The sequence below is a fragment of the Aethina tumida genome, chromosome 1 (genome assembly GCF_024364675.1).
Source record: "Aethina tumida isolate Nest 87 chromosome 1, icAetTumi1.1, whole genome shotgun sequence".
NCBI classification, from domain to species: Eukaryota; Metazoa; Arthropoda; class Insecta; order Coleoptera; family Nitidulidae; genus Aethina; species Aethina tumida.
The window spans coordinates 16,910,946-16,983,034 of NC_065435.1; the positions used below are offsets into that span (position 1 = coordinate 16,910,946).

At 27.0% G+C, this 72,089-nt stretch overlaps 2 protein-coding genes across 2 annotated transcripts in view; one reads left to right on the forward strand and one right to left on the reverse strand.

The window, feature by feature from the left end:
- Nucleotides 1-4,165: 4,165 nt before the first annotated feature.
- On the forward strand, nt 4,166-41,284 carry LOC109598038 (homeobox protein ceh-31). The gene is made up of 3 exons (XM_020013882.2): nt 4,166-4,904; nt 9,631-9,878; nt 40,706-41,284. Exons 1-3 carry the CDS (start codon nt 4,520-4,522, stop codon nt 41,069-41,071), a joined length of 999 nt encoding a protein of 332 aa, XP_019869441.2. The 5' UTR covers nt 4,166-4,519; the 3' UTR covers nt 41,072-41,284.
- A 15,075-nt stretch (nt 41,285-56,359) lies between these two features.
- The window catches only part of LOC109598309 (homeobox protein Nkx-6.2), a 24,848-nt gene continuing 9,118 nt past the window's right edge, over nt 56,360-72,089 (reverse strand). Inside the window, exons 2-3 of the mRNA XM_049970661.1 lie at nt 67,488-67,672; nt 56,360-56,796 (exon numbers count right to left, since the gene is read on the reverse strand). Coding sequence (XP_049826618.1) covers nt 56,632-56,796; nt 67,488-67,672 — 350 coding nt within the window. The 3' untranslated portion in view covers nt 56,360-56,631. The remainder of the gene's footprint in view (nt 56,797-67,487; nt 67,673-72,089) is intronic.

The following is a 72,089-nucleotide window of genomic DNA, read 5'->3' on the forward strand; positions in this document are numbered from 1 at the left end:
AAATACATGGGCGTTGAGTATTTTATTAACTTTAAAAATTTACTATGAATTTGTTTTAATTACTGTGGAAAAAAATTCAACGGTAATATTGAAATAAAGTTAATTAATTAATTAAGCAAATAAAAAATATTATTTATGATATGTTCTGTATCAGATTGATAAAAAATTAATTGATTATTGGTTTTATTTCTAAACGACAGATGTCAAAAAAAATAATTGAGTGACACTCTCATTAACATAACACTTTCACAAAAATATTGTTTATATTTTGTGAAAATTATTAATACTGATAACTATCAAAGAAGTTCGTTCACTGATCAAAACATGGAGTGGTAAAGTGTGCCCATTATGCTACATAATTTATCTGACGGACAAAGGTAAAGAAGTTTTTCTATGAAGTTTTTTAATTGGTGTAAATGAAATTGAGATTAACTAAAATTACCAACTGTTCTAAATTTAATGGGACAAACGTATTTTTATATGTTAAAATTAAAATAAAATCATTAACGTCAATCCAACAAAAACCAACGATAATGTTATAAATGAAATATCGATAGGCTGTTGTGAAAAGTATTCAATAATGTGTGGTATTTTTGATTATTGTTTTGTGTTATTATTTCCGTTAATTGTGTTAATTGAAATAAAATTAATTGCCTTAATTTGAGTGTTTTGGAAAGGCAAACGAAAACAAAATTTAAAATATGTTTGAACATATTTTCATTATCTGTGTATTTTAAAACTCGATTTATGTTGTTTTCTCTTATATGAAATAGTATATACATATAATTTTTATTATTATGTCAAATTCGCAATTCATATGTCGAATTTCAGGAAATTATTGATTCTCCCCAATTATTTTTTTAAGCACATATAAAATAAATAATTAACACGAACGAAAACAGTTTTATAGACAGAAACACACTAAAATGATCAAATGTTGTTGATTTTTTGCTAATGGTTTTAAGGAAAATTCAATTAAGGTTTTCATAAAAACCATTTAAAAAATGAAAATTACTATTCCTGAAACATTTTTAAATTAATTGGTACGTATATTAAATTGTCATTAGTAAATAAATTATAATATGTTTGATTTTGATGATATTTAAAATCGTATTGATATCTAAAGACTGTAACTGATGACAAGTTGATATCTTCTCCAATATTTTGAAGTACAACTCCAATTATGATTTTCATATATTTATTCCTTGAAGAAGAAGAAGAAAAAAATAACAAAAATATTTGTTAAACCATTTTCCTAATAATAATAACTATTTTAAAAAATATTTTAATTAATTTACAGTACGTATATTAAATTATCATTACCAAATAAAGTTTAACAAGCCAGATTTGGTTTTCACACAATTAAAAAAATATTTGTTAAACTACCATTCAACCACCACCATAAAATTATTAAATTATCATAAACTTGATATTGGTGATATTGTAAATCATCAGATTGAAACATAGAGGTCCTAACTGGTGGTAAATTGATTTATTTTTCAGTAACAGTTTCAGTATATTTATTTTGCGAAGCAAAACATAATTAATAAGCCATTTTTGTGATAAGAATTATTAAATTATTTTATTATGTATATTAAATTGTGATAATCAAATAAATTATAATATTCCTAAGTTTGGCGGCATTGTACCAAAACAATCCTTAAAGCTTTTATTCCGAATGTAAACAAAAACATAAATAAAGCATACATAATTATATGTGGATTTTATTAAAAGTCCAACGAGTTTTTGACAATTTTCAACCGTGCCCTAACTTATGAAAAGTTAAATTGTTGTTGAGCATTAAGACAAATTGAATAATTAGTGAAGAGTTTGTGTAGCAAAGTCAATCAGGACGCAATGTAAAATTACTAAAACATTTTTAAGCTAATTGGTACGTATATTAAATTGTCATTAGTAAATAAATTACAATATGTCTGATTTTGATGATATTTAAAATCGTCTTGATATATAGAGGCTGTAACTGATGTTGATGACATGTTGATATCTTTTCCAATATTATGAAGTACAACTCCAATTATGATTTCCATATATTTATTCCTTGAAGAAGAAAAAAAAAAAAAAAAAAATAACAAAAATATTTGTTAAACCAATTTCCTAATCATAATGACTATTTTAAAAAATATTTTAATTAATTTACAGTATGTATATTAAATTATAATTACCAAATAAAGTTCAACAAGCCTGATTTGGTTTTCACACAATTAAAAAAATATTTGCTAAACCATTTTTGTAATTAAAATTATTAAATTATCATAAACTTGATATTGGTGATATTGTAAATAATCAGATTGAAACATAGAGGTCTTAACTAGTAAATTGATTTATTTTTCAGTAACAGTTTCACGAAGAAAATATATTTTAATAAGCCATTTTCATGATAAAAATTATTTAATTAATTTGCTATGTATATTAAATAATGATAATCAAATAAATTATAATATTCCTAACTTTGGTGGCATTGTATCAAAAAAATCCTTAGAGCTTTTATTTCGAATGTAAATAAAAACATAAATAAAGTATACATACATAATCATATATGGACTTGGAGTTTATTAAAATTCCAATGAGTTTTTGACAATTTTTAGCAGTGCCCTAACTTATAAAAAGTTGAATTGTTGTTGAGCATTAAAACAAATTAAATAATTAATATAATGAATGAGAAATAATTATGAAACAAAGTCAGTCATGACGTAACGTAAAATAACTATTCTTAAAATATTTTTAAATTAATTGGTACGTATATTAAACTGTCATTAGTAAATAAAGTACAATATGTCTGATTGTGTTTATATTTAAAATCGTCTTGATATATAGATTCTGTAACTGACGACGTTTATTTCTTCTCCCATATTTTGAAGTCAACTCCAATTATGTATTCTATATATTTATTGCTTGAAGAAGAAAATAATAAAAATATTTGTTAAACCAAATTTCCTAATGATAATGATTATTTTAAAAAATATTTTAATTAATTTACAGTACGTATGTTAAATTATCATTACCAAATAAAGTTCAACAAGCTTGATTTGGTTTTCACACAATTAAAAAATATTTGCAAAATCAATTTTGTTATTAAACTTATTAAATTATCATAAACCTGACATTGGTGATATTGTAAATCATCAGATTGAAACATAAAGGTTCTAACTAGTGGTAAATTGGTTTATATTTCATTAACAGTTTCAGTATATTTATTTCACGAAGAAAAATATATTTAATATGCCATTTTCGTGATAATAACTATTATTTAATTAATCTGTTATGTATATTAAATTATGACTTCCATATATTTATTTTTTGAAGAAGAAGACAAATATTTGTTAAAGCATTTTCTTAATGATACTGACTATTTTAAAAAATATTTTAATTAATTTACAGTACGTATGTTAAATTATCATTACCAAATACAGTTCAACAACTCTGATTTAGTTTTCACACAATTAAAAGAATATTTGCTAAATCATTTTTATAATTAAAATTATTAAATTATCATAAACCTGATATTGGTGATATTGTAAATCATCAGATTGAAACACAGAGGTCCTAACTAGTGGTAAATTGATTTATTTTTCAGTAACAGTTTCAGTATATTTATTTGACGAAGAAAAATGTATTTAATAAGACATTTTCGTGATAAAATTTATTATTTAATTAATTTGTTATGTATATTAAATTATGATTATCAAATAAATTATAAAATTCCTGATTTTGGTGATATTTTACCAAAAAAATCCATGATTTTATTAAAAGTCCAATGAGTTTTTGACAATTTTCAGGAGTGCCCTAACTTATGAAAAGTTGAATTGTTGTTGAGTATTATGACAAATTGAATAATTAATATAACGAAAGAAAAATAATTGGTGAAGAGTTTATGTAGCAAAGTCAGTCAGGACGCAAAGTAGACGTATTGCGCGAGCGAAAGCATTTATTAGTGAATAGGAGTTAATTTGGCGGTAAGCGGGTAAGTGATAATCAGCAAAACGCAGGTCGATTAGATTGAAGTTAATGATAATTATGATTGGTAGGTATGTAACATAGCACGAGCCGGTAGTATATGCAATGCGCGTACTCGCCCAGCGCACCCCCAATATCGCCGTTTAGTTTATACGAGCGAGCTTTCAAACGGTTATGCGGACAGCTTTCATGACGTCTTGGTGAACGAGCGCGCGGCCAGTTCAGTTGCAGTATTCCCGATTACGCGATGAGATTCGCTCCGCATCCTACCGACTAACCTAACTCCACGTCTCCTCGCTACTACAATCACAATCGGCGCGTCGCTAACCGAAAAAAAATAATAAATAATACACGACACACCGACACACGTTTCACCAAATCACCCATTTCACGCCGCACTTGTTTATTTCATTCGTTTTTCCATTTAGTTCCCGTTTTCGTTTTCGTTTTCGTTGTCCTATTCGTATTCGTATCCGTAATCGTATTCGAATTCGTAGTGGTTCTGTGTTCAAGTTTACTTTTATTACATGGTTGTGTATTAGAGATGTCATCTGATTTAAAAGAAGAGGATTCGCTCGCTTCCAGTTTGGAAGAGTATGTGCCGAAAATCGGATCGACGGACCTGGACACGAAGAGTAACATAATTAGTCAACAAAACACAAGTGATACGCTCATCAATAGAACTTTATCTTGGCACGAACATGTGTATCGAAAGTTAACTAATAAGCCTACACCTCATTACATAGAGAACATTCTCGGCATTCAGGTTAAAGAAACTCAAGATAGTGTTAAGTTAAGAATGAACGATAGTACAACCTCACCTCCACATGACGATGAATTTACCAAAATTCAATCAACGGTTGCTGACGTTTCTGAACCTTTAAACTTGTCAGTTCGTGGTGATAAAGTGATCTTAAAGACTGCAAAAGGTTAGTAAAAATGCAACGAATCAACACATATCGCATTCAACAAGTTTCAAAAACAAAAAGGCATCGTAACACAACACCGTAGGTATTTCATTTTTGGTACTGGTGTTTGCAACAATCTGTTGTTTATAAATAAACTTCCACGTGTATATAAAGAAGAGTCTCTATACCTATTCTAGTCTATTCTATTCTATAATTGCCATTCTTGTACCAAACCTACTTTTTCAAATACAAAGCATAAACACAATAAAATAAATCAAAATGTAATGTTGTATCTGCAATAAAAAATATGGGAGCTTTTTGTTTTTAATCCGTTTTATTATTGTGAACTCTTTGTGTAAAAAAAAAATAGAATTTTTAAAACAGGAACAAATTTAATCCTGAATTAATACGTAAATAATTAATTTCAATAACTGATCGTGTCGTATTTATTGTTTTTATGTTACTAGCAAAAATATTTATTGCGCCTAGAACATTTCTAAAGACATGTCATTTTATTTGATCGTTACATTTTATTAAGACCTAAGAGCATCATTAATAACTAACCAGTAAATTGTGCGAAGATCGTAAATTTGCCTAAACTATCATACGTCTTTTATTCATCATTTATCATTTTATGTTTTACTAGTCTTTTTTTATAACATTTAATATTATTTTAAAAATAAACAATATTTTAATTTTTATTAAAAAACATATTTAATTCTAAAATATATCATGAATTACTCTTATCTAAATAAATATCTAGTGTATGATAATGTCTTGTTGAAACCACATATTATGTGGTTTTTATCCACAAATAACTATTGTTGTTAGTCGACAGTATTGTTACATATACATATGTAATATTTATTTATATTATTTAATTTTTGAAATGGTTTGTGGCCTCAATAAAATCAAATTGTTTGATAAAACATAAATTATAATTATCTTCTAGGGAATTGTTTCTAGATACTCTTTATTCAGACATAATAGAGATGTAATATTGCAATTATTAATATATAATAAAACTATACGAAAAAATATTCATAATCAGAACTTAATTCCTCCCTTTCTTGTAAGTTTATAATTACATTTATAAATACAATAATATTTGTTGGGTTCAACTTGAAAGTGATATCTTTCTTTAGTTCCCCATAAATTACTAATTAATAATTACTCTGTATATTCATAAATTAAGTTCTAAAAGACTAACATTACTTTGACATAAAATTCTACTCGTAGTCGTTTTTTATGAATTAGACTTGCGAATATTTTATACAGAAACCACCATTTCAATTATTCAAACCCAATTTTTTTAAATATATATTTTTTAATAATGAATACTTAACATAATTCTGTAACTATTCACCGTAATTTGGACCCAATTGCTTTGAATATTATGTGGTTTTTGTCCACAAATAACTATTGTTGTTAATCGACAATATTGTTACATATACAAATGTAATATTTATTTATGTTATTTATTTTTTGAAATAATTTGTGGAATCAATAAAATCAAATTTTTTGATAAAAAAAATTATATTTATCTTCTAGGGAATCATTTCTAGATACTCTTTATTCAGACAAAATAGAAATGTAATATTGCAATTATTAATATATAATAAAACTATACGAAAAAATATTCATAATCAGAACTTGATTCCCCCCTTTCTTGTAAGTTTATAATTACATTTATAAATACAATAATATTTGTTGGGTTCAACTTGAAAGTGACATCTTTCTTTAGTTCCCCATAAACTTCTAATTAATAATTACTCTGTATATAAATTGAATTCTAAAAGTCAAATTCTACTCGTAGTAGTTTTTTATGAATCAGACTTGCGAATATTTTATACAGAAACCACCATTTCAATATTTCAAACCTATTTTTTTAAATAATTTAACCTTTCACTCCAATTTAGCCCCAATAGCTTTGAATAGATAATAAAAATACCTTTTCAATCAAGACCACCTTTCCATTAAAAAGAACAATCGTTAATAATGTTTAAATTTAAGAAGAGATTAACTTTGATGCTCTGTATATTAATGTCACATCCGGTTGATCCTAATTTTTAGATTGGTTTCGTTTAATTCTCCATAAACATATAACGAATTAATTACACAAATTCCCTCGTACTTTAAAATAAATTTTGTGACGAAGAAATTTAATAATTTATTAGCTACAAACATCAGAAACAAATATGGGAAATAAAGAGTGCATAAAGTAATGGTTTCTACTTTTATTAAAACGAGCGTTAATGTAGTCGCTTTAAGATTAAAATTGTATGTATTACCGCAGTCATAAACTTGTCATCAAACGTTTCATGTTCCGACATATTTAAAATTATTTTGTAAACTACTTTAGTACTTGAATACTTTTCGAAAGGTTTTATTTACTGTAATAATAAACATAATTAACTACTTAGAACTTTAATTAACCACATTCATTGAAAATCTCTGAATTAAGTCAGTGATAAACATTTTAGAATGTGCTTATACTACACAACATCCAACGAATTATAAATAATGTGGTCAGGTAACCAATTTTTATTTTTTTAATTATTACATTTAAATATTAAGAAAAAAATTGGATTGTAATAAATTATTATTACACTTCACCCCTGGTGATAACAACATCCAACGAATTATAAATAATGTGGTCAGGTAACCAATTTTTATTTTTTAATTATTACATTTAAATATTAAGAAAAAAATTGGATTGTAATAAATTATTATTACACTTCACCCCTGTTATCACCAGGGGTGAAGTGTAAAATGGAATAAATCTATTATTTTAATTATTATTCATTATATTTATAAAATTCTGGATACCCTTCAATTTTAGATTATAAAATAATGTGCAACTGAAAAATTTCATTTCACCAATTTTTATTTTCTGATTACATATAAACATTAAGAAAGAGAACTTTTGGAAAGTAATAAATTATTATTATCACCAGGAGCTTAAAGCGTACAGTGTGGAACACCCTATTGAAATAAATTTATTATTTTAATTATTATTTATAATATTTATAAAATTCTGGATAACCGTCAATTTTAGGTTATAGAATAATCTGCAACTGAAAAATTTTATCGCCACATTGAATCTCCCTTGAGAAATAGTAGAAACCTGCAAATTTTTAAATGAGAAATAGGGCATGTTATACATTATTTAGAGGGTTTCTTCATTCTCTATTTAGAAATGCTGCCGGTTTCAAATTCAATTCAAAAGTTAACATTAAAATTAGCTTTTACTTTAGAAAATGATTGTTTTACATTCATAGTTGAATCATACAAGATGTATAATGCAACGAATTATAAATAATATGGTCAGGTAACCAAAACTTTACCAACTTTTATTTTTTGATAAATGTATTACATATAAATATTAAGAAAGAGAACTTTTGGATCGTAATAAATTGTGATTATCACCAGGGTCTTAAAGTGTACAGTGTGGAACACCCTATTGGAATAAATTTATTATTTTAATTATTATTTATGATATTTATAAAATTGTGGATACCCGTCAATTCTAGGTTATAAAATAATCTGCATCTGAAAAATTTTATCGCCACATCTCCCTGGAGAAATAGTAGCAACCTCCAAATTTTTAAATGAGAAATAGGGCATGTTATACATTATTTAGAAGGTTTCTTCATTCTCTATGCTGTTGATTTCAAATTCAATTCAAAAATTAATGTTAAAAATAAAATAAAATTTGTAGTTATGTTTTGATTTAAATTCACAATTATGTTGTTTAATTAGCTTTTGCTTTAGAAGATGATTGTTTCACATTCATAGTTGGATCATACAAGGTGTATGATGCCTCGTTATGTTAAATAATTCATAAAAAATCAATTGTAGACCTTGTATGCAACGAGATAGTCTTAAAAATAAATATAGTGTTGTTTCGATTCAAAGGACAGTTTCATATCTAATACTTATAAAACATATTGAATATGAAGAAAAGTCCTTTAAACATATTTTTTATATTTGGTCTTTATGTTAATATATATAATTGATATTAATAAAAATTATTATTACATTATTGCCTTGCCTCACCCTGATTTAAACTGTACTTCTTTGTCAGCTAGACATCTTTGTTTTATATTGTTTATATTTTAATGTGTAAACGAATGTTCTACACAATATTCACAAATTGATCATTTCATCATTATAATGAAATTATTCTCAATAAATCAGTGACTGATGAGTGTCACTGAATCCGATTTGATGTTTCATGACAAGTTATTTTTTGAAAATGTGAGATTTTACGTTATCTGACCACACATATCTTTTTTGATAATTAATAGAATGTATTAGATGTTATTGTTTCCAGATGACATCGAAAAACAGGACGTGGCAAAATTGTGGTTAAAAACACGTGGATAAGATATTCTTTCTATAAAATATTATAGTATTTAGTAGGTACTTGTAAATGTATATTTGTTTGCCTTAAATTATGCAGAAAATCACATTGTTCATTTTTATTTAATATGCAATTCTTTTTATTATGTAAATATGTACATATACAAGGGTCACTAAATAAATATATCAAATTGTAACCATACGTGGTATGTAAGGAAAAAAGTTTTATACAAACTTGATCCTGGAAAGATTCAAACATACAGGCTGTAAAAAACAATAAATGTTTCCATGATTTTTTTTGATTTCTAATCAGTGAATATATCATTTTGTGTATTTTATTTCAGATAAAATGAAAATTAATTTGCTTAATAATTGCTTTCAGAAACTACAAGGAAGAGAAAAAAGACTAAAGGAGAACCTGTGAATTTAAAAGTAGACTCAACGCCTTTACAACCAACCTTAGAATCAATTGTAGAAGATGGAGATATGAAAAGCAAAAAGAAAAAAGCTAGGACAACATTCACCGGTCGGCAGATCTTCGAGTTAGAAAAACAATTTGAAATTAAAAAGTATCTTAGTAGCAGTGAACGATCAGAGATGGCCAAGCTGTTGAATGTCACTGAAACGCAGGTAACTAATATTTTACTAGGCGGCATAACTTACGGATGTTAATGTCAGTAAATTATAAAAAACATATTATGTAGTATTTGATAATTATTTACAATTAAAAATGCAGAAACCATTCTTTTAACATAAATAACCAACATTCTCAACACATAAATTTCTTTCCATATAATGTAATTCTAGTTCCCTATTGCTAAAAGAATTCTGGAAGTTGCATAAGATGTTTGTGTAGCATGTCCGGGGAAGAGTTAGTTTAAACAAGTTTTAAGAGTCGACAGGAGACCAAATGAAAGTTTTGTAGTCGTCCGTGTCTGATTCTTCTTCTCTGACTAGCCAACCTCAATCTGAAAGAGTCTATTTTGCTACAACTCTACTAATGTCACTTTGAGTCAGTTCCCAACAAAATATATTTTACCACATACACAACATGTCGCTTGCACCTTGGTTTATTGAGATCTAATTAAAATGTCAAGCAAACGAACGAGTGGTTTGCACTTAATTGATATTTTATAGTAGGTTCATAATAATCTGTAACCAAACCTTTTTTAACATAAGTGACAGGCAAGAATTACCATTTTATTGTTCAATATTTATTCTATTTTCAGGCATATCCTTAAATTATAAAGCACAGTTTATTTTAACTTCTTTTTCTACATTATAAATTATAGAATCTAAATAAATTAAATTGGCTTAACTTATATAACAAAAACAGAAGGGGGCCCAACATCACTGGTTTATCAGAACAGTCATGTTTTCTTTCTAACATATTAAAGTGTATTTAAGACATTCGTCATATTTTTTATTAAAAGTTTTCACTGTGCCTCTTAAAATAAGATGGTTGTAACATGATAAACTTAAATTAAAAAAGGGAGTTCTTTGGTCTCTGTAATACATTTTACAAAATTTTGTAGCTGTTTTTCAATAGGGATTAGATTTGATAAATTTTTGTGTAGGTAAATGAAACGTAAAAACCCAAAAAAGTCTTAATCTTAATATCTTTTTTACAGGAGATTTAAAAATATAAAATATAAAAAAAAAATAAATTAAATACCAAACAAAGGGAATCCATGATACACTACTATTAGCTATGAATACAGAAGAGGGCTCAACACCACTGGTTTATTAGAACAGTCATGTTTTCTTTCTAACGTATTAATTAAAATGTAATTTTAATGACAATCGTCATATTTTGTATTAAAATATTTTCACTGTGTCTCTTAAAATAAAATGGTCGTAACGTGATAAACTTAAGTTAAAAAAAGGAGTTTTTAGTCTCTCTAATACATTTTATAAAAATTTTGTAGCTGTTTTTCAATAGGCATTAGATTTGACCACCACTGAAAATTTCAAATGATGTGGTATATATTTTTGTGTAGGTAAATGAAACATAAAAACCCAAAAAAGTCTTAATCTTAATATCTTTTTTACAGGACATTTAAAAATATAAATATTAAATATAAAAAAATTAAATTAAATACCAAACAAATGGGATCCATGATACACTACTATTAGCTGTGAATACATAAAATACTATTTAATTCTATCTCCAGAATAAAAATCTGTTGTAGAAATCATATCTAGTATCCGTAATAAAATTATACGTACTTGATTACTAGTTTCTAAGATATGGCCGCCGACCTATTTGGTCACCTGTGCTCAATGCTACGTACATTTAACATTTGATGATATAAACATATAAATTTACGACTTCCGAATATCTTAAAATATATTACCAAAAATACACATTTAAATTTATAATTTACAAAGTAGTTTAACGTAACTTTGAGTAAGTACTGTTCTTGTAAATGGTTATAATAAATTATTTTTCTTTCTTCAAATACAAAATAGAATTCGTTTATTATTTTTGTCTTGTGTGGCAGTTCTATTCCTCTAAAGCTTCGAGTTAGATTTGACAAACAATATAAGAAATTATGAATGTTTTAAATACTTAAATAGCACTAATCAACATAAGCTAAACAATCATGGACTTCGGTAACCCATACTTTATATAGATAAAATGCAATTAGTGCAATAAAATTAATTTATTATTAATTAAGCATATAAACAATAATATTTACTTTGGTATTTTCTTTGTTAAGTTTTTTTGTAAGTGTAATCCGGCAAACCTTAAATTTTATCACTATCTTTGAAGTCTTGTATAAAAAAAGAACGCCTCAATTATTTGTAAGTTTGACGCCATTACAAACTCCTAAAGCTCTTTTAATTACAAAATTTGTCTCGTTTTACATCATTGGGGTTCCTGCATTCGCTATCCTTTTCTAAGCTGACTTTCTCACCTCTTACCCCGATTACTTTGATTATCGGTTTTACTTGGTGTTCTCAATTTTTTGGAGATTGAGCTTCTTGTTTACTGCTATTTCATTTTCGTAAAATTCTATACAAGAATTTTTGTAACAAGTTTCTTCCTCAAGCGACTTATCATTCATAAGTCAAACACTTTTGCTTTAAAGGATCTATATTTAAATACAGAGTTAAAACGATAATTTTGTCGACAAAATTAAATGGCTTATTTCTGAAAGAATCTTTAATTTAATGACTTTCAATATTATACATAAGCACGTTTGAAACGATGCAGATGTCCTATTAGGAATAGTTTGAATATTATAGTAATTCAAAAGATCATACTAAATTTCTATTTTTAGTACATAAATTAAAAAAAAAATCATTACTGAAAACGAAATGAAAATTCATTGTTTACATGTGCGTGCCTTGTAGATTTCCTTTATTTTGTTGCTCTAACCTGATCACAAAAATACATTCGCATCTTGGAGTTGAGCTTAAACACGTAGAATATGAATTATTTCACTTAGATACACTTAATCCAACGTTTTTCTATTTTTATGTTTAAAAATAGGAAATAATTAGGCCGAATATGGTGGATGAGGTAGTGATTTAAACATTATTATGAAGATGCCTTTAGTTTCAGCGATTTCTGGCCCTTTTGCTCTACGATTATTTATCACAATATATATAATTGTCTTCAGTTTTTTTTAATAAAAGCATCGCCATCTTAGGAATTTATAATGTTGCTGGCGTGAAATTATATTTGTACTTGAATTTTCTTATTCATATTACATATGATTAAGGCACCTTTAAAAGTCTACTCTTTATTAAATATATTGCTTAAAATTCCATTTAAATATTAATTTAATTTGCCAGAAATTTTATCCAATATATTTGTTGTTATTTAGTTGTTCCTATTGGCAATAACCACAACATTAACTGCTACACTAAAATTATAATTTTATAATTAATTTTGTGGTCTGTAATGAATGTAATAATTTGTTTACAATTTTGTTAAAAATATAAAAGTGTGTAATGTGTAGTATTAAACCTTTAGATTACATAATTGGTAATGGATAATTTAGTTGATTAAAGTGCTTCGGCTATTCAAAAAGCTAGCAGTTGAGTTAATATTTGCAAGTTGATAGGCAATTAGCAGTAACATAAGTCTTTACTGGAGCAGAAAGTAAATGAAAAGCTGCCGCACCAACTCATCATAACTGCCCCTTCTCCCCTAAAAACCTAAGCCTCCCTTCCAACGATTCACAAACGCCTATTTTCGTATTTACATTGATTGTGAGATCCAAGCTATTAAGTAAAAGGCTCCATCATTAATAAACGTGAAATCTCTTTTGTGGATGTTTTATTTGATTCTTAAAATAAACGTTACTAATTGCCTTCACTGTAGGGTGACTTGCATTTTTATACTTTCCTTATATTTACTATTCAATAAATACAATGCACTTTTTACAATATTCATGTTCAGCTACACTTACATTTATTAATTAGTATTTAACATTACGTTATTTGCTTTTTTGTGATACAATCATGTAATATTATTGTACGTAATTGGCTATAATGTAGCTATTTATTCAAATTAACTTTTTATATCTTTATTTAGCATAATAAAATTTAATACTGCATTGATTTAATTAAAGTGTTAGATTACTGACACCGACAGCAACAAATTCAAAATAAACTTCAACGAAATTGAGTATAAATTTTTAATGCATTTATAAATAAAATCAATTTATTTAGTCCTTTAATATTGGGTAAAAAAGTCAACTAATAATTTATAATAATTTATTTTTTGATTGTACACGATCAATAATCGAAGAAAATTAATAAGGAACACAAAAAAACAACATATTCAAATAATACAAAATTTGTCTTTTTTGTACAATTTCTTAAAGGAGAAATATCAGTGTATATAGAGAGTGTCCCCGAAAGGTCTACCAGCAATTTTCAAGCTGAAAATAGATTTTTCGGAGACAGAGCGCTACAGTTAATCATTTAACAAATTTCACATATTTATTGAACACAATATAAACGTGAGTAAAACAATTTTAATACCAAAACAAACGTGTGTTCTTGTAAATTTCATTGAAGATAATAAAAATTGAAGGACACTTTACATATAAATGTTTTTCAGTAGTTTTCTAGGAATCTCTACTGAAATGACTAAAAATAAAATTAAATGTTGTGATGAATTTTAATGAGAATATGTATTTTATTTATTTTAATATTCAAAGATTCTCTTCTTTAAAATCTTTTTTAAAGGAGATTTTATGTAAAATTGAAACACTAAACTAAAAATATTTGATGTGTGTTTTAAAAATGTGTTCTTGCAGCAAAGCAATGGTTAAACAAAAACAAAATACCTCTAAATGTTTTTTTATTTGTTTTTAAGTTAAATATTATAAATAAGTTGAAATCACATAAAGTTTTACCTTTTATGAAATGTCTACAAAAAAAGACATAGAAAAAGTGTAATAATAACTTTTTTAGTTATTTATTTATTGACAAACGTTAAAATGTTTCCGAATCTTTCTATAGTCTTTTAGTATCTCGAATTTTGTTACAAATTGTATATAATTGTATATGTAAATTCTGCAACATATCATTTTAAGTAGACATTAAAGATATCTAAATATGGTTTGTGGCAATCAACGTTTATAAAAAATTTAAGCAATCGACAATTAAGTCGATAGTCCATTTTTCTTCATCTGATCTAGAAGTCAATTATAACCAAAATCAACCAATCTGGAACATCCTGAACAAGGTACATAGTATTGAATGATAAATTTTTCCAACAATTGTGATAAATCATTTAACAATAAACACATAACAAGACAATAAACATTGAAGGACATTTTACATATAAATGTTTTTCAGTACTTTTATAACTGAAATAACTAAAAATAAAATTAAATGTTTTGTTGAATTTTAATGAGAAGATATATTTTATTTATTTTAATATCCAGAGATTTAAACATCTCTAATATGTTTTTTAAATCAATGGTTAAACAAAAAGATGAAGTTTTTAAATTAAAGTTTTTAAGTAAGTCTAAATCACATAAAGTTTTACCGTTTATAAAATGTCTACAAAAGTTGACATTTCAAAGAAGTGTAATAATAACTTTTTTAGATATTTATTTATTGACAAACATTAAAATCTTTCTATATACTCTTTTAGTATCTCAAATTTTATTATATATAAATTATATATTTTTGGAAAGCTTACACAAATTGTATCGAAATTTTAAGGAGATGTTTCAGTATTAACCATTTATCAAAAAATTAATTTAAACAGTTTTTCAGATTCTGTCATGTCATTTTAAGTAGACATTTGATATATCTAAATGTAGTTTGTGGTAATCAACGTTTTTAAAAAATTGAGATATCGACAGTTAAGTCGAATTTTCTTTATCTGGTCTAGAAATCAATTACAACCAAAATCAACCAATCAATAAGAATATATATTTTATTTATTTTAATATGCAGAGATTTAAACATCTTTATTATGTTTTTTAAATAAAAATGTTTACCATTTGTCAAAAAATTAATTTAAACAGTTTTTCAAACAGATATCTAAATGTGGTGTGTGGCAATGTTTATAAAAAATGTGAGCCATCGACAATTAAGTCGAATTCTTTTTATCTGGTCTAGAAATTAATTACAACCAATCTGGGACACCTTGAACAAGGTACATTGCGTTGAATGATAAATCTTTTCAAAACCTAAAAACAATTGTGTTAAATCATTTAACAATAAAAATCAGAGATGTATGATGAATGTGTATCTAATATTTATCAATATACTAATATAATAATAAAACCATGGAACATTTAAAAATTTGATAATGAGAAGAAAAAAGAAAGAAAGAATGAAATAACATGAGTGTCAATTAGCGTATATTTTTTACTGATGTAAGTCAAATGTAAACTCTGAAAAGGCTAATTTTAAGAGTAATAACCAATTTGTCTAATTTTTTTTAATAGCATCTTATGATGGTGGAGTGTGGTGTAGCAGCCGATCCTGTCGGCATGCTTTGCTCTTATTTATAGTTCCAACTGTCAGATCGGACCGTACCGAACTTAATAGCTTATGCATATAGCACTTAATTATACCACATTTCTCGTTTAAAGTATTTTAAAATACCCACTAAAATTTGTTGGCAGTAACTGAACTATCTACATTATCTTTTCAAGCCAATTGACTGCTGAATTGCCAGTCTTGTTTTAATTATTTAAAACTAGACTGGCACAACTTTGCTGGTCAACTGTAAATAAGTAATTAATCAATTAATTTTTATCGATATTGTTTATCATAACATAATTGTGTTAAGTTTAGATTTAATCAATTTAATTAGTTAACTTTATTATTTTGCATTTTAAATTACATTTACGTTCACTTTATGACACCCTGCATTAAAATATGTTGAACATTTTACGCAACTTTACGTTTATACGTGTTTATAAACATAATATTTATGTGATGCATTAAGTAAAAAAGTGCAATTGATGCGGTAAATTGTGCTGTATAGAAACGTAAATTCTTGGAATGCATTCATTATAATAATTAACACGGACAATGCATAAATTATTTATGACATTTGTGAAGTTTTATATTTAATAATATATTTTTTATTTAATTTATTAAAATATTACTCGGTTGATTATTTTAGTTGAATGCAAAATACAGAACATTACGGGCCTGGTTTTCACATATGTTACAGTTAATTTCTCAAAATACGTATGCTTTCAGTTTTTAGCTCACTTCAATGGTTTGTAAGTTATATCTTTCTGCAAACATAAATTAAGATAAACGCCTCCTTGCTAACATAAATTTATAAATACATTAGAACCAATAAGATGCGTATAAAATTGTACTTGTATACATTTTCATGCCACTTCAAAATGTTCCCAATATGTCTTTTGATCTATTTGCCGGTAAAAGAGTATATTGGCTTCGACTGATTAATTTCTTCTTTCAAACTTCTTTTACGTACAATATAAGTATATTTTATTCCAATTTTGTACAGGAAAAAATTACATTATCTATTTTGTTGACAATAACACGACACATGTTTTCACTGACGGAAGTTTGGAGTGAATAAGTGAAACATATTATTTGTCCTGTTTACGCGGAACATTTCAGCAAACAACTTGGTTATTAACACGGTTTTAAAAATAAGGTAACAATCACATAGGAAATAATATTTTTCTCTCTAATTAACTATATTATTGGATACTTTTATTTTATTTTTAAATCGATTTTAAATAGATTTTTCATACAATACTTACGTACAGACAATAGCCTCAAATTGGTTGATTCTTGATATCACATATTTTTATATCCACGACAGGAAAATTTACGTGAGTGTCCAGAGGTCGAAATGTGACATTTGACAACTTTAAAAATACATAAATTGCTGACACCTTTTATATACAAACATATCGGTGAATATTTCTTATATTAAAAATAATTTTGTCAGCTACAAATCAAAAAACTAAATATTCGGCTGGCAATTTTACTAAATATCACTAATTTCTACAAAATCGACAATAATTTTTAATTTTACAGTATACACCAAAGTAAACAAAGTTAATATAATGCCTCGTCGAAAGAAATTATCTATTAAAATCACGGATTGTATCGTTTTTTCAATCCGATGAGAGAAAAATCAATATCGCTTGATTGTAACCGCGTGTTTTACAACAATTTTCAAGATTTGAAAATGGAAAAGGAAAAAATGAAACTGGAAGACCAAGAAAAACCAATAGGTTTCGGGATAAACAAATTTCATCGTACTCCCAAAAAGATCCTTTACTGAGTTTCAGCAAAATAAAATGGGGATTTTATATGTAAGACTTGATCATGAAACGTCACTATTAAACACGGCGACGGGTCGGTAATGGTATGGGACTGTTTTTCGGGATTTGGAATGGATCCTCACTTTTGAATAGAGAATATCATGGATCGTTTTATGTTTAAAGAAATATTGAAGAACAACATGGGAGATAGTGAACATCAAAATAAGACACAAAGAGTATAGTAATCAGTAAGATTTATTCATGGTTTTGAAGAAGAAAACTTTACTATTGTAAAGTTCCCATTATTATGAATAACTTCCAAACCTTCCGCCAATACTGTAAATTTCCTAAACTTAATTCCAAGCTTAATTTTTTAAAATATATAAATTTAAATCCTTAATTCTATTTTTTTATATCTATTTTTGATTTTTTAAGATTATTTCTTTATATTATTATATAAATTATATTTATTTTTGTTGAAATCAGATTTCGTTTTTATCTGTATATAATATAATATAATAATTAACAAAAAATAAGTATTCTTGTAGTCACAATATATTATTGTGTAGAATTAATTAAAATACGAATTACAAATTATTTGTATTAATAAAACTTCAAATAACATAAGTTGCTCTACTTTTTGCCTGCTCAAAACAAATAATCATCGGTGAAATTAAACTCTATTTTTTTATTGCTTAACTATGTAATTGTAAAATTTATAAAGGGAAGTTGATTAACAATATACATATTTTTTGAATATAATAAACCAGGACAAAAGTTATTTGAATTTTAAAAAAGTTGCTCTATTTTCCGCCAATACTGTAAATTTAAAATAATTGTTAAATTTTAATTTTCTAAAATTAATTCCAAGCTTAATTTTTTAAAATTTATAAATTGAAATTCTTAATTCTATTTTTTTATATTTATTTTTGTTGAAATCAGGTTTCATTTTTATTTGTGTATAATATAATAAAATAATTAACAAAAAATAAGTATGCTTGTAGTCACAATAATTACATATCAGTTAAGTACATTTTCGTAGAATAAATATTATTCGAGTAATTCAATGTAACTAGATAATAAAAAACACACAGCACATTGAGTGAAATAATTCCAGAAGGAAAGAAGAAAAACAATATTTAATACCCTGATAGTGAATGTGAATGATACACATAACAAACGTGAGGAATTTGTTTTCAAAATGAAAAATGAAATGAAATAGCAGTCCAGTCATAAAAGTACATTGAGATGCGTCGCTTTGTTTCTTATATTCGTCTGTCCCGATTTAAAAGTTAATACGAAAGGCGTCGAATTATGTTGAACTGCGTTTTATCTGTGCTTTCTTATCGACTATTTATCAAGTTACCTTGCCTGATGACATCATTGTGAAACTTTAATGGGCGTTTATGAGATTATGGTTACAGAGATGCACTCGAATAAACCCGGCGACTTTTAGCACGTTTACTTACTAAATGACGCTGCAATTTCTTCTTACTAATATTACACATATTAGTACATAAAACGTTTAAAACTACTACTTAATGTTTTAACACGTTCTCTCAAATAATATTAACTATTGTGACATATTCATATAATTATTTAAACTCTCAAAAATAATAACAATTAATTAATATGATAGATGAGGTAGAACATTTTGAAACTTATTTAGGGTCTCTAGTGAGACTTATGGTCTTGCATTGATATGAGGAAACAGAATATCTCTTCTATTGAGTAAGTTTTTCAAGAACTGGGTCGTTTTATGAACAGTAAAAATCTGAACTGATTGTTTGGCTTCTTGGTAGGTTAGGTTATTAAAATCTTTCTTAGTTTGGATTATTTTTGCCATATTCAAATTATTAACATGATGTCACGTATTCTCGTTATTCTCAATTTTGTACTATTTTCACCTTGAGAATTGATGGTAGTCTTTTCGGGGATCCTACAGAATTTCGAGAGAGACATTATGCATGACAGAGACAATAAAAGTCTCCCACTGCTTCTATTTCACTTTAATTATTTACATTATTGATAATAAGGAGACCATTTATACTTTTAAAACATTTAGTACAGAATTATTGTACAATAGCAATTTATAAATATATATGATACATATTAAATAATTATAAAGCACTTTTAGTTGAAAATAGCAAAAGTTAAATTTTTGTCTGTAATAAAAACAGATTTTCAGTTTCAGTCATTACTAATTAATTATTTTGTCGAATTGTGTCTGTTATTTTCTATTATTAACAAAATAATTCAACTTCGTTTAGTGTAAAAGTAATATAATTCCAATTACTTATAAATAAATGTGATTTAGGACATTTTAAAATAAAATATTTAAATTTGTTTTTGTTTTACTCACAACATAAATGCTCAACATAACTCAAAAACATTTATTCTCAATTAATTCTTGAGTTCTCTAAAAAATAATCGCACCCTCTTTTTTACGTAGAAATTCCAAAAACGTCCATCTTAATTCAATTTATGTTTGAGTGTTTGTGACATCATATATGACGTACACCGCTAATTATAATACACGGGCTATATTGGTCTATACTGTAGACTCTACTGGGAAATTATTTGTCTTTTAGAATGGTGCAGCATTCTGCAGAGAAATAAACTAGACGGGTATTAAGGATGATGTCTAAAATAAGCGTGAGTTTATAAAAATTCACGCACATGCTCTCAATGTATCAACGTTTCAGATTACTTTCGAAATCATGCATAAAATTTTTAGTGATTAATCACAAAATATAGTCATTTAGAAAATCATATTTATTTTCTATTTTACGCTAGTAAACGACAAAAAACTAGTTACTGTAAATTTAAATAACTCACCACATACTATGTAGTTTGCATGGATACATACTTATGTAAAAATGGAAGGAACCTGGAATGTTGTTTATTATTATACATTATTTCCTGTTTATACGAATAAATTCAATATGATATTAATAAGTATGTTCAAATTTACAAATTTCTCAAAATTATTATTATAAAAATATTTATTGTTAATATTAGATTTTTATAGTAATTAATGGATATATAAAAAATGAATTAAATAACCAAAGAGTTAAAACTAAATTTGATGTAGTTTTGTGGCTACTCTTAATTCTTCTAGCATCGATGGAAGCTATTAATTTATTATGAGGTGATGCAGAAATTATTAAATATTTAATAACATCAATTAATTAATGTAAGTGTTTTTAGTCATTTCATTTATGATAAATTATGAGCTCGTACCTGTATATCTACAATGGTTTAATCAGTTTAACCAAATAAGAGTTAAAATTATGTTTAAACAATGTACATTTTTAGATTTTTCAAATGTCGTTTAAATAAAAATTAAGTAATAAAAATTTTAATTGTAAATTCCAGGGTGTCTGTACCCACAAATTTTGTACAGACTTTTCGGAGGCACCCTGTACAAGAGAAATTCCATAATTTGCTAATTTAATTGGTTTCTTTACTATTTTTTATTACTTTTTGATAAACAAGTAGCTCATGCCCAATATATAAACAATTATTTAATCATTTTAACCGAATGAGAGTTAAAAGCATGTCTAAACAATGAACATTTTTAGATTTTTCAAATGAAGTTAATAAAAATTAAGTAATAAAAGTTTTAATTGTAAAATACAAATTGTCTGTACCCACAAATTCTGTACAGACATTTTGGAGGCATCCTGTACAAGAAGAATTCCATAATTGTCTAATTTAATGGTTTCTTTCTTTTTTGATTTTAAAACCAAATATTGGAATCCTGTTGTACATTTAATTGTATCATCTAAACTGTTATGTGCAGAATACTGACACATTGGTTCTTAGAAGAAAACAATGTAAAAAAAAGTAAAACAAACAATAATAATAATAATAATAATAATAATACTTAGAACTATGAAATTATTGACAGAATAAATTTTTATGATATACTTTTATGTCGGCGCTCCTTTTGCATGGAGCAGAACCCTTCTATAAACTCATTAATTTATCATCAGTAAAATCAGGGTAATCGATGAAACACAAATGAATCACGAATAAACGGGTAAGGGCGAGAGGAGGAGAGAAGAGCAGAACAGGCTGAACAGAGTTAAGTCGATCATTTGCATTTGAGTGCTTAACGTAAAACGTGGAGCGTGTTCGACACACCAGATGCGGTAAATCACAGAAGAGAGAAGGATAGGACATTAGATGCCCAACCAAAATAAGGCAGGATATTCGAATTTCAAACGATTAACACCGACTCAGCCGGAAACTACTAATTACGTTTGACGTGAACCACTCAACTAACAAATGTACAGACGTGTGCTCCCTGTTTATAATTTATTTTTCATTTTATGTGCTAAAAGCCATCATTAATAAAAATATAAATATATTGCCATTTTTCATCACAATTATTCATATTTTTCTTTGATACACAATACACGTTAAATTGTTGAACACAAAACTAGAATAAATTTAATTATACATCAATTACCATTATTAGTTGTTCCCAAAAAAACAGCTGTCATACAACTACATATACAGGGTTTGATAGAGGTGTTCCAGGAAAATGATTATGAAATTTTCCTAGAAAACAACCAATTCATAATTTGATGGTATAAACGACTCTTTTATGAACATTTCGAGTTTATTGATATAAATCTAGTATCAGACATTTGATACAGTCATTTCATTGAAAAAATGTTTGATGCTGTTTTTTGTGTAATTTGTGATTTAACTAAAATTATTTAGTCTCCAATTTTTACATTTTAAGAGTTTTAATTTTATTTTGAAACAGGGTAAGTTTTTCAAAAATGTTAAAATTCAATCAAAAAATCATTACAAAGAGGAAACACTTTTGTGCTAAAATTAATTGCTCCCATTCCGTTTTGGCAAATTTGGTGGGGGGTAACTTTAGAAACTCAAATAGTAACCCCATTTATCTGAAATATTTTTTCAAATAATGTTTATTTGTGTGAAAAGATTTTACTTCACCAATTTTTAATTTCTATTAAACTAGGCAAAATTATTAAACAGTGAAAATTCAATAGATCTAATTTTTATTGAGTTTCATTAGGAAGTTTAATTCTCTATAAACTTCTAATTAATCAATTGAGTGAATCACCCTGTATATTCAAAAATAATATTTAAATGTCTGACCTTATTTTGTCATAAAATTTTGGTAGTTTTTTTTATTACTTTATGAGCCAACGTTTAATTGAAAAAATGTTTAATGCTGCTTTTCGTAGAATTTGTGACTTAACTAAAATTATTTAGTCTCCAATTTTTACATTTTAACAGTTTTAATTTTATTTTGAAACACAGGGTAAGTTTTTCAAAAATGTTTGATTGAAATTCAATCAAAAAATCATTACAAAAAGGAAACACTTTTGTGCTAAAATTAATTGCCCCCATTCCGTTTTTGTAGATTTGGTGGGGGTAACTTTGGAAACTCAAATAGTAACTCCATTTATCTGAAATATTTTTTCAAATAATTTTAGCGGCACTGTATTCAATGAAATTAAATTATTGTTTATTTGTGTAAAAAGATATTTTACTTCATCAATTTTTAATTTCTATTAAACAGGCAAAATTATTAAACAGTGAAAATTCAATAGATCTAATTTTTATTGAGTTTCATTAGGAAGTTTAATTCTCTATAAACTTCTAATTAATCAATTGAGTGAATCACGCTGTATATTCAAAAATAAAATCTAAATGTCTGACCTTATTTTGTCATAAAATTTTGGTAGTTTTTTTTATTACTTTATGAGCCAAAGTTTCATTGAAAAATAATACTGCTTTTCGTAGAATTTGTGACTTAACTAAAATTATTTAGTCTTCAATTTTTACATCTTGACAGTTTTAATTTTATTTTGAAACACAGGGTAAGTTTTTCAAAAATGTTGAAAATCAATCAAAAAATCAATACAAAGAGGAAAACACTTTTGTGCTAAAATTAATTGCCACTATTCCGTTTTTGCAGATTTGGTGGGGGGTAACTTTGAAAACTCAAATAGTAACCCCATTTATCTGAAATATTTCTTCAAATAATTATAGCTGTATTCGATGAAATTAAATTATTGTTTAAGAAATTTTACTTCCCAAATTTTTAATTTCTATTATATTAATTAATCTTGTTAATTATTAATTTTTATTGTGTTTCATTTGGAAGTTTAATTCTCTATAAACTTCTAATTAATTAATTGCATGAATCATGTTGTATATCAAAAATTAATTCTAGTAATTAAGTCTTTATTTTGTCATAGAATTTAGGTAGTTTTATTATCATTTTATGTGCCAATGTCTCAAATTCGACGTGTATTCAAGTTGTAATTTTTTTCTTATTTTCGCACCATTCGTTGTTTATAATCTTGTTTACCTTTGCCCTAAACACTCTAAAATGACCATCAAATTTAACAAAAAAATAACTAATTGATTCCATCGATTTAAACTGAAAATACAAGAGTGAAATAGTTGTGTCCAATGTTTATAAGAGGCGGACATCATTTGTCAAGACAGCGTTGGGTTAATCTTATTTTAACACAGGATATAAATTTTGAATATGTAATATTTTCGTGCAGTTTTACTAAAAATGTATTTTAACAAAAATTGTTCAATTATTAAATTAACATTCGAAGATGAAGTGATTGGAACCTCACTGTTTAGTTGTATTAGCTCGTTGATATTGACAACAAATCACAAATGTCAGTTGCTGTGTGCTTCAAACAACCGATCAATACTCATTGTAATACCCACTAAGCGTTGTTCTAATTGTACTGTATATATACATATATATGTATATATGTGTATGTGTATGTGTATGTATATATATATATATATATATATATATATATATATAGTTATAGATACAGATTTAGATATAGATATAGATATGTCTATTCATATGCATTATTCGATTTTAGTTTAAGCTAACAATAATTGCGAAAACCATTACAACGCAAATCAGGCTAAATGAAATCCTTCCACAATCAAAATAAAAAGGCCATGTAATGTAATTGCTGTATAATTATTCACATAAACAACTGGTTTTACTGTTTTCATCAATTGCAGACCATTAAATATAGGTATGTAAATATTTTGGTAAGCAATTAAGGTATTAAAAATTAAATATCTCGCTCGCATCGTAAAAAAAAAACCAACAGACTCTCGTATTTATGAAACGTGATACAATCTACAAAATAATCTAGTCCTATAAGGTTCCTTAGGTTACATCAATTTACACGAAGAAAGTATAGTAAGATTTCGGAAAGCTTAATGGTTTTTTGAAAATTGGTTTTTTTTTTCCATCTCGTACCTCCTATAAAATAAATACGTCTTAAACAGCGTCTTAGACGACTGCTGCATCTTTTATATTTTTCTTATTATGTGCTCTAACTTTATCATTTATTTCACTTAACTAACAAATTTTAAAATTTAATCTGTTAAATGTTACATTAAAGGTCTGAAATGAAACATATGACATCTGTTAAATGGTGCCAGCCTCTTTCCAATTAATGTTTAGTGTGCTCAAAGCGCTCATGACTATTTGCAAATAGTCAAATTAGTTGCTGCAAAGGTGTTGAGGTGAGTAAACCTACACCTCTCACAACGTCAATACGGTACATTAACTATATGGACTTCTGTAAACTAAATTTATTTATTATTTACTGATTTAAAAATGAATCAGTAAAAAATAAAAAAGTACTATTAAACATTTAAGAAAATTATATTAACTCTGTTGATACCATATTAATAATTAAATTAATTAAAAAAAATTAATTAAACTAAATTTTAATTAAAATTACAATAATTTCATTATCCATAATGGCCTCTTCTGCATCTATCATATAAAAAATATAAAATTTTAAGAGTATCAAATAATTAATATTATGATTATTAATATTATAATATAAAACGAATTCAGTGACTGATAACTAAGAAAAATGAACTATTAATTGAAGACAAAAGAATCATCAGGAAATTTTGTTTGTAAATTAAAAAAAGTACCGAAACCAACACGAAAATATCAATATTATTTAGAACCATATTAATTTAATGGTACATTTTTATAATCTTATTTTATAGAATCAATTAATAATAATAATTATATTACAATCTGGGTATATAGGTCATTTTATGGTATATATAATTATCATAATAGCAATAATTGTTGCAGTTTATTTACTTTTAACATATATTTTATATAGATTTTATGTTTATTGATTTGTATTATAAATACAACAATTCAGTACATCAATTAATATATGTTACATCAAACAGATTTGTATATATTTATTTATAAATCATTTTTAATACATAATTACACTGTACAAATACATTTTATGATAAATAAATTTAATATAATTAAACTCTGTTAAATAAATTGTTATTTAAATGCAGCAATTTTGTATTCGTAATTAGTTAATTGATAAAGCAATTAGATGAAAATTATTATATCATAAATGTTAGAGAATTAAATAAATATACATTGAAATATATTTTTTTAAACTTATATTATATATCCATTTAAATATTAATATATCCTCACAGTTTATAATACGATTTATTATAGATTAAATTTTCATTAAAAAATCAGTTTAAATCATCTTTTAATATTTAATCAACCAATCAATCAAATTTAAGTTTAGTAATTGGAAATTTTTTATAATTATATTTATATGCTGTAGCCATTATCTATAATATTGGTTTATTTGAGAAAGCTTTTAACTTTTGGATTTGTCCTTTGTCTTCTAGTAAATTTTTTATGCTTTTTCCTGATTTCCCTGTATTTCGTGCACCACACCACGAATTACACCAGTGTTTTATAATTTTAAGTTAAGGCTTATTAAAATAATTTCTTAAACTATTCAGTGTTTTTAATGATGGTACAATAATACATTGTAATAACAATTAGGTTATTATTCATAATGGAAGATGACTGGCTGTCTAATAAAACTTTTCTTACATTTACTCTTTCCTTATAAAATTCTTCTATTGTTGATTTTACATTTCTATAAATTCCCAATTTTCTTTCATTCCGTCATTTATCGCTCGAATTCTCCCCATAAAACTTCGATTATATAGAAATTTGCCGGATATTAGACTTTAAATTACCTTCATATCCACAAGTATGAAATATACGATTAAGTGAGGTAGGTTACCTTAGTTACTTTTATTAATAGGTTTTATGCATAATTGTGTAAAAAATTTATTCTGTTATGAAACCACATAAAAATCGAATGATCATTGAGGCCGGCACCGAAGTGTCGAGAGGAAGAGTGAACTAATTTCGAGTAATGTTATCGTCGTCGTGTGTGTGTTCATTATTTCGCCAAGGAACACGATCCACTCGACCAGTGTCCATACCGTTAGCCTATTTTTTACATTCTCCTGACCTTTATTGTCCAAAGTCCTTCTAATTGTCAATAAATTGATAATTAATAAAGCAAATTTAATTTTATATTATATGTACCAAGTGGCCAATTTTACAAAAATATTTTTTTATAGAATGTATAAAAATTTGGTTGTAAATTATACAGGATGTCCTCGAAAGATATTTCAGTAATTGACAATTTTTGCACTATGGTAAAATAAGGTAAATCGATCTATTTTCACCTCAAAAATTGGTGCTGGAATTCCGTACAAACCTTTTCGGGGACATCCTGCATATGTTTTACACGATACGAACTATATGACAAGTTTTTGGCCTTAAAACACTTAATTCATCGTTTTTCTATCTTTTGTATTCTCTCTAAAAATACGATTGTTGCCCACATGCCAAAAGTGGGTATTAGTTTCAGCATTATTTGCAAATGATATAAATAATCGCTAGGCGCTAAATCAAGCGAATATGGTGGATGCGCCAGCCATTCAGTCTTTTGAGGTTGACAAACGTGTGTTAATTATCAATTACGACACCGATCTGGCGGAACGCTTTTTCATATCCAAATGTTCTGCAGTCGTTCAATTGAAATGGCTACAGTCTCAGCAATTTCACACTTCACTTATTTATCACGATATAGTGGATTTTTTTGATCATTTCTGAAGTGGTTACCTCATTTGAATGATCTTCATAAATGAAGGCGTTTCAATTTAATTATCCAATATTTTATGGCTAATAATGAAGGTGTAATCAATTTTTCCTTCGTGTTTTAATTTATAAAAGTTGTTTTTATTTAAATGACTGCCAATCACAGACTCAACTACGCGGAAACTTTGCAATTTGAGATTATTCAATATTTGGATGCATGAACCATTATTTTTTATTCTACCATCACAATAAAAATGTAGACAAGCGACATTAAAATTATATTTTTATCGAATTTGGTAGGTCATTAACACCTGGTCTTAAGAGACACAGAGATTTTTATAGTAAAAAATATGACAAATGTTCTCAATATAAATAATTAAATGTCTTAAATGAACCTTTAATTTGTAAATTAGAAAGTCATTATAAAAACTTCTCTACTAAGGCTACTTTTATAAATATTATTTTTCTGTACCTATTAAACTAGTAGTTTCTGAGCTATAGTTAATTTTTGTTAAATAAGTCATCGGCCATATCTCAGAAAGTATTTTTGTTTCTTAGATAGCTAAAATAGTTAAGAAAGCCACTAGAGGGCTTAACATCACTGACTGAATTGAGAACATTTGCCATATTTTTCATTATAATCTTCTTGACGTACCCCATCAAATAAAGCGATGGAAACACGTTAAATATTGAAAAAGATAAAACTATAATTTTAATTTGACTGAACGTAAGTCGATACATTTAGCATCAAAAGAACGAATTTTCTTTGATCTATCATCTATATTTTACACCTCTTTTACATCACTCGTTAATGACCACTCAGTAAAATTGAGAAATTTTGTGATATAATTCTTCTGTCGTTCTAACTTTCCAAGATTTTTTCAAAAGAATATAAGCTATTGTAAATTATCACGTAAATACAGTGCCACACAGGCACAGAGAGTCATCAAAATTCATGGAACGGTTAACAAAGGAATTAGAGATTTCCTCTAAAAATTCGTGTTATCAAATTTAGTCAAAATATTTTATTCCAATTATCAAGACATAAATAAAAATGATTACATGTAGAGGAAACAAAACAGATCATTTAATTTAGTGATCAATTAGACGCCTAAATTTGTATTACAGTTCACAAAAAAAGAATCAGAACCACTCGATAGCAATTTAATCGAGTTTGTTGACGGTAAAATTTTTGGATCACGTGTTTATACATTAATACTATGAAAAAACAAATATGTGTATATTGTGTATATTTGTCTCCTACTTTAAACACGGTTATTTGACTTTTCGTTGTATTACATACGATTAATTTAATTACGTATCGTTATTATCATTAGCAAAAATGAATGGGAACGTTTTAAACCGTAGTTAATTGAACATAACACAGGTAGTAAAAAAGTAATAATTATTTATCGATTAGAGCGCGAGCGACATAAATAAAGGGATGCCGGCAAAGAGCTGTTAATAATTGTAGCAACAAACATCGAACGCGATATAAAAACAGCTTCAGTGAGGTATAGGAACAATTGAGATAATAGGTTGTGTCTGTGTCTGTGTCTATGGCTGTGTGTGTGTGTGTTTGTGCCAGTAGCAAAGTAACAACACAACAGTGACAGTGGAGTCTGTTACACCAGCAATTATGTCTAATAAATAATAATCCATCAGAATGATTAAAGCAGAAGTTGGCGACAATGCAACGGCATACGACAGAATAACGTGGAACAGCGAGAATGATTTGTATATCGTGTGCTAAAGTTGAAAGGTACCGCCCCTATGAAACAGACGAATTCGGTTCGATGTGTTAGAAAAGGAGACACGTCGTAATTTATTGAGCGATAAATTGTGCACTCTGGCGGCCAAACGAGTAACTGCGTTGACACAATACTAACAGACCACTTAGTAAGCTATGTTTGTATCATTATTCTGGAATAGCGGAACATCCACTGTTAAACCACCCCCTACGTTAAGCACAGATCCTTATTCATCACAATTTACGTTTCCACTTCGACGATACCGTTACTCCTATTGCTCCTATTACTCACATAAACTTAATACAATGCATAACTTACTGATCAAATATTTAATTGTTTCATTAAAATAAAATAGGAAATAGGAAAATTCACTTTTTTTACTTCAAAAAATATTTCATTTTAAAATTTCGAGATAATTACTCAAAAATTGAGACGTAATAACTAGTTTTCAAACATATTATCAGTGATTAAGATACGTTAATAATACTAAATTTTTCAAAATTTACCAGAAATTTCGTTATATCTTAACCAAAGTTAAACTTAATATGTCGAAAATTATATATTTGAGATAAAAAATTCCACATATTATCTCGAAGTCATAACGAGATATTTTTTGAGATAAAGGTTCGTACAATCGATTTGACATTTCGTACCCTTGTAGAAAAGTTGACAATTACGAAAATACAGGGCGTCATAGTTAATAATTTATTTGAATGATGTATGATAGAATTCCCTATAGAACTTTCGGAAACATCCTATATATCAGACAATAAAGTGTCATAAGAGGCATAAACAATAAATATACGTTTAACGGTTTGAAAATGATAAAAGGAAAAGGAAAATTGAGAATACGGTCCTGCAACCTTCCAGTGCTCCTAGCGCTTTTTTCACCACCATGCAAGATTTAATTAATCTGCAATTTAGCCTGCCTTAACTGAGTGTTGTAACCTCTTCTTCCTCTTTTATTTTACCGCTTTGGAATAATGAATGTCTTTCTTGTTGGACTATCATCGTTTTATGATTCACATTTAATCGACCCACTTATCCAACTCTTAATTGCTGTAGATTATATGCAGTCTCTGCAATAAATATTTTGACTTTATATTAGGAAATAAATGTGAAAATGCCCATATAAATTACCAAATCGATCTCATTTATTAAATATTTCCTTTTATTGTCGATATTAAAACAAATTGATATTTTCAAATACTTTATTTAATTTACGCCTAATTGATTATTGTTTATTCCTGTTGAAAAGTTCAGGATTTAATTCTAAGGCATTTAATATTTTCATTAATATTATGATTGATAACACAATTATTATTTAATTGTCCATTAAATGTTTTAATTTAAAACGTATAAATCAAATTGAGTTCGCAAATCTGTTTAGTCGAATTTGAGCAATGAAACCTAAACAGTTCCCATGGTGTTGGTTTATAGTCTGTAATTTCACTCTTGTTTTGTCTTTTATAACATTTATGCATATTTCAGTAGGTAGAGTGATTTTACGCTACGAACATATTATGTGATTTTCAAGTTACTTATGGTACGTTTAGATGCACTGGCCAATACGACTGAATCATGTTTTATTCCGCTGTAATTATTTATTAAATCATTGTTCCATCAATATCAATTTAAATTTATTATAATTGACACAACTATGATTAAAGTTGCATATTATAATATGTACAGGGAAAAAAGGTCTTTGAGTTGATAAGAGGTTGATTTTTTATTTTATACATATTTATAAAAACTTTTACTTTTTTGAAATACAATAATTTGTTATGGTTTAATTAATCTATTATTATATTTCCCTATTTTACATTGAATATTTATACACAAGTACAGGTTACTAAAACCAAAAATGCATCATAATTTTAAATATGTTTCAGTTTTTGTTTATAAAAATATTTTACAGTTATTAAATAATAGTTAACTAATTTAAAATTTTAATTGACTAATTAGTTTATGTCTTGCGATTTTCAAGCTACTTATGGTACGTTTAGATGCACTAGTAAAAATAACTGAGTCATATTCTATTCTGCTGTAATTATTATTTAAATCATTGTTTCATCAACATCAATTTGAGTTTATTATAATTGACACAACTACGATTAAAATTGTATATTATTGTAAATAATAAGAAATTACTTATAGTTACTAGCATATATTTTATAAATTTATATTTTATTTATTAATAGAATATATTACATTGGTAATATTAAAGAGTTTTTATTTATTACCTACAAATTATCCATGTCATTTAAAAATTGAAGGTACAGGGAAAAAAGGTCTTTGAGTTGATAAGAAGTTGATTTCTTATTTTATACATATTTATAAAAACTTAAACTATTTTGAAATACAATAATTTGTTATGGTTTAATTAATTCATTACTATACTTCCATATTTTACATTGAATGTTTATACACAAGTACAAGTTACTAAAACCAAAAATCCATCATAATTCTAAATATGTTTCAGTTTTTGTTTATGAAAATATTCTACAATTATTAAATAATAGTTATTCAGTTAACTAATTTAAAATTGTAATTGACTAATTAGTTTATATCTTGCTTTCAGTTGTCTTTTTACTTCGAATATGAAATAAGTAAGTAAAATTTATTATGATAATATAAAACTTTTCTTGTATAATTACACAAATATTATAAATTTTTACCTAAATAAAATTTTTATTAAAATTTTGAGTATAGTAGTAATTTGGTATAATTTTCGGTTTCTACGGATGACTTTTGATAAAAAATAATTGATTGTGTACAAGTTAAATATGCTAACATGCATTTACTCGAGTATTTTTGAGTGTCCTATTAAAAATTAACAAAGTTTACCCAAATAATAACTGTTCCCTTATGAACATCAAATATCTTTTATATTCTGTTAAAAAGGATATGATTTTAATAATAAATTTTAAACTGACTATAAAACCCTTTCTGCATTCAGCCATTCCATTATAACATTTAAGCAAATATAACATTATTTAAATAAAATCATATAAATTCCTCAAAATTATACATTTCAGTCACTTTAGTACCCCCTACTTTTTGTATTCACAAAATATTGAAAAGTTAAAATTTGACACTGAATAAAATTGCATATCTATTGAGTACATAAATGGCCTTATTCAATTAATTATTATTAAACATTAAATATGAGTATCAAATCAGTAAGAAATATACAAGAAACTAATTTAATAAATGAACTAATTAGTATAAACAGGGAATGATTCAACTTAACACCTAATTATAAATTTAATTTAAGTACATTTAGTAAGAAATAATTATTTAAACACACAATGCAATGCAGTAATAAGTAACTAAATATAAGTGCCTCAGTTATTATTATTATTATTATTATTATTATTATTATTATTATTATTATTATTATTATTATAAATTTTTAACATTTTGATGATGAAATTTTATAAAAGTACTTTCTCATGTCGCAAAAAGTAAACAAGTAACATTTGCTAATTTCTCATGTTAGAATAGACATCGGCATGCAGAGTCAACTGTTTTATTTTATTTAAATTAAACCATATTGTATTTCAAAACAATAACAATGTATGTAACTGACGAAACGTATAAAACTTCTGGGCATCCTAAATAATTCTGAGAAAATTTAATTTTTAACACACATTACGCACTCCAAGCACAGTTGTGTTTTATAATTAAAAATAGTTTAATTGCAAATAAACGATAATCATTAATCATTATTTCCTTTTAAAATTATGTTATTGGAAATTCCAAGTATTTAGCAGTCAATTGTTTTTATTATTATTATGAGTAGGAGTTAAATTTTAATGGTTTAATAGTCATGTTTAACAAATAAATTATTTAATAATTAACCATTATACAATATGTATTGAATTCTTATCAATCTCTGAGTGGACCCTTCAAATTGTGTTTTATAATAATTGTGCTTCTATTAATTTTATTGGCATCATCAATGGCATATTTAACGCACTGTGTTTTATTATTATTTTGTTTTATTACTAAAGCAACAATGTTGTTTCTTTATGACTTAATAAATTCATTATTTAATATGCCATAAATATTTTTATTAGAACAGTTGTTAAAATATCGTGATATTTATAATGCCAAATCATTACAACCACTAATATGCGTAGTATTTCTCTAGCATTCATTTGAGAAAATTTCATAAATCATGATTTTTTCAGGTCAGCAAACAGATCTCTAATTTTGGTGTACATAAGTACCAAAATAAGGGATACAATTTATAATATTATATATTATTACTTATTTTTCATTAAAAAATTTTCATTATTACATAATTGGGGGTTAAAATAACATACACTACACTTTGATTGTTAGACTACTTTATTCATGAGTATTAATGGTTGTAATTATACACAAATGTAACTTAGGTTAGCATTCAGTTTATGTTTAGGCTTAAGTTCAATAATATAATGATAAGTCACGTAAGATAAGGTCAACCTTAAAGTTTGTTCAGTGGTGAGCTTAGCTAAGACCAACAAGACACCAATGCTGATTTTAGACTTGTTGACTTGACTTATTTTTTTTGGTAACATTATCTTTGGTATTGTTGCTAGTTTAACTAGAGTAACTTATATTTTGACTTTGTCATATTTACATTTCACTGAAATACAAATGATTTAATTAACACATACATTAAGTTCAATCATGATGAGCATAACCAATGGCAAAACCTATATGACACCTGTATTAAATTTGGTATTGATCTTGCTACTTATAATTCACTAAGATATAAACAATATGCGTTAATTAGAAGATTTTAGACATTTTGTTCTAGAAAACTGAGGTAAAAATATCGGCAAATCAGTTCTGTTATAGCTACAGGTAGATGTTTGTAGGACACCAATTAATTAACATGTAATTGCATTGGGGACGCGTGTTTATTGTCCTTTGTGTGTGCATCGTCTTACCACACAGAACAAGTCTTGTCGTTTCGAACATTGTTGAATTAGAACCAATTCGGACCTTCAATTAGTATTCACACCGTGTTCTGATGATAACCACATACAAACACATCATCAAAAGTTTTTTCCCTTAAAGGCAACATTTTTCCAAGCCAAAAAAAAATACAACAATATAATGGTTTATTAGTGGATTTAGTTAGGTATTTATTAATATATGAAAAACATTCAAGGGTCAAAAGTATGAAATAAAAAAGTAGCATATCCATCATTTTTTATAACTTCAAAACACCTTTCCTTCATAGATTTTAGTAGTGGATTGAGGTCTGGGTTTTGTGCTGGCCAAGGTATTATCACAAGGACTTCTTAAGAAGCGAACGGTAATTAACTTAGATGTGTGTTTCTGATCATTGTCGTGCTGGAAGGTACACCTTAAACTCATGTTACCTTCGGCAAATGGAAACATATGATTTTACAGAATGTCTTACTTAACCAGTGGGCCCATGCCAAACCCAGAAAAACATCCTCAAACCAGAACGCCTCCTCCACCATGCTTCACGGTGGGTCTAGTGTACTTGAGATTATACCGTTCACTAATTGGTCTTCTCACCTATGAAATGCCATTAGATTTGAATAATTGAAGCTGACTTTCATCGGAAAACAAAATTGTTTTTTCAATGCCCATGTGTCCAGTTCACATGTTCTGGCAAAAAGTAGTCTCGCTGCTTTATAGTTTGCAGAAATGAAGGGCTTCTATGTTGGTTGTCTACCATAGAGACTAGCTCCTTTTGTCTTCGTTTTATAGTACTCACCAACACATTGAGTTCGTTTATTTTTTGATTTATACGGGATGCTCTAATAAAAGTATCGCAAACAACAAGGAAAATGGTCTTCGAAATGGTCGATTTGTTTAAATTTAAATCTACTGTCCATTAAAAAAATATGATAAATCGACTACTTATGCAACAGTGAGTATGTGGTTAAAATTTGACGGATAAGTTGCGAAACACCCTGTATAGAGGATTAAAAAAAAACGGTGTGCTAAAATTGAATTCGACAGGCTAAAGCTTGCATTCAAATCCATGAGAACAATTTCGAACAGCTTTTATAGATGGATTTAATTAGTTTTTGTCTCGTTTCCTGTTAAAATTGTAACCACATACTCACTGTTACATAAGAAGTCCATTTAAAAAAATGTAATAGAGCAAATCGACTACTTATGCAACAGTGAGTATGTAGTTAAAATTTGTCGTATAAATTGCGACACCCTGTATATATTTATGTATTTTGAATCGTTTTCCTATCATCATTTGTTTTTGATATGATTTGCCGATGGTTTACTTAGAAAATGAACAAGATAAAGAATGTTTTTGAATCGGTTTAAAATTGTAGACATTTAATGACTCGTTTTTAATTCAACAATCAATTCAATAATAATTGTAGTTAATATTTTAAAATTATCCATAAAAAATTTGTGAATATGATAACAAAATAAATATCCAGTTTCCACCGCTTCTGTAGATAGAATAAGTCACATAAAAATGATGTGATGCCATTTATATTAAGGAGAAACACAACTGAAACAATATTTAATGGTTGTAAATATTTTTTATATAATAATATTTGAATTTGCTTGCGTTCGACTACTTTTCCCAGTATACGTATTTTAAATGGATCAACTGCTTCAGGCATCGAAAATTGTTAACCTCACAATTTACATTTGATGTTCGGGAATATATGTAGTTATTAGCTACTGAATCAAGAGCGATTTTGAATATCCAAAAAAAACTTCTTGTTTGAGTACATGTGAGAGCTCTCATTATCCTGGTAGTTAAAAGTAGCTTTCAATATTCAATGAAATTAGACAATTTGAATGGTATGGTAGAGAGTAAATATGAGTATATCTGATAAAACTTACAAATGAATATTTATTACTTAAACATGTACATTTATTTTTTTACATTAATACACAATTAGTTAATTTTCAAATTAAATTATATTAAATAAATAATATTTTTGAATACCCAAAAAAACTTCTTGTTTGAGTACATGTGAGAGCTCTCATTGTCCTAGTGGTTGAAAGTTGCTTTCAATATTCAATGAAATTAGATAATTTGAATGGTATGTTGGAGACTAAATATGAGTATATCTGATAAAACATACAATGAATATTTATTACTTAAACATGTACATTTATTTTTTTAGATTAATATACAATTAGTCAATTTTCATATTAAATTATATTAAATAAATAATATAAACGTTAAATCGTATAATTCACAGACAAAAAGCATATATGCAATTATGATTAATTTGAATAATTTGTTCCATATTACTAGAGTAACGTATACGTTAAATACTAATATTACGTAGATAATTTTAAAACATCAAATTGTATTCAGTCATTAATAATTCAATATGCAAAATTAAATTTATGTACATTAAATACAATTAAATGTATTTGAAACTCACTTCGTTCTTATCCATATTAATGTTAAATTATAATAAATAAATTTAATTAAAAATATTTAAATTCATAAAAACTATAGTATTATTATGTCTTACATTTTATTAAACCTGTAATAGTTCTAGTTCTTGAAAAAATTTTTGTATTCTGGTTAATTTTATATCTTGTAATATGCATGAAAAAAAAATCCAATCTTTTAGGTTTTCCATTAAAACGAATTCTATTTACTGCCATAACTCTTAGTGATATTACAAGACATAAGTTCTTTAAATTTTTTTCAAAATCTTTAAATATGTACTGGATATTGAACTGTTTTTCTTTTTGTAATATAACAAGTATACTATTAAGGGAAGAGCTGGTTTTTATTGTAAAGCTTCAGTTTTGTTAATAAGTTTATTTTTGATGTCGTCAGTTAGTTGGGTCTAACCAAGAAAAGTAATTTAAAAAGTAATTTAATTCGTTTCTTCATGACTGATAGCAAGATACAGTGTACCCAATGTATTTTCTTTTAAAGCTTATTATTAACTAATTTATTTTTGATATTGTCAGCTATGATTATAGGTTAGTTCTTATTTTATTTTAAATACCAGGAGGTTTTCATCATTCAGTTGTATCTAATTTAAATAAAATCTGAAGATCAATTATTCAATCAAGTATTTTATTAGTTAATATATATTTGTTCATTTTGAACGTACTGGCAAACTGATTAGATAGATAACTTAATAGAAATACTGCAGAACCTAACTATGATCTAACATAACATGGCCAATTTCAATTACTGAACTAACTACCTTATGCGATTGATCGGAAATTATTCAACCAAACATTGCAAACACCAAGGTACTTGACATAATAAACTTATATCTGGACCATTTTTGATGTAATTTTTTAATTATTTAATCAATAATCAATCCCTTTTTATCACACACATGGATACATATTTTATTTATGTTTTAATCATAATATATATAATTGTTGAGTTTGGTGGGTAATTCAATAAGTCGACAAAGCAATATAAACCTTACTAATTATCATTTGGTGTTTTATACCCTGCAATTAGTAAATTAATGAAACTCACCCTTTTACATTTACTAGCTCAATAATCCTTGTACAAACAGTTTAATAGGATTATTATATATCTCTATTTGTTTGGTATTCGACTTTTTAATTAATTATATTAATTAACGTGCATTACATTTTAAAACTGTAATTAATGATAAAAAAATATTGTTTCAGGTTACATGCACAAGCAATAATGTATTTTAAAATATTTAATAAAAAAATAATATATTTCATATGTTTCATATGTTTCATATATTCCATATATTCCATATATTCCATTATTCCATATATTCCATATATTCCATATATTTCATATATTCCATATATTCCGTATATTCCGTATATTCCATATATTCCATATATTCCATATATTCCATATATTCCATATATTCCATATATTCCATATATTCCATATATTCCATATATTCCATATATTCCATATATTCCATATATTCCATATATTCCATATATTCCATATAAATATGTGGAATATGTTGGAAATATTTTTGGCTCCGTTATTATTTACGACGATCTCAAAATCTACTCTCTGAAGTTGGTGTCATCAATAATAATATATTGTTAAACATTACAAAATATATAATTCACATCTATTTACATCCTTTGCTAATTATTTTAATTGATTGATAATATGTTCAGTTACCACCCCTCAAACCTACAAGGAGGATGAAGGGGGTTAATTATAGCACTAAGATGTTCCTCGAAATAATTATTAAATTATGATTTTTTCGTAGAGTACTTGTTACTCAAGATAATTCCAAGTTTCACAAACCTTTCCCAGTATAAGTAATTATTTATTATTACCTGGAATTATTTATAAATAATATTATTTACTCCTGTTCTAAACTTGAGAGGATCTCGACTCAATAAGGCGTCGAATCAATATTTTGCGTGTCCCTCATTGTTGATTTTTATTGAATGTCTCCGTAGTTTTAGTCCTATGGCAAAGATATAAAATGTAATCCGTAGAACATAACTGTTCTTTCAATATAAATTTGAATTAAAAATCATTTAATGACTAATCGACGATTAAATTATTTTCAAGGTAAATCTAAAATGAAGTATTCAATTGTTAGTGATAAAACAATTATGGAACGAAATACAATGTATGTATAATCAGTTGGGATATTAATTGGCAGTAGTAGCAGTGGGGTCTGTAATTGATCAATAGAGCATCAGCATTATCAAGGGGATGACTACCTATCCTCGCTATTTCATGCTACAGTGACGTATCAAGCGTTTGATAATTAACCCATTTAAATGTACTATTTTATCATATTGAAATATAATACTGAAAATCTAATAATATACTGCAATGTTGCTAAGGCTAATATATTTATAATTTTCTACACTCCCTTTAGATTTACCTCAATAATTACCATAACTATGTCTATGTCAAGTACTAAGTTATTTTAATCTAATAATAATCAAGTCATTTTACGATTCGGAACATTTTATGTCGCTTAACTGTTTTATATTTTTGGAAACATGTCTGTAAACATAATAATTATACACAATTTATTTCAAAAGTTATTTGGTTAGAATTTTTTCATATTCATTCATTTCATTTACTCCTTTATTTTGTAAAAGGTTTTAAGTTAGCAAAACAACTAATCATCAACATACGTAATACATGCTTTCAGTAATTTCTATTTACAATACCTAAGGAAGGGTTATCTAAAAGTACGACACTGCCCAAACAGTTGATATAGCTAACAGGCTACGGCACGAGCAATCCCCTTGCTATTTATCTCACATTATGCATTCAATGCATTATTCGCAAATGTTTAGCTATTGATTCCGCTCAAGTTTTAAGTAATAAACCTCAATTGTTCACCAACTCATTGAAAAACTAAATATGAATAAGATAATTAAGGGAGAAATTAAACTTTATGTTTAGTTAGACATGACAACAAATAAATCACAGCAGTAACAGCAATTAAAGTCCAAAAATATTATTGTAGAAATATAATAGTGTTATACACATGTATTTGTGTTAGCAACTCAAAATAAATTATAATTTGATTTTAAATTAACAATTACTGTTAAACAATCTCGTAGTTTGATCCTTTGAGGATCGTGCTAATTGTAAGTGAACACTAAAACATATGTATATTTTAATCATTGAAATTGGAAATTCCTAAGGCGTGTACCTCCCCGGTGTAGTTACATAATTGAAGTTACAATTTCAGGTTTGATTGTATACTACATATATATATATATATATATATATATATATATAAAGTTAAACACTGTTAAAACGTAAAATAACTAATTATAAATTGATTTTTAAGACTTAATACTGACCGACTTTACGATGACTGAACAATACAAATCCTGGTTGTACGAGGTAGTTCTTTTTTCAAATATTGATTTAAAATATTAAAGGTTTTATATAAACTTTGAGAGTTATAAAAGTAAGTAGAGGAAATACTTTTAAATATTAAAATGCATTTATTGTTCCAGGTGAAAATATGGTTTCAAAATCGCAGAACGAAATGGAAGAAAATAGACAACATATCAAATGCTGAAGCCGCAGAACATAAAAACAATTCGGTGCACAAAGACGGTTCGAAGCAATCTTCTGAAGACACGAAACTGAGTACAAATTCAAAACATATTAGCCAAAGTTCGAATTCCAGTATTGAAAGTGACTCGAAGAGTTCGGCGACATCAACGGTGGCGGAATCGACGTTATCGACAAAGAATTTTAAAAACATATTGCAAACTAATCGTTTGTCATTAGCATCCGAAACTCATTTTCAAACGCAAATTGACTCAGCCAAAGAAGTACTTTTAAATTTATCGTTTAATGTGGAGGAAAAATCCTAAAACCATCTAAATTATATATTTTATTTAAAAAAATAAATTATAAACACAAAGTACAATTTCATTAGTTGCACATATATTTGAAAAATATTTTTCATAAAAATTATTTAGATGTACTGGTAATAAAAAATACTTCAATATTTTGTATGTAAAAGCCATTGTTTGTAATGACCTATTCATGTATTTCATCGATGAATAAAAAGTCTTTTCTTTATAGCCAAGTGTTTTTAATCGGACAACAGCTTTCTTCTTTCTGAATTCACAATCGCAATGCCAGCTGGAATATGTATCATATTCCATAAGTAAAGAAATAAACCCTTTTCAATACTATTCTGAGTTTTATTTTCGTCAGATTAGACGTAAAGTGAGTAACTCATTAAATCAAACTAGATACATCTGTTAGGTCAATCCCCATAATGATATTTACCAGATTTCTAGAAATTGATTCAAATCGATTTTAGTATTAGCAACAGTGGCAAATACATGTTATTGTTGTTATATGCTATTTTTTATTCTAAATAATTATATTATTTTATTAATATTTTCATCAGATTAGACTTAAAGTGAGTGAGTGACTCATTAAATCAATCTATAATTTACTAGACATTTCTGTTAGGTCAATCCCCATAAAGATATTCACCAGATTTCTAGAAATACTAGCAAATTGATTCAAATCGACTTTAGTATTAGCAACAGTAGCAAATACATGTTTCTGTTGCTATATGCTATTTTTTACTCCAAATAAATATATTAATTAAATCAATCAACAATTTGCTAGACATTTCTGTTAGGGCCATCCCCATAAAGATATTCACCAGATTTCTACAGATATGTACTAGAAAACTGATTCAAATCGATTTTAGTATTAGTAACAGTAGCAAATATATGTTATTGCTGCTACATACTATTTTGTACTCTAATTAATTATATTATTTTATTAATATTTGATATCTAATCTAATTAATCTGGTTAAATTAATTAAATATATAAACCATTTTACATTAGACTACCATGATCTCAGACATTTGAATTTTCTCGAATTAACACAGAATGAATCTTATATTCAAATTTTTTAAGCTCTGAAATTTTACCTACAATTTAAAATATATTTGCCGCATACATTTTAAATCATTAGACTCTAACCTGTACCACAGATTAGCAATCTGTGCCTGTAAACTGAGATCGCATCAATATAAGTAAGTACGCCAAACAATAATCTGATGTACGTATGTTTACCATTCGAATAATATGGCGCCATCTCTGGACGAATTACAGAACTACACGGTACGTTATAGATCGAATTAAAGGTAACAGCAAATAGGATAAATCGTTAAAAATAGAAAACTTAATTTGAAAAAGATAACTCTTTAAATAAACAATAATAATGCAACATGATATTAACTTATTTATTTATAATATAATATATATCTTGTATAATAACAAAATCTAACAAATTGTTTCATAGATGTACATTTAAAAACAGTTATCTGTAACTGGGCGTTGTTTAATGAGTTTAACATCCAATAGATGTAAAATTATCAGCAGCTATTATAATATTTTTGTTATAATCCAAATACAATAGATGGTTCCAGACTTCTTTTTACATACTAAAGCTAGTAACTGCTCTGATTTAATTTAAAATATTATATAGTCTAGGGAAAACTTGCATAAACAGGGATTATTGGCTAGTTTAAGTTTAAGTGTCTGGATATCATAAATTTCAAAATTGCTTGTGATTGAGTTTTATTGCTCCGATTTTAAAAACATGTCATAAATGTTGAATACAGATTGTGCACAATGTAAGAATTCTGTTTATACATTTTGATACTTTTTTAAAAAATATACATAATGATTATTGAATAATACTGATACTGAATGGATAAATTTTTTAATTTAATTTGATATTGAATTTAAGAATTGGATATTATACATATTAATGTTTTTCTTACACATCTTAATATTTAAAATTAAATTAAATAACTGAAATGTTTTAGGTTTCTATTATATGGAACCATAATTGAATTATATTGATAAATATCAAATACATAAATGATCAATATTTACTAATTTGGACAATCACAAATAATTGCGTAATTTATTTAAAAAGGATTTAATTAATTTTGTGTCAGTATGATATTGTGTTTAATTTGCAAATGCAGATAAGTAATTTAATTTTAATCATACTAAGATAACATTAAGTCGAGCAAGTCGGTGAGACATTAATGGTATAAATTCAATTTTGTGTATAAGGGTAAAATCAGACTGCGCTTGGTAATATAAAGGGTTTGAACAGTGCTTGTAGGGGTCATGAATAAATGTACAACTGCGTAATTTGATAGAATTAAACAGTGGTGAAACGACGGTACTTGAAATCTCGCATTTAGCATTAAATGCTTTTGATTTAATTTAAATCAGCTTATGTGTACGAGATGAAACGATATTCGTGGGTCTTTTCTTTAGCTACAGTTATTTTTGCTCGTCATCATTTTAAAAAGACATATTAAATTTATATTTGGAAATCAACTATGCTTATACAAAATCTTGTTGTAATCATCATTAATTAATTAAAACCAAAAAGCATTTATATTTCATTAATATTTCATTAAAACAGTTCTATTTATTTTGAAGAGAGCACAATTGTATTATACTTTTTATACTATTTATAGTATGTGAGTACTTTTTATTGATCTTGAGGATAATGGAGTAATAGTTACTAGGTATAATAAACAGCATACATTTGAAATATTGGGGACATAAATTGATTTTTGTGAAAATATACAGACCCAACCATTTAGATTATATATTATAATGTGTACTTAAAAATAGGGTAGAGCTCTAAGGGTGGGAAATATCACCACCTCTGCAATAATATATTTCAATACGAATTGTGATACAATTAATTATCTGTTTTTATTACAAATAAAATACTCAATATAATGTAAGATATAAGAGTTTTTGAAATATCGGACTACATTCATCAATTTTACAAATTATTCGCATTAATTAATCTAACTCGTTAACGGAAATTCATATTTGAAAATTCAAAATTAACTAATTAATATTAGAACTATTATTTGTATTCTATTACTTTTCTTAACATTCCAACACAGAGCAATATATTGACTTTTTAACGAATTGATACAGATCTTACAGAAATATTAGCACCTCTGCAATAATATATTTCAATACGAATTTAGATACAATTAATTATCTGTTTTTATTACAAATAAAATACTCAATATAATGTAAAATATAAGAGTTAAGAAGTAGAGGACTACATTCATCAATTTTACAAATTATTCGCATTAATTAATCTAACTCGTTAACGGAAATTCATATTTGAAAATTCAAAATTAACTAATTAATATTAGAACTATTATTTGTATTCTATTACTTTTCTTAACATTCCAACACAGAGCAATATATTGACTTTTTAACGAATTGACACAGATCTTACAGAAATATTATCACCTCTGCAGTAATATATTTCAATACGAATTGTAATACAATTAATTATCTGTGTTTATTACAAATAAAACACTCAATATAATATAAAATATAAGAGTTAAGCAGTGGTGGGCTACATTCATCAATTTTATATATTATTAATATTGAAACTATTATTTGTATTGTATTACTTTTCATAACATTCCAAAACAGAACAATATATTGACTTTTTAAACGAGTTGACACAGTTCTCAAATTTAATTTTTATTTTATTTTGGAGAACGTTTCTTATCAGATAATCCTTTTTAAAGAAAACCTGAATGTAACAGTATGAAAATATATGATAACTGTATTGTAAAGCAACAATACATTAATTATAGTTGAATTTAAAAAATAATTACGTGTGTATTTTTTGGGTTGGCAATTAGGAAACGTGTACATGAAATTATTCAATGAATAGTTGAGGTTCTGAAAAGCAGGATGTGTATGTAAAAAAGATTACCGAAATAATAATGTAAGATTGATCATTTTAGAGGAGGTAGGAAACAAATATTTTAACGATTAGGATAATCGGATTCAGGTATAGACACCCATTCACACAATACCCCCAAACTGAAGCACAATAGAAAAGTATCATATTAAATCTAATATGAGCTCCGAAAGTCAGATTTCAATGGTCATTGTAGCACGCTCATTCAATTCGACAAATTGCATCAAAAACAGGAAGTTCATGTAAAAATCCATTCACGAGTGACTTTAGCCGCTTTTAGGTCTTCCACAATGAATTTTCGGACGAATAGGCCTTGTGAGTTCATTCAAACCATAGTCACACACAGGACCGCACTCAAATATTTCATTATAAATTTAAACATTCCTGTCTATATATATATTTTTTGTATATATATTAGATACTCAAACAAAATAAAAAATATATTATTATAACGTTAGGTTTTGTTAAAAATGGTGAAAAAGTGAATTTATTGAAAAAATTGAGTGCCAAAAAAGTTTTCAGTAAATTTTAAAATTGCTGAACAATATTATCTTCGTAAACTTATACACGAATTAATGGAATATAATTAATAGGCTACAATTAAAATAATAGGTGCTAGTACCATTTTGTAACCAGTTCTTATTATTATTACTGGCATAATGAACTGATTTATTGGGTTATGTGCAAATATATATTTATATATAATGCGTCCCTGTATAATAGGGGTGCTTGCTAAGGGTGTTTAAGTGACACCCAGGTGTCATATTGCCGGCTGGCAAAAGGTCTTAGTCAAAAGGTAACTTATATTTCTTTTATGGTCACACACACACCCCGACTTATTTTCTGCATGATTAAACTAAATTGAACATATCATTATACAAATATATCTTTAGAAGTGGCCTCAATCTGTCTCATTATTAAAGTTTGTTCAAACAGGCTCGGGTATATTAAACTACGCCGATCATTATAAAAGGATAAACAAATATATATGCTAATTTCTACCTTACAAACAAATAGATATTTAAATTAAGAAGAATAAAGGACTTATATATTTTTATATTTATAAGTTTCAGTAAAGTAAATGTTGTGTTTTGCGAGGAACTGAGACCTCTGATTTATATGAAGTGGGATTTTTCGATCTTTTGCCCTTAAAAGCCCTCTTTGCTGTGATATTGAAAAAGTGCTCGAAAAGGCAATCGTCTATTGTCTTATCTCTGACCGTTGTCCACTGAACCCCCATTTATTACTACTAGCGATTTCTTAAATTATCCATTTATTTGTACACCTCTATTGATTCGTAGATTTATCTGGGTTTGATCGAGATGGTGTTTCAGATAGACATCCACAAATTAATTATCACCACAGATTATTTAATTGTTATTGAAAATAATAAATTACTGAAATTTATGGTTAAATTTTTATTCGAAAATGATTTAACATCAGATATGTATAATAAAAATGGTGTTTGGGAATTTTAAAGTTTAAATTTTATTGATACTATAGAAGATTTTGAATATTAATTTTATTACATTTTAAAGTGTGTCGTATAGATTTTATGGAACAATAAAAGTGATGATTGAATACAGAAATAAAGTGAATGCCATTTAATATCTTGACTTAAGAGTGATCCATCAAATTCTTATGAGGTAAAGTTAATTAGTATTTTATAACATCGTCAATTCCTTTCGTAATTATTCTAATTGCGGTTACAAACTTATAAAACATACAATTGTGTAATTCACACGTTTTTACTCGTATATTTGTACCGATACTTGATAAAAATGTGCCAAATACAGTTAAATTCATAACCCATAAGACCTATAAAAAACTTGAAAAACATTCAATTTATGACAAAATAAAGTTTTTCTACGATTATTTAATGGTAAAACCTGATTAATTAAATTTGTTTCGTATAATTTGCAATAAATATTTTTATTTATTTATTTTATTATACTGTTAGTCAAACCTTTGAACAAAATTCCCCTAATTTTTCAAAGTATCCAGTCCCAATAATAAAAGATTTATCATCATAAATTAAATACCGTCGTTAAAATTTCTTTAACAGTAAATATTCAAGTGTCTTCATTTATATTGAATAAATAATATTTTTAATTACCGGTTTAATGATTTATGTAACTATTATGATATTTGTTGAAGGGTATAATATGTTTGACATTTATTGGGGCGGTTGCTTCAATAATTTAAAGCATTTAAATCATCTCCTACGTACTATCCTTTATTTTTAATTAATTACATGGACATCTACATGACACATTTTTAAAAATTTGTTCAATTGAAATTTACTTCTGTATTGGGTCTATTTTCTACCATAACTACTTATACTAAGGTATTTCTTACCTTAGTATAAAATTTCAAATTACAGACATCAAATTTAATAATTTATTTTCATTCATTTTTCTCTAGAAGTATATAATAACATCTTTATAGTGTGTGTTCATCAAATCATTTTTTCAAATAAGTTAAAATTACGGTGTGAAAAAAGTTATTTAAAAGTGAATGAAAGAAATTTTTTAAATAAACAGTCTGTGTGATATTTCAAATTTTTCTGTAGCAATATAAATTTTTATTTTAACTTATTAAAAATTTTTTTATAATTAGTTTCCTCCAATCTACTGTTTTACGTTTTCTGAGTAAATTCAGGACATATTTGAAGCATGTTTAAATACGTATCGACTTTGGCGTAGTATGTAGATACGTACCCATAATTAAAAATTTTCATTATCGATCATTGTTGATATAGGTATTCTAAAAGTGTTCCTTATCACATGATTTGTCATACAATACCACACACGTGATGTTTGGTCTGCAATTATGAGTAATAATTGGTCGAGCATTTTGTCACGAACATGACTAAGTGTATACAAAATAAATGTACTAGTTACTCAAATTCTTCGAATCATTAACCATTGATACCTTCAAGTTCATTACCATTGATTGACCTGATCTGTAAAACGTAAAATCCCCTTACATTTACAACGTTTACATCTAAAAATGTCTCCTAATCGACTGTTTGACAACCCCCGCATCAAAACGGATTCATATTTCAAATAAAAGCCACCGGCATGAAATTAACACTTCTACGCAACATTTTCTTGTGTGATTTGTGAAAGTAGTAGTAGCGTGTGTAATAAGTAATGAAACATGACGACTTCTAAAATCCCCACACACACTCGGGCACGTATACGTCATCCTATTCTGACACCATAAATGATGAAATGATAATAAAAGTGGCATTCCGCAATATAAAATGGTAGCAAATAATAGAAGATACTTCTTGATACTACATACACATACTTGTATATGATGATACATGAATGAATTGTTGGTCTAGCAAATAATATAATTGTAAAGAAAAGCGCATTAAAAGCTAAAAACTAATTAAAATGTAGATGGAATAATAAGGCCGCCCATAAATATTGTCTGTTTTGCAGCCGTAAAAAATTAAATGATAGTAGTTTCAAAAATTGTGTATTTATCTAATAATTGAATCTAAAACTTGGGAATACTGGGGAACTTTCCCGTATATATAAAACCCCACTAAATCCTCAGCTTCTTTTTTCCGTGGTAAATTAGGTGATATTTTTTGACACATCTCATTTTCGACGAAAACATCTGTCCTGTAATCAGGGTAGCGTTTTGCTTATGTATTAAAATTTTCCCATTCCAAATGTTTTGTTACAGCATTTAAAGGTAATATATAATACGGGAGATACCATTATGCGGATTCTGGATTCATGGTAAACACTCAAAAATAAATTGAATCTTAAATTCGCCAGAACATGAAATATAAATGCAAATATTTCCTTATTAAATGCATGTCAAATGCCAAATTGTTCTACTTATTTACAAATTGCAATGGAAATCTCCAAAATAATTTTCAACTAAAACTAAATTTGATTACGACCGTTGAAATGAAATTTATAATTAATATAATAGAAATAATATAGTAAATATTTATTATATACTGGGTGTTTTAATATTTTTTATAAAATATCAATAACAATTTGTGTCTAATCATAAATTATTCCGTTGGCTGTTGGCTGTACAACGTGATGTTCCTTCTTTCAGTGTGATAATCTTCTCCGATGCATACTTTTCTAAGTCAATTGGCTTAACATCAATTTAGGTTTACAGGTGCAATGATCACAATGGACCGGATATAGTTTATAACTTAGGAATACCGACTCCAGGACAATTTGCCCATAGAATATGTTAATGTAAATAGAACCCGCATACTATTCAAAGGAGGAGGACCCTACTATGCCATTGATGGAAGTGAGACGACAAACTTAGTATAACCACTGATCAGGTAAAATGTACTATACCATTGACTTCTATGTCAGAGTCGTACGTGAAAAATTTAAATTAAAAATATAATTTAATATAATAATTGTAATTATTTTTTTATTTATCTATTTTATTAATTAATTTAATTTATTAAAAGTAAAAGTTGGGCGCCAATGTATACTTAACTGGTGGACAATACTAGAAATATAATCTCAAAATTTGTTTACCTTAGATATTCATTCATAAAATGACATAGCAACTCAATATCGTAAATACTATAAATTTTCATTTACGTACGTATTACATACGTTTAAGTACTACATAAATAGCTCTTTAGTTTAGTCAACAGTATTAAATATAAGATATTTAAACCTACCTTTATTTTAAGGACCTGTACATAAATGTAAATCTGTAAATTACCTTTATTTATATTGTAATCTTATTCTACATTTTCATCACTCAAAAGTTTTAATACACCAAAATTTGACACTATTATGATGAATTTATTTATCCCAAATAAAGAACAATTTTATAATATTAAATTAATGTATTAATTATTAATTGATTTACAAAAGTAACCTATCGCAATATATTAATAGAATACTACTGCAATAAAAATTATAAATTTTACTTTAATATAATAATTGTAATTGTTCTTTTATTTATCTACTTACACAATTTATTAAAAGTAAAAGTTGAATGCTAATGTATATTGACCTAACTGGTGGGTAATACTAGAAACATGATCTCAAAATTTGTTTACCTTTGATATATATTCCTAACATAACATAGCAACGCAATTTCGTAAGTACTATAAATTTTGGTTTACGTACGTATTACATACGTTTAAGTACTACATAAATAGCACAAGATATTTAAGCCTACCTTTATTTTAAGGACCTGTACATAAATGTAAAACTCTGTAAATTACCTTTATTTATATTGTAATCTTAGTTTATATTTTTATCACGCATTCTGTATGTACTAATGTTAAAAGTTTTAATACATAAAAATCTTGAGATAAAATATGAACATTTATCAGTATAAATGACCCATTATTTATTTATCACAAATAGAATAGAATAATTTTATAATATTAAATTAATGTATTAGTTATTAGGTAATTGATTTACATAAGTAACCTATTGCAATATATTAGTGGAATGCTACTGCTCTGCCTCTTACTAAATAAACACATGTGTAACATCATGTTCTTAATGATAGCTTTATATTATTATAAAATGCCGAAAGAATTTTACTCATCCGAAGCGTAAATTTTTTTATACAGTAGGATTTAATGATGCATTTTGTTTGTGTAGTCTCCATGTAGAGGCAAATGAACGATCTCAGGACTGTATTCTCAGAATTTTAAGAAAGAATTTAAGATAATCCAACTAAACTGTCTGTCTTGTTAATATTTTATTTTTCATTGCACTCACATTAAAAAAAAGTTTACTGAAGACAACATTTGGATGTTTTTCTAAAATATTTACAAAAAATTAATCTGGATTAAAGCAATAGGTATTTATTAACCAGAAACGAATTGAAATATATTTTATTCAAAGACAAAGTTCGTTATTAACAATGAAGATATCCAGGATTGATTTGTATTATCTAAAAACATAATTAGAATGTGAAATAGGTGTGAAATCTTTTACAGAAAATATACATATTTTTATTAGATGAGATAATCCCATGAGATATGTAACAAAGCTGCTATGACAGTGTTATCTATTAATAACCAAATGTAATTTAAACTGAATCTGACGCGGAAATTAGAGATGCATCTTATTAAAACCAAATATCCATCGCCTCAGTGAGGCAGTAGCAGATTTAAGCCTGTGACGAGCTGTCATTTCATCTGAATCTAGAATAATCATATAACGAGCTGACAGCAATACAAATGCGATGACTTTCAACCAATTTACATGACAAATTGAATCAATATTTCTTTCTATTTTATATTTATTCAAGGAATAGAGCTTAAGGGATGTATAACAGGGGATACAAATATTCAGCTTGCTTGCTTGCTTGCTTACATATTTAATAAATATTCATTTTTACACCCTTATAATAATATATTAAATATATGTTAATACTAATTAATCTTTTAATTTTTTTTTAATATTAAGATGAATTTAGGCCTGTTATTTATTTATATTTTAATGATAGTAATAATAAATATATTTTTTTTAATATGTGCTATTTCTGTGAGCATCCGCAATTATACATATTATAGAACAAAGTACGTAGAAGTCACTATCTTCTGATCTTTTAAATTGTTCAATTCAAATTTTTAGTTGAATGAATGAATGAATGAATGAATGAATAATATTTTGATACGATAAGAGAACATTTTTTAGTCGTGATATTTCATAAACTAAATCTAATCACATGACTATTATTAGGTGAATTAGTTAAAAAAGTAGAGAGAACAATAGTATGATTAAAAATGGCGACCGATAGGATCTGGTACATCACTAGGCATAAGTACGATGGTATCATAATGAGATAAAAATTAATAGTGTGTAAAATACGAGGCAGCGCAATCTTGATTGTGGTTTAATGGGGTAACGCTAGTGACCGGGGGGGTGATTGAGCGTGTATTTTAAATTTAATTCAGTTTATGAACGTTTGATAACAGAAAACCGGGCTTTGTTATGCATTATTGTATTTTTAGATGTAAGATAAAAGATAAATTCACTTTAAAATATATAGAGTCCTCTCGGCTTCACATCATGTCAAATTATATTGTGGGCAATTTACATTTTATCCCCAACCATTTACATCATCAGCAACCATAAATCCATGTTATCGGCTACTATTCATTCTACAAATTTTTAGTAAAGGCGCACTTTATTTAACTTTAATTGCCGATTGTTGGAAACTAATTATAATACACCAACTTTATTACACGATATCATTTTCAACCACCACAAACAATTCCATTATTTTATTAATTAATTATAAATGTACTTGAAGACTAAATAATTGAATTACAATCGAGATTTATGACAGTAAATGGGTGTAACTCGGAAGTTTGTTATAACTAAACACATCTTTATATAAAGCGAGTGTTACCGACACACCACGTAGGGATTATTCCCTTGATGAACTTTTAATACTCATTTATTATGGGCAGTTTTGAGTTACCACCCGGTTTCTCTGGAAAACTTACCATATAAAATCACTTAACTGTTTAAAGGATCCTACTCGCATAAACTATATAACTATATAATTACACCCGATCAGTATATCATATTTAAATTTCAATTAAATTATTGCACATAATTGTTTTGCTAATTTACTTATTTCAACATAATCTCTTCTACACTATTCTTTTGCAGTTCATTATTTTATTCTACAACAATACACCTCAAAAAAGCTAATTTTTTATATCCTTTTAAGATTGTTTGATTCTAACTCAATTTTTATGAGTAACAACTCAAATTATTTTTTACGGACGAAATGAAAAAAATTAAGATATTTTTTAGACATTCTAAATTTTATATTCAGTGTGAATAAATTCATAATTTTTTTTATTGTGTCACAAACTAAATATGAAACTAACTAACGTGAAACAATATTTTTATGTAAAATATAATATATTATGGTTTTCAGTGATTTAATCGAGATTCTATGTCGTTTTCAAATGGATTTTGATCCTGACGTGCTGACCAATTGAAAATTTCAATATGATATCTTTTAATCAATTTGGAGCATACTCATATTATTCTTATAACCATATAAAATTCATAAACTGGTAAATTATCGTCGGCAAATGGTTCAATTAGATCTTTCGTACTCTGTCTGTAATTGTACTATACCATGCCAAGAAAGGAACCCCAAAACATAACATTTCTTCCAAAATGTTTCAAAGTTCTTGTAACGTATCTATGGTTAAAACTTTTATTTGGAAGACGAAAACGTGTTGTGTACTATCTGATCCTTTTCTTGAATTGAACTTAAATTCATCACTCAAAAATGCTACAAGCCAAAATTCTGGAGGATAATCGATATATTTTTGTACAAACTTTTTTGCTATCGATCCATCCTCGCAAGTTTTGTTCATTCAGTTGACGTCTGATAGTTCTACTATTTTTTATTTGCCTATAAGACAAGAAAGGATTTCGTTCAGTGATTTTTTCCATTTGTCTGTTAACCTTTGTCTCATATTTGGTTTATACTGACTGTACAAAGTTTGAATTAAATCCTTTTTTGTAATATCTTTCAAAATGTTTGATTTTAAATTTTGTGGTATTTTCTGGCCATCACTGTATATACAGTATATAATATCAATTCTAAGAAGAAGGTGTCGACATGTAAAGATTTACTAATATAAACATTTGTACCGTATAAATTTTGTTTGAAAATTTAATACAATCGTATTTTGAATTTTTTAGAAATAAAATAATTAGTGTAATCGTTTCTGAATTGAAAATATAAAATAAAAAATAAATGATTTCGATTATCAATGGTGGTTTGAGGTAAGTAAAAAAGGGTAAATATAGAAAATATCGAGGCAATATTATGTTGAATATTTGGTATTAAGCAGTAAGAATAGAATAAAATAGAAAGAAACATGTTCATAATGGACGTCGAGACGTCAGCCAGAGTCGTAAGAAATGGCGTCGTTGTCAAGGCAACATGCTGGCGCCTAGCCATGGTTCGGTTCTCCTCGTTTTCCTCATTCTCCTCCCTTATTCCACATTTTAGATAAATCAAGCTCCATATCTTGAAGAAAAACACAGATTTACATATGTATGTACACAACACGTAGTAGATAGCTTTTACATTTTATCTGCAATTTTAAAAATTTTTAAATAAATTATTCTCTTTCATTAAAAAGGAAAAATACTAACGACTAATTTAAATAATTGAAATTATTAAAAAACACCCATTAATAGATTTTTATAGTATATAGAGTGATTTCTATTAGTTGCATGATTAGTCGTTTAACCTAGTTATTCAGGTTATTTTAAAAACTGACTAATATATTAGTCCTCAACCACTTTGAATAACAAATGATTAGATCAAGTATTATTTTTATGGCTGTTTTGTATCAGAAGATTTATTTAAGGTGAAAACCATCAAAATTCATTCCAATGAAAAAGTCACATTTAATATTAAGTTGTTATTTTTTATAACCGTTTTATAGTTTTATATGGTTTACCACCAACAAAACCGATAAGTTTAAAAATTCAAAAACATTATAATACCTACTTATATAATAGTAGTGACACATTAACAATGGGTCAAATAGGTGTGTAAAGGGCCAGGTGATACTTTTCATTCTAATTTTATTATCGTTTTAATTGTTTTATTGTGCGATTAGTCATTCTTGAAAAACGTGAGAAAGTCAATGACATGTTTGTTGTTCAGACTTCAGACGTTTTGTTAATTAAACATTTCATTCACATAAATCTGTAAGTATCAAATATATAATAATTTTTGGCAAAACTGATAAATGGGAAGCACATTATTATTGCTAGAACTTGTTTTATTAGTTACACATAATTTAATTTATATGAACATGTTGAAGTTTAAATATACAGGAGTACCCGAAAAGTCATTATTAAATTCCATCATCAATTCTCGAGGTGAAAATAGATGTATTTGCCTTAATTTACCTTACGTTCACAAGTATGTAGATACAGGGCGTTAAAGTTAATCATTTATTTTCAATTTTCTTCAATTTTATTGATTTTTATACAACAAACATGTTCAGACTTCAGACGTTTTATTAATTAAACATTTCATTCACATAAACCTGAAATAAATTATATAAGTATCGAATATATACTCATTTTTGGCAAAACAGATAAAAGGCAAACATAATTATTGCTAGAACTTATATTATTAGTTACACATAATTTTATTTATATGAACATGTTGAACTTTAAATATACAGAAATCCCCGAAAAATTATTAAATTACACCATCAATTCTAGAGGTGAAAATGGATCCATTTATCTTAATTTACCTTACTTTCACAAATACGGAGATACAGGGCGTCAGAGTTAATAATTTATTTTCAATTTTCTTAATATTTTATTGATTGTTTATACAGAGGTTTTTTAGGATACAGAGATTAATACGAGGAAGAAAATGAAAATGTATCAATTCCATTATTTTCACATCTTGCTTTAAAATGTTAATTGAGTCTGGTATTTGGAACAACACATTGACTTTAAAATACTCCATAAAAAATGTTGAAAATAAATTAAATTTGGCATCCTGTATGTCTGTAATTGTCAATAAGTAAAATAAGGCAAATTCATCTATTTTCACCTCGAAAATTTGATTTATATCCAAAGAGATTCAAATAAATCAATAATTTTGAAAAATCAAATTTAAACAGGGTGAATTCATCTTGAAAATGAAATGATTGAAAGAAGATTAAATTGTAATTGTGAATTTAGTGCAATTAAAGTAATACCTGAAACGATATTTTTAACACTAATATATTAAATGACTACATGATATTTTGAGAGTACTCACCTAAGCATCGAATTACTTACCTTTTGTTCGGGTATAATTAAGCTTAAGATAAAAATATTGAAAGAAAGAAAAAACATTGGATTGGCAGAAATTTCTGGAACATATTTATTTAAATGTTACAAATACAATGTTGTTTTATACATAAGTTTAGCTGCAAAAATGCCAAGGACTATAATAAGATTGCACGTTTTTACACAAAATCTAAAATTTGCAGCTCATTTTGAGCTCAACTTATTAATAAATAAATAAATTAGAAGTGAATAATATTATCCATTAAGAACCATTTATCACCCTGTCATTTTATTTCCAAACAAAAATATTTTACAATAAGTTAATGGATAATATTATCAAAAAACAATAAAGAATCTGAAACACGCGTCAGTACTATGCAAAATTTTAGGATGTGTACAGTCGTTTTATAATAATATTTTAAAAATATATTGTATTTCCCACTATCCCACTATCCCACTATCTCACTATCCGTTCTAATAGTTTAAAAGCAGTCTAGTAGTAGTAGTAGTAGTAGTATTAAATGGCGCATTTTTTTAAAACTTTCCAGATGTTATTTTGTTTTTCTTAAAACTGTACACATCTTAGCTTTGTTTACAGATGTATTAAATAGCACTAAATACGTATACATATATATATATATATATTTATATTATCAATATTTTTACAAATGTGCATATTTCGACGTCCATTCTCATCCACGCACAAAATTCACGAAACACTGAGATCACTAATTTTTCATCATATTTACAAAAAACGTTTATCTGTTAGTCTTCAATTATCAATAATATATTACAATCATTAAAACTCATTGTAGGTTCGGTCTTTTGGCAACATGTTCTTCCTCATTGTCCGATATTATGTCGCTATTTTCATCTGTTTGATTGTCCAACACTTCTTGTTTCCTCTTCGCCGTGGCCATTTCGGCCGCGTGCTTTTTTCGCCACTTGGTACGTCTATTTTGAAACCACACCTGGAAATAAATAACACTCCATTTAATATTTTAAATTAGCCATTAATTCTTAATTTTAATAATGGTAGAACTAATAAAAAATACTAATTTTGAATTAATATGCACCTAATTATTAATTAATTATATTTATATATGGTATGTATATTTGGTCAATGATAACACATAGTTACATAGAATAATTTGTATAAATGGAAAAATATGTGTCAATATCAGCATCAGTATCGGTGTCAGTATCAGTATCAGTATCAGTGTTGAAGGGCGTGGCAACATTTAAAATTTGTAACAATTAGTATATGTAAATTACGGTGGACCCATCAAAGAATCATTCATTGATCACCGTAAACATATTAGGAAAGGGAGGAGAAATGGGCGGGACTATGAGTAAGTAAAGGGGTGCAGTGGCGACTTGTAACGCTCCGCAAAAGTGTAAAGAATCTCTGCGGGCTATATGTTTTCAGCGATTTTCGTACAACAAAATATTTTATATTAAATTTGTGAATTACACGGTATTTAAAGCTATAGTAGTGTAATAAATCATGCAAATGAGGTATTCGAGTTAATACACAGAGAAGGTAGCCTGGCTGGCTGTTACGGGCACATTGTTCGCTACTTCCACGCTGTCCTTACTTCCCGTCAATTAATTACTCTTTACCACCACACTGCTTTACTTACTCAGAAGCGCAAATATTCCATACGGTATATGGTATACTGTGGTAAGGGTACGTGCCATATTTTGTTCAAGGATAATTATCGACATTAAAACAATCCGAATCATTTCATAATTAATACTAATTTGTTTGTCCGCCAAGAAATCCGTCCAAAGGAAAGTAATTAATTATAACTACATAATTAATGAAGAGATTTTAATACAACGAAATTAATTTCTTTTTCAAGGAGATAAGACAACTGTTAATTTTTTCCCGGTAATTTATCATATTTTTTGTGCTTTATTAAGAAGGGGTGCATTTAAATAAAGTTTGGATCAGAGAAGCTTCTAAATAATGGTTTTCATTTTGGTTGTTACGTTTTAATCCCATTATTAGTTTTTACTCATTTTATCATGCCATTAAATTACCAGGGATTAAGACATAATATTTTAATCGTACATTTTATATCACTTTTCGTTTTAATACAAACAATTAAAATAAGTACGAAAATGTCGTTAAAAATTTGCCTAGAATTTTTCAATGAGTAAATAAATATAATAATAAATTTTATTTATTTCCAACAGAATTAACCTTAAATAGACACAGCAATATATACACTATTGGCTGAAAGTAGAGCAACTTTAAAAATATATAAATTGCTGTCGTCCAGTATAACAAATCTAATATAAATTTTATCAATTATGAACACGCTGTATACAAAAATATCGGTGAATATTTCTTGTGTTAAAAATAATTATGTTAGCCACAAATAAAGAAACTAAATATTCGGCTGGCAAAAAGTAGAGTAACTTTTTAATAAATATCACTAATCTCTACAAAATCGACAATAATTTTTAGTTTACAGTATACACCAAAGTAAACTGAGTTAATATAATGCGTTGTGGAAAGAAATTATCTTAAATCACAGATTGTATTATTTTTTCAATCCGATGAGATAAAAATCAATAACGCTTGATTGTAACGCGTGTTTTACAACAATCTTCAAGATTTCGTAATATAGAAGGAGGAGATAAAACTGGAAGACCAAGAAAAACCAATAGGTTTCAGGATAAACAAATTTTAGACTACTCCAAAATAAATTCTTTCCTGAGTTCCAGCAAAATAAAAGGTCTACTTGAGACACAACTTGGAATCAATGTTTCTCCATGAATCGTAAGAGATAGATTACTACAAAGCGAAAAAGCCAGCCAAAACAACGACTACTATTAGTACGGAACTTTAAATGATTGGAAACGAGCGATCTGGAGTGATGTCAAGTTTAATCTGGTTAGCACTGATGGGATTATATAAGAAAGGCGACCTATTCCTGAGAGGTTTAACCAAAAGTTTGACATATTCACTGTTAAACACGGAAACGGGTATGGTGAGAGAAATGCTGCTTCTTGAATTAAGTCTTGGCACGTTAAATCCAATGTTGGCTGGTATATAAGAACAATCAATTTTGCCATGTAATATATTGACAACACACTTTGCTGACGTCCATAGAATGTTCTTGCGCCTATAGATTGTGATCAGTGTTACCGTCGTTCAATAGATTCCAGGCTAATTTGATGGAAAGTGTAAATGGGATTCCAGACAAGATGCAGTACTTCAATTTGCTTCGTATTAGTGCAGAAAACATAGTCTGTAATGAAATTTGAGAATTTATCGATTTGCAGTTTGGTAAGACAAATACCAAGATCTTGGAAGCTGATGTAGAAACTTGCATTATTTGTGGCACAAAAGATAATTCGTTGTCAAAAAGAATGCCCAGCAATCCTTCACCACCAGCACGCTTCCATTTATGTTGTATGAAAATTTTACTGGCAATTTACGTTTGGTGTAACTTACATTTAGCTGGAGGTTATTACTCTGACACTATGTCACCAAAGTGTGTGTCAATATCATTTTATAGAATAAGGGCTTGTACAGTACTGTCAACTTAATAATATAGCTTCAAATCATCAGCATAGTCTAGATTACAGCATAAAAACAAACTCCATATATCATTGATGAATAACAGGAATAATAGGGGTCCCAAGTTAGATCACTGCGGTACACTAGAAGATGCAGTGTAAGTGTGAGATCTATAACTATCACGAAGATCAAAAGTATCAAGTTTGATCAACAGTATAGCATGGACAATAGTATCGAATACACGTGAAATGTCTGTATAAATGACGTCCATCTGACGAACTTATATCTTGAGTTATACATATCAAATTAGTGGTGGTTAGAGAAATTTTATAACGAACACTTTTTGATAAATATATAATAATAATGGATGAATAGAGGGAGAGAGAAAGAGAGAAAAGGGTAAGTATATTATTGTTAATAATTTAATGTAGGCAACTAATTATGAAATGTTAAATGATAATGGTGTTTGGTCGGAATTTAATGTTCTAATTAAAATTCCTTAATTGTATGATGTGAATATATTGATTGATTTTAGCAATAACAGTAGTGCATGTAGATTTAATAAGCTTGGATGAGAATAATTATCAGATAATTATTAGATAATGCAACTAAATTTTGCTTAATGAATGAATGTGAAATGAAAATTTTGGACATGGACGCGAGATAGGAGTTGACGTAAATCGTATATCGTATATCGAAACCGATAGAGAAAACGTGCGATAAATATTAAAATTGAAATGAAATTGGTGCGTAGCCATCAAAGAGTAATATTTACCGAATTCAATTAACTGATATATCATATATAAATTTTCCTTTATAGCGGTGACATTTGGTTATTTCGTATTGGACAGTGGCAAATTCGTCGTCCGCGCCCTATTTTAATGCTGGGACAGTATGGGAAGCCATTGCTGTCTGCCGAGCCCTCAATCCATCATCGCGTGACACATATAGAATTTTATTTTGCGGTATCGATGCATTGGCCGAAACTCACGGAACTTCGCGCTCTGCACACTCACCATCAATCCCATCCATTACCCCCACAGTCCATTGCCAGAGCCAGAGCCAGGGCCAGAGCCAGGGCCAGAACCAGGGATCAGCTCTTTACGGAATGACGCTTTGATTTATTACTAACGTTGCTAATCTATGTGACATATACATATATGTTTTGTTTTGTTTCCTTTTTTGTTTTTATTGCTCGTTGCTGGCTGAATTTCCACTTTTATTATTTCATATAAACTGGAACGTTATACGTACACACAACAATTCTAACAATTCGACCAATTCAATTTCATTCTGATAAATATCCAAAAATGCTACCTACAAATTTACTACTATTATTTTCAAATGTCGTGCGCTTTCATATTTTTAATATTTTACCTAATTTACCTAAACCCTCAAAATTATTCTTAAAAATCTTTCAAAAATTATTGAAAACTGATATTTATTAATAAAACCATTGATGAATGTTACTACAAATTATATTGGTACTGTGTAACCCAATACTAAATGTTATTATACACAGGGTGTGTCGAAAAAGAACCGTTACAGAATTCTGTGACAAATTTTACAGGTGAAAATAAATCGACTTGTCGCACATATATAAAAAATTACAGGTTGCCCCAAAAATATCTGTACTGAATTTTACCTCCAATTCTCAATTTCAAAGTAGATCTTACTTAGTATAAAAGCTGACAATTGCAGAGATACAGAATGTTAATTTCAATGGTTTACTCCAGAACCATAAATATCGATATAGTTTATAGAATGAATAATAATCACATAACATAATGAAAACAGAACAATAATTAATAAATAATACGGTTAAAATATTGAAGTTGTTAAATCATAACAAGAAAAGTATAAAAGCAACAACGTTTAACGTGAGACAAAGATAAAAGTTTTGAAAAAGCTTTTAGTGAGTGCAGATAGTGCGAAATGACGCGTGCAGTAATTGAAAGAGTATTATAACACTCGTAGTATCAGTGGGAGTGTGTAACAAATTAGGAGTGAGTAAACCTTAATTTGCAAGCGGTCTGTGGGCAGCAGCAGGACCGGTAGGGTCTTTGGGCAAAGCTGGAAGCATCGGTATAGGCATCAGAATGGGTGCACGACCGGATCAGTTAAGTTAGGGTCGGGGGATAGGGATGGCTGTTGGAGCTGCTCAATGCCCGGGAAAGGGGGTAAAGAGCGGTGGTATGAGCGTCGGGGCGGAAACGGCAACATGTACAGCTAATTACGCAGTCACTTAGCGTTAATCGATTCGGTCGCCTTACGTTCACGGTTAACGACACACTAATGACCCTACATTTACATAGAACTGTGGATTAGGCGAGATGAATCTGCGTCCCCTGCGACACTTCCAGAGACATCGATGCACGATGGACCAAAACCCTTATCTCCCAATCATTTTTACAATATTTAGCGACATTCAACCATCATCGCAGCAACTAATGTCTACGTTGTCGAGACTAGAGTCTTAACCATATATTAATCTACACCATTTTTATTTTATGACAAAAAACGACACAACCATAATAATGTATGGCAAGACTTCCCAGTCATGTATAAATAAAATTTAATATGAAAAATTTTAAAATATTGTTTGTAATTGTTAAACTATATCAAGAATTTATATTAAATACAGAAATTATTAGACTTTTTAAAATAATGGATTTATGCCACGACCAAAATCAATTTAAAAAATAAAATTATCAAATGAGGTCAGTCATGACGTATGAGAAGGCAAAAAATAATTTAATTTAATATTTAAATATTATTTGTTATATAAATTTTCAACTCCTAAATGATACATAAATAAAATATATTATCAAAATCTTTGAAAAATTGTAATTGTTAAATTATATCAAGAATTTATATTCCTCAATGAAATATAAATAAAATATATTATAAAAATTTTTGAATAATTGTTTGTAATTGTTAAATTATATCAAGAATTTATATTAAATATATAAATTAGATTTCTTAAAATAATCGATAAAATCAATTTAAAAAATATAATTATCAATATGAGGTCAGCCATGATGTATGAGAAGACAAGAAATAATTTAATTTAATACTTTTTCAACTACCCAATGAAATATAAATAAAATAATTATCAAAATCTTTGAAAATTTGTTTGAAATTGGTAAATTATACTAAGAAAATTATTTTCAATAACAACGCAGCCATGATAGATGAGAAGACAATAATTTAATTTAATAATTATATAAATGTAAATATGAATTATTTTTAAAAATGTTTGACCTTCAAAAAAACAATTTCCATTATGATACTAAGAATTTCTAGTAATTCTTAACAAGAAAATTAATTATATTAGTAAATTTTATTCGTGATTAAAGTTCAAAAATATAAGAATATCAAACCAAATCAAAGAAAAAAAAATAAACTGAAGGTGGTAGAAAGTAGAAAGTTGTATTTCAAGAAGATTAAAAATTTAACAAGACAGTATAAGTTTCCTTAATCTGGAATAGCTGTAATTTTAATTATTTGAACCCTCTGAGTTTAAGAAAAAAACAAGAGATAAGTAAAATGAGTCTTGCGTAAAATTCGACACCCGCTGCTTAGGCCATTTATATTTAGGTTTAATTAAACTTGTAACAAAGATAAAATTAATTTTTAATTTCCGGAGCTAGGTAATGAAGGTGCAGATTCTTTTAAGTAGACATTTACGTACAGCTTTACGATGATTTTCTTTAAAAACTCAAGAGTGCGCTACGAGTTTTGCTATATTCTCTAAGGGCTCCTAAGTTTAATGAATCCTGACACCAACCGTGGTTTCACGGCACTACATTTGCTCTTTATCAGGACAGGACCCCACTTATTTATATGTTTATTTTACCTTATGATGTTAAACTTTTGCTTCATTAAAAAATCACCATTTTTTGCGCCAACCGGGCAATAAAATAGTTTTTAGGGGGTCTTAAATTGCAGTTTTTTGACCCAGACTTAAAAAAAAAGGGTACCGCTGGGAAATTAAACCCCATTCATTTTCAATTATCGTTACGCTATTTTTTCTTCTAATTAAATTAATAAATAAATACTTTATGGTTCAACTAAAATGTGATAAGAAGTTTAATCACTATCCTCAAAAACTAGAGGAAATTACAATTCAGTTAAATGAAACTAATTGAAAGTATTTATTTATTTGACATTTCTAAAGCAACTACATGATTAACAATTAAATTAATACAATTAAAAATGTGTAAAAATCAGTGTAATTGTTATTTTTAATTAAGAAAATGAAATGAACCCGGTTCTGTGTTTTAAGATTATTTTTCCTTATCCGATGTTTCCCCTTAGATCTACAGACATTTCATTGCATCTTTAATGTGCAGGAGAAAGGATTGAATTCATAAAATTGTGGAATGTTGTATCATAATAGGATGACTCTCGGATTAAATAAAAATGCTAAATAAAATTTTAAAATTAATAACCGGGCGAAATACGGACTCCCCATGATTTGCTCTAAGGCTTTGATGACAAAACCTCCTCCTACGGAATTGTACACCCCCGAAAAGAATATTCGTAATTAAATTTTTTGATTTACTTCAACGACGACCTTAATTTTTCTTCTCTGTTTAATGATTTTAAAACATTTTGTTAGCGTAATAATATTTTTAATTAATTATTAATGCATATTATTGAATAAAATGTTTTATTCTAAAATTATTATTTTTTTACCTAAATCAAAATAATTTCTACTTAATTTTTTCTAAATTATAAAAATGCATAAAATTAATAATTTGAATTTATTTATTTAATCGGTATAAATATAATATAATATATAATAATTAAAAGGGAATGAAACGTGTTAGAAATAGAATATAAATAAAATATATTATCAAAATCATCGAACAATTGTTTGTAATTGTTAAATTATATCAAGAATCTCTATTAAATATAGAAATTATTAGACTTTTTAAAATAATCGATTTATACAATCAACAACACAATTTAAAAAATAAAATTATCAATATGAAGTCAGCCATGATGTATGAGAAAGTAAGAAATAATTTAATTTATTACTTGAATATTATTTGTTAATAAATTTTCAACTGCCTAATGAAATATAAATAAAATATATTTTTAATTAATGATTAATGTATATTGTTGATAACGGAATAAATTGTTTTATTCTAAAATTATTAATTTTGTACCCAAATAAAAATAATTTTAGTATATTCCAAAAAATGATTAAAAATGTATAAAATTAATAATTTGAATTTATTTAAAATGTATAAATACAATAATAAAACGTGTTAGAACAAAATGAAATTTATGTTAATAAAAAAATGGAATAATATATGTGGATAGAAATGGCTATGTTAATTTTTCAATTATAAATCTGATGGAAATATGTTCAGTGACGGACGGTTAAGTCAGAGGTATCGGAAACTGTCAACCGGGCAATTAGAGTGGGCTTCACCGCAACATATTGGCTCGTTTCAAAACGAATCCGATTAACTTTAAGTATATTGTGGGGTTAAAATAGGCCGGATCTAAATCCCCCATGAGTAATTCGGTGGTGAGGCTTGTTTCTAGTGTATGTTGGAATTAATGAAAAGCGTTCGCCGCCCGGCGTTTTGTTCACTTTACAGACGAAAAGAAAGAAGTCACTTTGTGACGATGACGTACGTTTTCGACAAGTGCAAATGTCCCCCTCTTTTGTTACACGCCGAATTTGCATTTTTATTGAATCTCTAGCCACCGAGATTTAAATATAAGCCTGGATGTTCACAAAAAATAATACATCTGATATTGAGCTTACAACCGAGCCACACCACCGCACTCGTGCCTTTTTAAATTTATTTTTTATTATTATTTTTTTAATATGAAATCTACATTTTTCTCATAATTAACCTTCAACATCTGTTCACTATTTTTGCATCATAATTTACAATTGCTATTATAATTCTTATTATATAAAATATTATTAAATGTAACCATTTAAATGATATACACGATTCCTAAAACATGTATGAAAACTGATATTTGACAGATTTCGAAATATCTCTTAAAAAGAAAAGGAAAAATTTCATCTCTTTTAAATTTCCAATAATATGGGCAACTAAAAAATTAATATCATCAAAAATATATAATTTATGATACTTTAAATTTTCTCTTGTTAAAATATAGTGATGTTTTTAGTAAATTTTGAGATACTTAATGTTATTGTTTACGAAAAGTTATGATTTATGACATTTGACAAATATACACGATATACAATACATAAAGAGTTTCATCCATCTGAATCCTGAAAGAGACAACATGAACAATAGAGATAGTAGGTCTCCCACTATGGGACGGACTTCTACTGTCTCTGTCATGCATGTTGTCTCTCTCTAAATTTAGACAGGTCAAACGCTTTTCCTACTATATATTTCGTCATAATAATAATATTAAATATTTTGAAATTTTTTATAAATAACAAGAAATAATTTTTAGGTAAGTATTACATAAAATGCATTTAATATAACCTAAAATATAAAAAAATATTAAATGTAACTATTTAAATGATTTGAAATATATACACGGTATCCCAAATTAATTTATTTTGACTACCAAGAGCATTTCTGGATCAGACAAAATATTTTGATGTCTGTGACTATTCCTAAAACGTATAGGGAAACTGATATTTGCGAGATTTTGAAATATCACTAATTCTTTTTAATTTTTTTTTTCTCACTTTTTGAAAACCCTTCAGTAATAAAAAAAATTCATTTTTATTTCTAAATTTCTAATAATATAGGCAACTAATAAAATTTGTCTTTAAAATACATAATTTATGATACTTTAAATAATCTCTAGTTGAATTTCGAGATATTTAATGTTATTGTTTACGAAAAATTTTGATTTATGATATTTGATAAAAATACACACTTTATATAATAATATTAATGTGAGGGAAGCATTTAGTGAAAGAAGTTCAATTAAATGGATTTATTACACTTATTCGAAATGTTAAATGTCAATTTTCAAAAATACTTCAGAAGACAATCAGTCTTTTTTATTTGACCTGAAAATATTTGAAATATATCTAAAATCAATAAATTTGGGACACCCTGTATATAGTTTTAATTACTTCACTATAAGCATTTATACATAGAAATGTAAAAGAAGTTCAATGAAACAATGATTTGAAATATGTTAAACACTTAGAAATGTATATGAAATTGTTTTGTATAAATAAAAAAATATATATTTCTCGTGATCATAATGGAAGCAAATAAATATTTCATTTGATAAATAGTTAAACAGTAGTTTTGATATGGCCCTATCAATCTCCGTGTAGACGCGTCTTTGGTAGAAAATCTTTATTTTTCGCATTGAATTTCACCCCACGATATCAATCAGATTGGGAAACCAAATAAGTTTGACGATGTTTGTTATAAACAAGTGCTGGCTGGCGTTCCCGCTGAGCTCTTGCTCTAATTCAATTTGTCAGGAGATTATATAGCAACGCCACACACCCTCCTTAAACAATTCATCATACAAGGGCTGCAGCCAGCCCATTGACACAGGGCTACAGGGGTATCTAATATTCTATTCTATTTTACTAACTCTAAATGTCCCCGATATATATCTCACATAATATAATACAATTACACAGGCATCTAATCAAAACAGGGAGGAGATATTTGGTTATACAAAAGCATCATTAAAATATGACAACAGTTCACTTTAACCCTTAAAGATAATTATATTCCAAAGCTGTGGGGTACACATGAACGCTTCCTCGTTACTCGTTACTCGATATTCGTTTAATCATTTATCCTTTATTAATAAAAAAATGAGCACTTTCCACACAAGGACACTAAACACATCTGGTATATCAAGCCGTTTTAACATATCGTATCGTTATTACATATTAGTATGGTATTGTGTTAATAATTTATATTTAGATTTAACCCATTATTCTTGCCTATTAAGCTGTGAGTCTAACGGATGACATTACATAATCGAAATACCACCTGAACCGATCCAATAATTTGTTTTTCGGTTTCCTAAAAAGAAACTTCCCAACAACAAACACATATCTTTGTTCATCGGATCTTTGACGCACCGTAAAGCACAATTTTTATTAAATGTTGTTTAAGACGAACTTACCTTTACTTGTGATTCTGTCATCCCCAGGGCGTACGCCAACTTCGCCCTCTCGGGGCCTGCCAGATATTTGGTTTGTTCAAATGTCTTTTCTAATGCGAAGATTTGTTGTCCGGAGAATGTGGGCCTCGTATGTTTCTTCTTTGCGTCCTTGTCAACACCCATTCCGCCCATGTTGTTTTGATTAACTGGAAAGAACAAACGATTTATTCAATCAACTAGCATGATATAAAATGTGAAATGATGAAACGATTAATTTTATTAAAAAATAAAATGCTGTTTATACAGAATTTAAAGCACATGGCTTCCAATTTTGTATTGTTAGTCAATGCTTTTATGCTTGTAAGATTCTAAAGTGAGCCTTACCAGATGCCTTTATAATAATCTATATATGCTGACAACGTTGGATACGGTATACGATAGCCCCCGAGGGAGACATAAGCCTCCGTACAAATTCAATAATACATCCATAGTCTTGTTCCGGTCGTTTTATAGAAACGTTTCGATATAGAATATATATTCGCTCTTGAAACATTCGATGAAGCCAAACCGTCCTCTTAAATGATCTTTTCTATATTGTCGAAAATAGTGAACACGTGAACACGTTCTTTTAAATCAGAATAACTTCACATTACATCGATTGATCAATATATTTTTTACTCTTAATATTATTAACAATAACATAACTTTTATTGTTTTGTATTCTATATATAATTTTTAATACACATATGCAGTGTAAGATGAAAACATCACTGCCGTCTTTGATTATAACTCCATTTTAATGAATATTGACTCAAGTAAAACAAAACAAATCATGGAATAAAATATGAAAATTATTACATAGAGTTCGGTGCTTGTTAGTCCTGTTAAGTGTGTCTTATTTGCACTAAGAAAATATTCTGAATTGAACTTTTGTGTCTCAATGGCATAAAATTTAAATTATTTTTCAAAAGTTTAACTGAACACTGATGGCTTAAGTCAAAATTTTATATTCTAAGACATTATGACGTTTATTTTCTAAAACTTACTATAACTTTTTTATCTTTTAAATCAGAATAACTGCTTCAATTCAGATAATATTCAACACTTATTTTATTTTTAAAAACAAACTACAAGTATTGATCAATACATCCTTATTCTTAATAAAATCAATAATAATATAACTTTTATTGTTTTGTATTCTATATATAATTTTTAATACACATATGCAGTGTAAGATGAAAACATCACTGCCGTCTTTGATTATAACTCCATTTTAATGAATATTGACTCAAGTAAAACAAAACAAATCATGGAATAAAATATGAAAATTATTACATAGAGTTTGGTGCTTATTAGTCTTGTTAAGTGTGTCTTGTTTGCACTAAGAAAATATTCTGAATTGAACTTTTGTGCCCCAATGGTATAAAATTTAAATTATTTTTCAAAAGTTTAACTGAAATCTGATGGCTTACGTCAAAATTTTATATTCTAACACATTATGATGTTTATTTTCTAAAATTTACTATAACTTTTTTATCTTTTAAATCAGAATAACTGCTTCAATTCAGATAATCTTCAACACTTATTTTATTTTTCAAAACATACTACACGTATTGATCAATACATCCTTACTCTTAATAATATTAATAATAATATAACTTTTATTGTTTTGTATTCTAGATATAGTTTTTAATACACATATACAGTTTAAGATGAAAACATCATTACTGCTTTTGATTTATAACTCTATTTTAATGAATATTAACTCATGTAAAACAAAACAAACCATGGAATAAAATATAAAAATATTACATAGTTTGGTGCTTGACAGTCTTGTTTGCACTAAGAAAATTCTCTGAATTGAAATTTTGTGCCTCAATTGCATTAAAATTTAAATTATTTTTCAAAAGTTTAACTGGACACTGATAGCTTATGTCAAAATTTTATATTCTAGACATTTTGACTTTTATTTTCCAAAATTTACGCTAACAAAAAGAAAAAATTCTTATAAAAATCTCAATATTTCTAAATTTACCAGAAGTATTGTTATACAGTAGTGGTCATTTAACAACATTTAATATTAAAAATTTTCAAACAAATAAATTTTATTAAACAAAATGATGATAAATATTAAAGAGTAAACATATCAGTCAATATCCCGGTTGTCATAAAAAAATTTTATAGAACATTTTAAAATATTTTTCAACACTCTCGTAAATATACAAGAGAGTTGAGAAAGACATAAAATTTCATAGTTGTTTCTCTATAAACCGATTGTTTCACAAACAGTAAAAAGAATTCAATAGTCAACCAATGGAAAATATGAAGGAAACGAAAATGTGAGTAGAATATAAAATAAAGTTGGAAAATCAGGAGAATTTATTTTATCTCTTTTCCTCAACACATGTTGTATGTAATCTGTTGACAAACGCATATCGTACATCGTACATCGTACACTTCTATGAAATCTTGCAGATTTATATTAGCTGAATAGGCAAAGTGATGACTATTATTATCTCCCTGTCTGTCTTATCAAAACCTCACTAAACTTGATTACATATATTCTAACGTAGACATAATCATAATAATAATGATTAATATATAAATATTTAGTAATATTTGAAGAAAGAAAATGTTGAAATAGATTAGAGGAAGCAATGAAGGAATGAAGGAAGGTATTATAGACATTAGCGAGTGATAATAAAATATAAAAGTTACAAATGAAGGGAGCGGGGGCGGAAAAGTAAAGTAGGAGAGAACAAGTAAAAGGGAGTAAAGGGAAATTGTTATCATCACGTAAAATCCATCTTCCGTATCGGCGGAAGTGTTGTGCGTGTCGTGTAGAACAAGCCTCACCATTGTAGCAGTGTTTCTGCGGTCGACGAAGGCGTATCCTAGCAACGGGAAGCTGCGAATGGGGTGGGGGCATGCTGTACACCGATCTAGCAAGCTGTTCTAAGCAAGACACCCCGTTAGAATAATTATATCTCCAGATAACAGAATCATGAGATTATCCACTTTCGTATTGCTCCATCTCGCTTATCTTTATGCTAACACACTCTTACATGTAACAGTTATGTTCGTAATATGTTATCCTTCTCGTTATATGAATAATTATCTGATTAACTTTAAAGATCTCATCAACTTTCTCTCTACCCTTTCTATATTTCTATATTTCTATATTTCTATACCACATACAAATAAATTACTATATGGTACTGAACTTTTTCGTCCATTTGTATTTCATTGCTTCAACAACAATTTGAATCAACAGATCTTAATCAATCAATAAAAAAAATGGCGACTTACTATTTATTATTATTAATAAATGTGTACGTTAATATTAATAGTTGATTTTTAATTACGGTCATTAGTTAATTGTACATACATATGTAGGTAATCTAATTTTTTCCGTCATAAGAAATTTAACAGAGCTTTCCCTAATTGTGCACTTAGCAGCACGTGCACATTGTCTCGGTGTTTAACCATATAAAATGGGGGAGGAAATTATGTGATTTATTTCATGTTTAATGCTCCTAAACTTCCCTGTTTAAATTAATTTTATTACTCTCTCCTTGATTTTTCCCTTTCATTTGAATATTTTTTTCGTGTAAGTATGTGTTATTAAATATTTTATTTTATTAATTAAATCAGATTTATATGGAATAATGTACACATTATTTAATATCAGAAAACAAAGGAATTTGTTATTTTATATAAGTCTTATATACAAAAAATTAAATAAAAAAATTACTATATTTTTTTGAGAATCTGTAAAATGTCGGTTTTCATAAATATTTCAGAAACTAACTAACCAACTAACTGATTTGGATACACAAAAAGAATTCAAATACAACCAATTTATATAATTTTGTAAATGTGATAAACTTTACTGTTAATTAAAACTGTTTTTAATTAATTTTATTACTCTCTCCTTGATTTTTCCCTTTCATTTGAATATTTTTTTTTAGTGTGAGTATATGTTATTAAATATTTTATTTTATTAATTAAATTAGATTTATATGGAATAACAGAAAACAAATGAATTTGTTATTTTATACAGAAGTCTTATATAATTATAACTTATATTTTCTAATGGTGAATAAGGAAATACTTTCAAATTTTTTACTGAATTCTAGCTCTTCTAGTTATAAAAGGAGTTGTTTTTTGTTAGGATGTTGTCTTATTGTATTTTCAATTGTTTGTTGTGGTGTATGTGGTGTTAATTATTGTGTATTATTTAATAAAATAATATAAACATCACTAAGAAATTGTTACTAGTATACTAGTATATTTGAAGCATATTTGAATGTGGTATTTTTTGACAAACCAAATCAGCCCTTAAAAATTTATGACAAAAAAGGCAAAAAAAAAACAGAGAATACTGAAATATATTTTTTAAACTAACAAATTAATAAGTAAATCTTTTTATGAAATCAAAAATGTACTATTAAATTGGTTTGCAAACAAATTATTCGTGACTAATTAGTTGTAAATTAGTTAAAAACCAAAAATAAATTTGTAGGAATAATGTTAAAAAATAAAAAATGAGTAATTTAAAATAATTTATATATACCTACGTAGATGCAAACACAAACACATTATGTAGCATAATTATACATA

What these genes read in the sequence shown, in the direction of transcription:
- LOC109598038 (XM_020013882.2), top strand. Translation starts at nt 4,520, where the DNA reads ATGTCATCTGATTTAAAAGAAGAGGATTCGCTCGCTTCCAGTTTGGAA. An exon ending in GATCTTAAAGACTGCAAAAG is followed by an intron (nt 4,905 to 9,630) that starts GTTAGTAAAAAT and finishes AATTGCTTTCAG; the next exon opens with AAACTACAAGGAAGAGAAAA. An exon ending in TGAATGTCACTGAAACGCAG is followed by an intron (nt 9,879 to 40,705) that starts GTAACTAATATT and finishes TTATTGTTCCAG; the next exon opens with GTGAAAATATGGTTTCAAAA.